The sequence below is a fragment of the Entelurus aequoreus genome, linkage group LG12, assembly GCF_033978785.1.
Source record: "Entelurus aequoreus isolate RoL-2023_Sb linkage group LG12, RoL_Eaeq_v1.1, whole genome shotgun sequence".
NCBI classification, from domain to species: domain Eukaryota; kingdom Metazoa; phylum Chordata; class Actinopteri; order Syngnathiformes; family Syngnathidae; genus Entelurus; species Entelurus aequoreus.
Genome location: NC_084742.1, coordinates 34,979,550 through 35,051,638, shown reverse-complemented (window position 1 = coordinate 35,051,638; position 72,089 = coordinate 34,979,550). Strand labels below are relative to the sequence as shown.

The following is a 72,089-nucleotide window of genomic DNA, read 5'->3' as shown; positions in this document are numbered from 1 at the left end:
AGCAGAGACATTCAATGCGTGCCACGCATTAATATCTCTTGGCCACGCATTAGTGGCTAAGAGATATTAATGCGTGATAATATTATTTATCATTATTATAATATTATTGTCATTTCCATCAAGAAAGTGTTGACTATTGTTGCCAATGCCCTCAGATCAGGAGTGCGTTCCTCACACTTTGTGTGCGCAGTTGCAGCAAGCAGAATGATGCTTTTAAGAAGTTAAAAAAATGTTTTAGAAAGACTAGGCCTATATTTTCGTTAGGTAAAAAAAAATGTTCTGAATTTATTTCAATGAATATTAACTTGTTAACGTTATAATGCTCAAATAGGGACGAGGGCGGGGTGCACAGTGAAACAGTGAACAATTTCGCGACAAAGATGAACCTTTATTGATTGATCTGCAGCCATGACAAAATATCAGACAATCTCCATTGTCAGTGACAGGCAGGAAAATGAAGATAAACACATAGCCTATGTTGTAGGCATAGGCATAGGCTCATAGGCTTAATTCTTCTTCAGTTGTGTTGTGTTGTGCTGCGCCGCAGTGCCTGATGAATAATTGACTGTTTCAAAGAGTGCTGCTCGTTTTTCGTATGTGGGTAACAACATTTAACTATGTATATACACTACCGTTCAAAAGTTTGGGGTCACCCAAACAATTTTGTGGAATAGCCTTCATTTCTAAGAACAAGAATAGACTGTCGAGTTTCAGATGAAAGTTCTCTTTTTCTGGCCATTTTGAGCGTTTAATTGACCCCACAAATGTGATGCTCCAGAAACTCAATCTGCTCAAAGGAAGGTCAGTTTTGTAGCTTCTGTAACGAGCTAAACTGTTTTCAGGTGTGTGAACATGATTGCACAAGGGTTTTCTAATCATCAATTAGCCTTCTGAGCCAATGAGCAAACACATTGTACCATTAGAACACTGGAGTGATAGTTGCTGGAAATGGGCCTCTATACACCTATGTAGATATTGCACCAAAAACCAGACATTTGCAGCTAGAATAGTCATTTACCACATTAGCAATGTATAGAGTGTATTTCTTTAAAGTTAAGACTAGTTTAAAGTTATCTTCATTGAAAAGTACAGTGCTTTTCCTTCAAAACTAAGGACATTTCAATGTGACCCCAAACTTTTGAACGGTAGTGTATATTTCCGAATTGGTTCAACCCCCACCCGCCCGAATCTATTTAAAATCTATTTTTTTCGTCATGTCACCCGCCCGACCCGCGGTTTATCCGCGGACTCCGCGGTTGTGTCCGCAAACCGCGCATCTCTAACGCATACTGTATCACATCCTACTTGTCAGCCTCACATATTTTTCCCAAATGTTTAATGAAGAAAAAATGATCCTCTTCGGTACTGCCGGAGCTGCAAGACATCGGCGTAACACATCCTGTAGCCCAGAGCTATTCAAATGCCAGCCGGGGGCCAAATTTGGAGTTCAGTTCAAAACTTTTGCAGGAAAAAATTAACACTAGAGTGCTCCTGTTGTATGGAGGAACTTTGACCAGTGTAAATGCATTGGAAGATCCTTGCATTTAAATGTTATCCTCCTAAAGGCCAGCGTCCGCTGTAGCGGACTTTTGTATTTTGCAGTACAGCACTATTTTCTTGGGAAATGTGTCATTTATAGACAGACTAAAAACAAATGTCCACTGCAGAGGATACTGGTTCTCAAAATAATAATAATAATGAAGTGAGAAGTCCAACCCTTTCTGGAAATGTGGCCCCAGAACAATTTAGTCGAATAACCCTGCTGTAGCTCATCAGCTTTATTTGAGGATGTGGAGCGAAGCCTGTTCTTTTTATTTTATTTTATTTTTTACAAATGGGTGGGTGTACACACTTATCAAGCTAGGAACTGGTCAAAGGCAATATCACGTCCATGATGAGGATTGCGTTATTCCTTCATGACTTCAATAAAAACTTACAAAGCTAGTGTTTGAGCATCTCTTCTCTTGAAAGCAAGAAAATTTTTTCTCATTTGATTCTCATTGACAGGCCCTAGGGACACATTTTACTTTGAACATCATCGAGCATCTTGAAGTTGCTAATAGGTTGTTTTTGTTCTTCCTCCACAGCTGACATCAACAAACTCAGCCAACAGCGGTCAGACGACTGCAGACGACAACAAAGGTGTGTCCATTTTATTTTAGCGTCTGTAAATAATGCTACTGTACTTTGATGTATATGTATTATGATAACAATAGGTAGCACTTTGTCAACACTCGTCGTATATATATATATATACCGTTTATGAGGCATGGTGTTTATTAGTGCAGAGGCCACTATTGAAGCAAATACGGTAAAAATATGGTGCAGTTGTCCCTTGTTTATCGCAGCCATAAACGGATATCTGCAAAGTAGTATTATTATTAATGTATCAAATATTTGATATATACTGTATGTGCTATACATGTTTTCTCGTCCATGGAGTGTTACCCGACGCTATGCTAACTGTTGTGCGAGTACCTGTGATCAAAGATAAAGTTGGAAAACTAAAGAGTTCAGATAATTATAGGCCAATAGCCGTGGCAAGTGTCCTGTCCAAAGTGTTAGGCCATGTCTAACACGTAGAACTAAGTCGTTTAACCCCTTAAACAAATGATTATTTAGCCTAAGCCCCGTTTCAGCCACTCTAAACTATCGTTTAAGGTCCCCATCCTCGGACAAATTTTTATACGGGTAAGTACGCCGTGTATTTCTTGAATCTCCGGCACTTACCTTTGTATGGACTCATTGATCGTTTACAAACTGAGTTCGGAGAGGAAGTGACGCCAGAAAGACTGCGCCCCACACAGGAAATGACGTCAGAAAGACCGCGCCCCACACAGGAAGTGACGTCAGAAAGAACGCGCCACAGCCAGCTTAATAATAAAGCGGTTTTGTATATCGGAGCTAACCACTGGAAATATGGAGGCGAGTCATCCAGACATGCCCGTATTTCTCCTTTCATCAGAAAAGACGCTTGTGGAAATCACACATGAATACCTTAAGAGAAAGCGATTGCAGCTATTTCGGATACAACACTTTCAAATGTCCAGGTCAGCTGTGCTTTTCTACTTAACAAAAAACTTTGTCCATTTGTCAAAGGAGAGTCAACGAGAATGCGGGCTCCCGTGGATGTGATAAAAAAGGTAGAGTGTGCTTTGTATTACCTGGCCGTCGAGGGGAGACTAACTACGGAAAACGGCGAATGCATTTGGACTGGCAAAGCAGACTGTATCACATAATGTCCCCCGTGTATGTCGCGGACTCAACGTCTAGGTCAGTGGTTCTTAACCTTGTTGGAGGTACCGAACCCCACCAGTTTCATATGCGCATTCACCGAACCCTTCTTTAGTGAAAAATAAAAACTTTTTTTTTCAAATTCAAGAAAAAGTTATATGTTTTTTTACTGGTGCACAAAATGAACTGTGCATGATCATCACCTTGTTCAAAGAACAAAACCAACACAGTGCATTAACTCACAACAATTAACACACCTTACACACATTACCATGAATTGATTAACGTGGACCCCGACTTAAACAAGTTGAAATACTTATTCGGGTGTTACCATTTAGTGGTCAATTGTACGGAATATGTACTGTACTGTGTAAACTGTACTGTGTATTCTCTTCCTTTGCAATCTGCTAGTAAAAGTTTCAATCGATCAATCAAACAACCTGCAAATCAGATGGAAAATTAGAGGGAACATTGTTTGGCGGTATCCATAATGCGCCGATAGGGAGAACTTTTTGTTTACACGATAAGTCGGATGTGACTTTACCTCCGTTGCGGAGGCTCCGCCGAACCCCTGAACCACTGGTTATATATATATAAAGTCACTAAAAACGAATGGACAATGAAGGTGAAAGCAAAAGAGTGAGTAGTGTCCTGACCAGATATCTAGATCCCTAGTTTGATTGATGTAAAATGTTCTTTATCACATTGTTTACGTGTCTAATAAAGATGTGATTAATTTATGATGTCTCAGGTGTGATTCACTACAATAGGGCCCCACAGCACACTGGATTCCAGTTAATTGAAACACCACAACACTGGATTTTGTTCAGATAAGTTAAATTCAAGAACTTGCACACAAAGCAACACTGGATGTGACTATGACTATGACATTTTCCACGCATGCGTACTAGGTCGCGTTGCACCGGTGGACACAGGGGGTCTTAAATGGTGGCATTGTTGTGTGTGGACACGGACAAGGTTAGGTGGGATTTACCCTGGATAACCTTATCCGGCTTAGTGTAAACAGGGGCTTAGAGTCAGATCTACTGAGTAGAAGGGAGAATTACATTTTAACCACTGACAACCAATTTGGTTTTAAACGTAAGCATGGCATTGACTTATGTATTTTTGCACTAAATTAGATTTTAGATCAATATAAGAGACATAATTCCACAATGTTTATACAGTATGCTTTATTGATGCTTCTAATATACTGCCCATCTGTGGTGTCGGCTTAAACAAGCCAGTGTTAAGAAGCTCATAGTGGCTTACAATGACAGCGTGAGACTGCTTCTAAGAGCTCTAAGGCGCTGAACTGCAAGCCAAATGTTTGTCAGTATTGGGGTACCCACCTGCTCTGCCACTTAACGTCATCTCATGTACAGGTTCACGTGTAGGGCAGCTGAGTCAGACAACAATGTCATTAATGGTCCGACTAACCCGCCTCGCAGTTTTGTCAGATTTTCATCCGGTCTGTGGATCCATTGGCGAGTAAGCCTGTATGCTGGACATAGAATATTGTTTTGATTTATTTAATTTCCGCTTGTATTTCTTTTATTTGACTTTTATCGTTGTATGTTTTTTCTTCTGTGATATGGATCCCCCTGGGTCTGAAATAAAATGACTACTATTATTATTATTTTTATAGAGCATACAAAATGTTTATGACCTTCTAATTTAAGACCCATCTAAAGATTAAATAACACCCAAATAGTCACTTTTACAACCGGTTCATCCAATATAGTAGCCTTGACTGTGTTCTACTGTAGATTACAGTACTCACCGATAGGTCTGAGCATCCTCCAAGCGTCATTGCTATGGCCGTCTCTTGGCCACTATAACACGACCACTACATGGAAATATTACACCACAACCTGGGTAATTCCTTTAAGTTAGAACTGTGCTTCAAGTGCTGAAAGCAATTCAGTGAGCCTGGTTACATGCACATTTCCAAACGTTTTTGGTCCCCTGCTGTTCAGTTTTCCCTCGAGAAAAAGGTTTGCACTGCACATGTAAACACGTGAAATCAACCGTTCCGGGCCCCAACCTATGGGCGGATGATCCGTTTTAGACTGCTGGGGTACGCCTGTCCACAACCGTTTAATCACGCATGCATACACCCGAGACCTATTTACTCTGACGTCGGACGGAACGTCATCACGTTTACGGTGTTACGTCAAGTGACACTTCAAAAGCGGGGCGGAAGAGACGTGAGAACGAGGAAGAAGAAGGACAAATACAAACAAACAGCATGGCGAGCAAAAGTCAGCATTACTGGTGTGACGAAGAGACTACAGTCTGCCTTAGCATTCTGAAAGAACTTAACATTATGGCGCGTATAGATGGAAGAAAGCACAGGAACGGTGACATTTATAAAAAAGTGTGTGAAGACTTGCGCGGGGCTGGCTATGTTCGGTCAACCGAGCAGGTTAAGTATCGTTGGAAGACGCTCAAGACGGCATACTGTTAGGCTGAAAAACAGAACAACACCAGCGGCTGGAATCCTGACGGTTTTGTCCATTACGACCTAATGGATGAATAATTGGGGAATAAACCGCTGACCTTGGCAGCAGAGGAGTCAAGCGGAGTGGATGTCGGCTTCGAGGGGGGCCACGTTGTCGACGACGACCCCGGTAAGTTTGGCTAACGTTAACCAACTTGCTAGCAAAATTAAAACCATTTTAGAACAAGCCAACTACCAACCCTAGGCGCTAACACACATGCACTGAAGCCATAATGTAATCTATTTCCTAGGCGATGGCGCTGGCCAAACACGGTTTTTGTGTGACCCCTAATTCACATGTAAACGGCATACGCTAGTTCTCGCAGCGCATGTAAACACCGTGAACCTAACAATTGGAAAACTGACCTCCGAGGGAAAACTGAACAGCACGGGACCAAAAACGTTTGGAAATGCCCATGTAACCGAAGTCAGTGTGTTGTTCTCAAAAAACTTGGTCATCTGTCACAGTTACTATCATTAGCTTTGTTTATAGAATTCCGTCTTGTTAGCAATGCGTGTTCTGTGTTGATATTCCACATCGCTCACGCCAAAGCTGTGTTACTGATATATAAGGCGAAGTGCATCCTGAATCAAGAGAGTTCATCTCCACCTTGCCCGGATATGCTGATAGCTGAGAGCAATCTCAGTTAGCTTCAAGGGCCATGCCGAATGTCCAATGCTATGTCCAGCTGGTATCTTTTGATGTCGCTCACATATTCACCAATGTGAATATGTGATATTGATGAGGCAGGAGTTAAAGACGAAGTCCATCAAAAAGGTGTTCAGCCAAAAGTTGGTCAGCTTGAGATTGTCCCTGTGAAAATAGCACCAATATTAGCTGGTTGTGTTATTGATTTTTTTTTTTTAAGTGAAAAGAAAAAAGCTCTGTAATGTAGTGAAGATTGAAGTGGGATGTAGCGAGGGACAAATGTGTCTCCATAATAAACTTACACTCAGTGTGGAACGATGTACAGTATATGCATTAGTCAAAAGACAAAATAAAGTAAAATATACACTATACTAGGGTTGTACGGTATACCGGTATTAGTATAGTACCGCGATACTAATGAATCATTTTTGGTACTATATCGTCCCGCACCTCACGTCACGTCATGACATTGCTGTGTTTACGAGCAGAGGAGCATGTTCGGCAGCACACAATCACGAAGTACTAACAAGCAGACACAGTGTGTAGACAGAAAAGGGAAAACGGACGCATTTTGGCTTAAAAACTAAAGATAAAGGTGAAGCTATAACACTGAAACGCCCTCAGGAAGAGATGCTTTAAGACATGGCTAGCTAGCTAGCGGCTAACGTCCATCCGCCGTCGGCAGTGTTTTAGCGACTTCTTAAACACTAATCCTGGTCTCCATGGCGACAAATAAAGTATGTTTCTTACAAGTATCATCCCTGCAGGACGAGGAATAGCTAAACATGCTTCACTACACACCGTAGCTCACCGGCGTCAAAATGTAAACAAACGCCATGGGTGGATCTACACCTAACATCCACTGTAATGATATCAAGTACAGGTACGTATCTAGTTGATACTACTATGATTACGTCGATATTTTTTGGGATCACAACATCTTTCGTTTTTTAAATATATATTATGTTTATAAACTAAGGAAATATGTCCCTGGACTCATGAGGACTTTGAATATGACTAATGTATGATCCTGTAATGTATCGGATTAATACCTAAATTTGTGGTATCATCCAAAACTAATGTAAAGTATACACAGAAGAATGACTGATTATTACATTTTAACAAAAGTGTAGATAGAACATGTTAAAAGAGAAAGTAAGCAGATATTAACAGTAAATGAACAAGTAGATTAATAATTCATTTTCAACCACTTCTCCTTAATAATGTTGACAAAATAATAGAATGATAAATGACACAATATGTTACTGCATACGTCAGCAGACTAATTAGGAACCTTTGTTTGTTTACTTACTATTAAAAGACAAGTTGTCTTGTATGTTCACTATTTTATTTAAGGACTTAACTGCAATAAGAAACATATGTTTAATGTACCCTAAGATTTTTTGTTAAAATAAAGCCAATAATGCAATTTTTTTGTGGTCCCCTTTATTTAGAAAAGTACCAAAAAGTATCGAAATTATTTTAGTATCGGTACCAAAATTTTGGTATCGTTACAACACTATACTATACATAACAAAGCAATTAGATGGGAGACAAGAGGAAGTGGGAGTAGTCAAAACCTCCCCATACAACCATGCATCGAGACCACCACCTCGCTTACAAAAATCTCAATAGGATGTGTTCGCCCATTAAAAGATATCCACCCATCTTCTAACCCGGGCACCCATTCTGTACCCCATGCAGAAAAAGCCTCAGCGGCGAAGCCTCAGGAGCAGGAGGAGGAGATCGACATTGACCTGGAGGCACCTGAGACGGAGAAGGCGGCTCTCGCCATCCAGAACCAGTTCAGGCGTTTCCAGAAGAAAAAGAAGTAGAATGACTGTTCCTTTTAAATGAGAGCGAAATGAGACAACGGAAAAAATTTATATAAAAAAGAAAAAAAAAACAATAATTTACGCTGATGTACAGAAATGTGAGGGTTTGGTGGAGGGGTGAACTCTTCAGGAGTTATTGCTCTAATATGCAAAGTATCATACAGGGACTTTTCGCATGAGATTGACTGGAGGAGGTGGGAAGAAAATTTAGAATCCAAAGCATGATGTCAGCCCGCAACCCATTCCCCCCACTTTGACCCCCCCCCCCCGTGCACACCAGCTGACAAGCACAATAACAAAATACAAGCACACTCTTGTCTGCTGGCCTCCCGAACGAAAGCAAAGTCTAGCTGGTGGAGCCTTGATGTTATATTATTATCATAATGATTATTATTATTGGATGTGGTCTATTGGTGACAAGGTGGTGGTCATGGAAATTGGCCAGTAGCCACAAGCACAGGGGAGAGATCAATCTGGACAGCGGGCACTGATTGGCGTGGAATGGCGGCGGCCGCTCAGTGATGCTGGCGGAAAGTCATTCAAATATTTATATCACTTTAATGAGTCATTAGAGCTGCGGTGTCACTTCTATCGCTCTCAACGACAAGCAGCCATGAATTATTCTTGCGGTTGGATTGGAGTCCACAATTTACTTCTTGTCCTCGTCGTTTTTAATGTACCCCGAGCGGCTAAGTTTCCACCTTCCATAAGCGAGACACCTCGCGGGTCCAACACCTGCAACCTCCAGCCGGTGTCCTCTTGCCGTCCTGCAACATTTAGGCGTTTCTGTCTGAGTCGCCGGGTGTCGCGTTGCTCCTCAAAATACACGCCTGATAACAAGGGCCAGCCCTAAACCCTGACCTTGTCGCCTTCAGACGCCCAGAAATCAGGACAAAAAACAGCGGGACTCCAATGTGAAGCACACTTTACCACCTTGCCCCCACCCCGCTGACCCCACCCCTCCTCTGCGACGCATGTAGCCCACTGAACTGCTTCATTAACAGCCACATTTGCTGTAATATTAATCCTGCTAATTACTAGAATTATTATAGGAATGTAACCTCTTTTCTATTTCGAGTGCAGTACACGCCCACCACCCGCTCACACTCCTTCCCTCCACAATGTAGAGGACATTTAATTGGTCCTTTTTAGCATCTAGCTTTATTACAGAGCCTGTTTTTCTATTAGTCATTTACAGTTTGTTCTTAGTTGTGATAACATTTAGTTGATCTTTGTATATGCTTCTTGCTATGCCATGTTTTTTGTGTGTGTTGTTTGCCGTTGTTGGAAGTGGGCGGGGCTTATTTGTCCAGGAGGTGATGTCACATGTTTTGTGTGCGCCAATCAGATCATGAGCAAGTGTTGATGTGCACAAAAAAAACCCTCAGGTGTACATTTAAGAACCAAACCTGAGTCTCATGTTCGCACGTGATTCCAAACGATGTAGCATATCTCCTGTCTTGTCTCTTCTATGTCGTCACGGCGAGACGGACTAGAGATCGTAATCCCGTGTGGCTTCTGCAAATATCAAACCTGCCCAGTTTGAGGGCACCTCACGTTGCCTGGCAACATGCACCGCCCTTAGGAAGTATTGTCAAACTTCCATGTGACGGAGCAGGGTGACCTTCTGCTTAAAGGTCGCAGGTTTGATCCCCGCAGTCGTGTCGCTTTGGCTCGTCCACGAAATGCCACTTCAGTGTTTTGAACCAAACTCTGAATGAAGCGGGAATGTTGCAGAGATGAAAGCTACATTCTCACGACCATCTTTGACCTCACATGTGCTAGCGTTGTGGAGCCATTTGTTCTGCGGCAGCTCAGTGAAGACCTCTTTTGAAAGGTTTGTCAGCACAAAACATGATAAAACTACTGTTAATGCTCAAATTGTAACAGGGGTGTGTATTAATGTAAACCTCATAAAGAAGGACAGGGCATTTATAACCAGACGATAATTGTGAAGAGGCATTAAAGGGGAGGTGCACTTTTTGGGATTTTTGCCCATCATTCCCAATTCTTATGTAACACAAGAACACATGTTTTTCTTTTTAATGCATTCTAAATTGTAACTAAATGCTTTGAAGGTCCACTTAAAACAGAGCCTATTGGAGTCGCTCTATTCAATCCAATCCAATCCAATCCACGTTATTTATATAGCACATTTAAACAATAAAATGTTTCCAAAGTGCTGCACAACAATATTAAAAACAATATTCAAATATTATCCTTAGCTCCGCCAATGACTGAATAAAAACAAAAAATAAATACATATAAAACCAATATAAAAAACAATATAAAATAAATATGACTAAAAACAATTTTTAAGGGTAAAACCAATTAAAACAGTAAATAGAAATCAAAATTTTAAAAACACAGAGGACAACAGAGGACCACACAACTCACGTAGTGTTAAAAGCCAGAGAATAAAAGTGGGTCTTAAGACGAGACTTAAAACAATCCACTGTGGGAGCAGTTCGAACATGGAGGGCCAGAGTGTTCCAGAGCTTAGGGCCGACCACAGAGAAGGCCCTGTCTCCCCTAGTTTTAAGTCTGGTCTTGGGCACCACGAGCTGGAGCTGGCTCTCGGACCTCAGAGCGCGCGCAGGATTGTAAATTGCTGCCTATAAAAGCCCTTAAAAACAAACACCTTCATTTAGGTTTTATATACACACTGTAAGTATATATTGAATGTAGTAAAAGGCACATTTATTACATGTGATATTTACGTATGTTGCTCATTTTAAGCATAAGCAGCGCATTAATTTCACAAACGCATCACAAACGTTCGCTTTTTTTCCCAACACAGATTTCTACTCACTACAGACTTCATGAGCGCCAACAAACATAATAAAACATCACTTACTGTGCAAGGTCTGCTGTCATCAGGATGCCGACGGATAGAATCTTGTTGTAGTAGATCAGATGAAAAATGACTCATAATCCTAGCGAAGAAAAAGGGGGAGAAACAAAGCGTCTTTCTGTCGTTCGCACCATTTCCAGGTTTAAATTGGCGGTCAAATTGTACCAACTTGTCGGAATACGTCCTCATCCTTCTACTATCCAGGTGAGAGTCATTATTTATGATGTACAATAAACTTCCACAAGCAAAGAAGCAAGGTAGCAGCTTACCACTCGATGTCTGTAAAGGGCACACAACCTAGTGATCACGGCGCAGCTATAAATAGTTAGTCTGCGTTAGCGCTTATAATAACAATATCACTAATACTTAATATTTAAGTCACAAAATGTAAATGGAGTATTGTTAGCGTTTTTTAAATGTTTTTTTATTGGGTTTTATGGGCGGAATAGAGGATCTCCAATTTGCTCCGTTGTAAGCGGACTTTTATTTACGAGTTAGAATGTATTAAAAATATATATATACAGCCGTCATGTCTTTCATAATGAATGTGAACGATAGGCAATATTTTTTTTAAAAAGTGCAGTTCCCCTTTAACTGACTCTTCCTTTCATTTTTTTCCTTTATTAATAGTTTGAAGAGCATGAGAAAGTGGAAAGGTAAACAAAGTTCCATTTGACAACATGGCAATGTATCTATTTATCTCATTAAGTATGTGGCACTAACAAGAACTACTGTTGTAATAGTTGTAAAGCTCAAACTACTAAACCAGCACTAATAGCACCGATGACTTCATTGTAAACAGTACGGAAAATGTAACACAAGTTTCACACCAGCAGCTGATTAACAACATTTCAAAATGCATGACCACTTTGCTCCAAATGCAGAAACTGATTTCCTGTAAAGTTGATGTTTCTTTATTAAATCTTCATCAATAAGTTACTTACAGCCACAGCTGTTGATGCCATTGTTTTTTGACATACTTCACCTCGTGGACCCTGGTGTTTAAAAAAAAATATATATAATAATTTCAAAACCAATAATTGAATAGAGGCGTTAATTAGAGCATTTACAGTATATTAAAAATCATAACCAGAAAGTGTGTGTGTATAGATGTGCTTGCTCACGCTTGTTAAGTGTATTTCCAAACGACAGCAAAGCCATATTTCACACAACCAAAACCTGCTGATTTTCATCACCTGTGAAGCTACAACACACTTTGCAAAGGCAACCTGTGTGTGTGTGTGTGTGTGTGTGTGTGTGTGTGTGTGTGTGTGTGTGTGTGTGTGTGTGTGTGTGTGTGTGTGTGTGTGTGTGTGTGTGTGTGTGTGTGTGTGTGTGTGTGTGTGTGTGTGTGTGTGTGTGTGCGTGTGTGTGTGTGTGTGTGTGGCGTCGAGGCACCCTTTGCCTTGTGGCCACTGTTCTTTCAGGGAAGTCTCGGCCAATCAGGAAGCTCCACCGGGCCCCCGTCCCGCCCTGTTATTTCCTCACATGTTTTATTTATCGCCGGCCTATGAAATGCTGTTTCTATTATTAATGTGTATACACCTGCATTGTTGTGAAGGCATGTGACATTGATGTGTTTTTAGGCAGCCCTCTCCCCTCACGTGTTAGCATGTCAAGCTACAACGTGTAGCAGGACACAACGCACAAGAAATCCCTGTAATGTATTTTTTTCTGCACTTAAATAAAATTTGCTGCATTTAGCTTTGAACTTTACCCGCACTGTTTGCTTTTGTCATATCAAAGAAGCTGCTACTAAATGTTTGAAGGTAACAAGCATGCAGTGAGGGCCTGATCTACTAAAGGTTTGTTTTACTAAAACATGTGCAAACCACACAAAGGCAAAGCTGATCTACTAAACGTGTGCAAAATGGAATGCGCCTCTTAAAAGTGAGCAGAATAAGGTGTGCAATCCATTTTGCATTTTTGTCTTCATTAATATGCAAAATATATGCAGATTGTCAAAACGCGCACAATACTGGGAGGAGAAGATGCAAATACAATTCTTCAGCACGCGCAGTGATGGGCAGTAACAAGCTACAAGTAGCTAAACTACGTAGCTCAACGGTGGCTTATCTACTTTTTGAATGAGTAGCTTTTTCTGTAATTTAGCTATTTTAAGACCAATAGCTTGTAGTTTATATGAAAGCTACAAGCTACAAAGAGAGAAAAAGGACTGCGAATCCAGGCCCCAAAAATGTGAAGAAAATACAGTGACCTGGATGAATGAGAACATCCATACATACGGAAAAAAAACCATGATGATTGGTTGGTGTTCGTATGATGAGTCACAATTGGCTAAGGTTGAGGCAAAACATTACGGACTGGCCAATCAGAGGCAAGATAAGGCGGGTCATTAAAACCAGGAAGCAAAATCATGAAAGACACGCACTCATGTCACATGATGACGAGGGAGTCAGAGACAGAGGGACGCTTCAAACTGACCACTCAAAAAAAAGAAACATACTTGAAAAGTCAGAGGGATTCTCTCTCGCAGATTAGATTGTTCCTTTAGTGATGAAGATGACGTGCAGGAAACCCACAATAATGCGTGTCCTTGGCCATATTTCGACAAATGTATGCTTTTAGCGAAAACAATGCCCAAAACATTAGTTTTTAGTTGTTTACTCTGTAAACCAAAATCACAAGTGCTCTCTTCATCTAAGACGTGGAACACACATTAAGGTGAGTTGAGTTCATGAAAAGTTTTACTGCACATAACTATTACCAACTGTTCCCAAACAACACAAGATAGTCATTGTTTTGTTTTTTGTCAAGATATAGATAAATGCCTTTTTTTTTTTTTTACTGAAGGCAGACAAAATTAATAACATTATAGGGGTGGGCCAAAGAAAAGGCAAACTAAAATACCTACACGTGGTGTGCAGGCGCCCTTAGAGTTAGTTGTAGGGTGTCCCCAGCTAAATGACAGATAGTTACAGTACACTCTCAGTTACATTAACATTGATATTATACATGTGGGCCCATAGATATAAATGTTGTAAATGTAGCAAGCTACTTTTGCTGTGTAGCTTGCTACAATTCTCCGGTAGCTAAGCCTCCCCTGTAGCTTAGCTACATTTAATCGAGAGTAACTTGTAGCCTAGTTTACGACATTTTCCAAGTAGCTTGCCCATCACTGAGCATGCACAGTCTGATTTATTAACACTCATCACCGTTTTGAGAGCACTATTTAGCATTTTGTTTAGCACTTGTGAGAAGAACGTGCAAACTGACAGTTCCACACACGGCTGCAAGATTGGTGCTTGCGCTGTCTCAACATTTTGGTGGACGATCAAAAACAAAAAATTCCGACATATTGTCTATTCAGCAGGATCATTGAGGATTTAGGCACCTATTAAAAAAAATGCAATCTATGCCTTTTGGTGTCCTTTAGTATTTTTTTTAATGTGTGTTTATTTTTCTTATATGAAAAAAAACTTCTTTAAGTATGCATTTTTTTGCTTGTAAAATGCCCATAAAAATGGGGAGATGTCTCCTGCTTGTTTGAAAAAATAGCAAAACGCCACAGGAGTATGATAACATGAAAATGCAGTAAATAAGAGTATCTCTGTGGGGATGCCCTGTATAGCAGTGGTCCCCAACCTTTTTGTAGCTTTGTCATAAAGAAATACAATCATGTGTGCTTACGGACTGTATCCCTGCAGACTGTATTGATCTATATTGATATATAATATAATGTAGGAACCAGAAATATTAATAACAGAAAGAAACCCCCCTTTTGTGCGAATGAGCGTGAATGAGTGTAAATGGGGGAGGGAGGTTTTTTGGGTTGGTGCACTGATTGTAAGTGTATCTTGTGTTTTTTATGTTGATTTAATTTTTTTTTTTTTAAATGTTTTTTTTATTTTTTTATTTCTTGTGCGGCCCGGTACCAATCGATCCACGGACCGGTACCGGGCCGCGGCCCGATGGTTGGGGACCACTGCTGTATAGTACACACAAAATTCTCATAAATAAGGTGGTCTGCACCACTTTACAATTGCACACAGAATCTTAGTAAATCACACGCCACACACCCACTATAGTACATGCAATTTTGTGTTTTTGCATCTTAGTAAATGAGTCCTTAAATCTTTTCTAGTTGTCGACAGTACTGGATGAGCGTCTAGGGGGTGCTGCAAGGTTCTCCCGTAGGAGCTGGCTTCATTTTAGTCCCCACTGGGTGCTGCTCTAGTTCAAACAGGAAGTCTTTTTTTTTTAGTGATAGGAATTTGGAGCATTCAATTATACATAGAATGGATTGATCTCAGAGGTCAGAAAGGAAATACATTTATGTCACAATCAAAAGCTTTCTCTCTTCAGATCACTTTTCAATCACGAGGATCACTTGTCCCTCTGATCAATAATATCTATAAATGGCTGCACTCCCTCATCTTGATGTTAGGGAGAGATACAACCTTGCTGCTTGTTTTCCAGCAGCTTTATTATACCACAGCTTTTTGTGGCCTGAAATTCTTACCCATGATGCATTTCACTACTCTCCATGAAGGCAACCTATTTTTGGCTTCATACTTTACTTCAAGGATGGTTGAAGCTTGTCATCAGTGTTCTCAAAATGTGCTTCATCGAGTCAACTACAAATTCACAGTCAAGAATGCAACCAACGAAGGGTAATAATTCAACACTTTTTAGATTCAAATAAAAAACATTTCACCAAAACGTTGTTGAGACACATGATTTACTTGAAAAAAAAAAAAAAAAAAGAACACATCTGACTCGTGACAAATTGCAAACAATCGACATGGGATCAAGTATCAACCGATGACATTAGATGCCATCAGAGTGGAGGAGGGCGCCGCTAGGCTCTGATGCATCGCTTAAGCTGCTTAAGAAATCAAATCCCACGTTAGCCTGCATGCTTTCATGCTGAAAACCATGGGGGAAGTGCGAGCATATAACATAATGCAACTCGTCATGTTACAGTTTTAGGACTTAGGTTCTCAGATGAGGTCTCGGTTTGACGGTTCAGAGTCCTTTTTGCAATTAGGAGCACATGTTATAGTATTTTGCAACAATTTGAAACACATCCCAGACGTCCCACAATAGTGTTATATAATGTATTGATGCTGAAATTTAGGCTGTGTCCACACGAACAGGCCTGAAATGTTAACTTTTTAAGGTCAAGGCAAGTGTTGCCTTAAAGGAGGGCTCATATTTTAGGGCACCAAGGCAAACATTATTTTCATTCCAGGCAGGGGCTCCAAAGCATGCATGCATACATACAGTTTTTTTAAAATGCATTATTAATATAAACTTGTCAACTTTTTGTCATTTCATGATGCCTTTATCTGTCAGGTAGTGGTGGTGACAAACCCCAAGATGCAGAGACGGCAGGCTGGATGCAGGAAAACGTGATTTAATGTCCAAAAGAAAATGCAGGCAAACACCAGGAAACAGGCAAACTGAAAACAGCTAACAGGATACAGCTAACAGGAAACCAAGAAACAAGGAGCTAGGAGACAGCAAACTTCAAATATCTATCAGGAACCAGCAAACAGGAACAGCTCACAGCAAACAGCACTGACTAGAGGGTGAGGCAGGTCTAAATAGTGGCCTGATTGGTAATTGCCACCAGGTGTGCCAGACTGCCATTCAGGGACAGGTGAGGGAAAACAGCGCTCAGGCAGACAAGCAGGAAACTGAACCAAAATAAGAGCGCTGACAGGAAATAAAACACAAACACAGAGGAAAAACTAAAACATAACCAAACTGTCAATGACAATCAATCAATCAATGTTTATTTATACAGCCCTAAATCACAAGTGTCTCAAAGGGCTGCACAAGCCACAACGACATCCTCGGTTCAGATCCCACATAAGGGCAAGGAAAAACTCACAACCCAGTGGGATGTCAATGTGAATGACTATGAGAAACCTTGGAGAGGACCCCAGATGTGGGTGAAGACCCCCCCTAGGGGAGACCGGATGCAATGGACGTCGAGTGGTTCTAGCATAATATTGTGAAAGTCCAGTCCATAGTGGATCTAACATAATAGTGAGCCTGACATTATCTCTATGTTCACCTTTTAATAGAGGGAAGTATTTTTTAAAATAATTTATTTTTCAAGTTATTTACATGTAGATGTATTGGGACAGATCCATTAAGAATTTGAGCAGAAATATGTCATGTAGGAATTAACTACACACAATAAAACATTAACACATTGATGTGTCAAATGTTTTTTAAAGTAATACCTTTGTGACATGAATAAAAGAAATAAAAAAAATAACATGGCATTTACTTTTAGATATCAAAACAAAACACAAAGCAGTTTGACTAATGAAGATAAAGTATAATTAACAAGATGTGTTCTTCTCTAACGCCCCCTTGTGGTTCAGTACAACAGTTTGGCCAACAACAACAACAAAAAACAGGAGTGGCAGCGTGTTTCCTCACCTCATTAACTCTGTCACAGCAGCTGATGGACGCTGTATTGTCAAAATGAAAGCAACATCATATAGTTTTTCTCCTTTGCTGTATACTTTTAGTGTGGGGACAAGTGTATCCAATATTGTCCAAACCTGTCTCCATCTAAACACAGCAGTGCGCTCTTAAACACACGGCGGGAAGCGAGGGAAAAAGACTGTAGCGTCCTGGCATTCTCCCGAAATGTGTTTGTCATTGTTTTTTAGTGTGGTCTCACTATGTGGCACAGGTTTATGACTGTGTTGGCGTTGTTCATATGGCCACCCTTAGTGTGACATGTATGGCTGTTGACTAAGTATTGTCTGTGGGTGCACCACTGGTGCGAGATCACAACAGTGTTACAACTCCATGATTAGAAAGCCAAGCGATGAAAGTGCGCATGTGTCTGATATTGTGTTGTTAAAAATGAATAGGGTCACAGGGTCTTCTGTAATTTATAAAGGAGACTGTATTACTTACCGCCTGGAATAATATCTTTATTTATCATTATACCGTTGACTATTATATCCCTTGTCCATTAGCAAGGGCGGTCACGGCAATGTGTTGCCGCAAATGTTGGTCAATTTTTAGGGCATTACGGCAAATGAGAGGGCGGTCGCGGCAATTGCCCCGGTTGCCGCGGTTAAATTCGAGCCCTGGAACAAGAATACTTTAAAAACAAATCCCCGGTGTAAAACCGATCTACGTTTACACAAGTGTCATTTCAAAACAATCTCTGTCTACACACAAACTCATTCACCCGCTGTCATGCACATTTTGTCCAATCAAAAGCCTGTAAAAATGTCACAGCTGACTTGATGACATTATACCTATCTAAATATGATAATGTGAATTGTGATATACTAGACATCCATCCATGCATTTTCTACCGCTTGTCCCTTTCGGGGTCGCAAGGGGTGCTTGAGCCTATCCAAGCTGCATACAATCTTTAAAATCAACCCACACTTACACAGACCCCAGGAAACAGCGTTCGTGTGTTTTTTAAGTGCCTAAAGGATGAGTAAAATCGTGTGCTAGTGTTCAACACTAGTGGAATCATAACACATTTAGGGTCTGATCTACTAAAGGTTTGCGTGTGTCATGTCTATGTGATCATGTTTTGTTTTAGTCATGTTTTGTTTTGTTTAGTTATTGGACTCTTTAGTTTCTGTTTACGCTCCATTGTGTGTGTTTCCATGACAACCCATTAGTTTCACCTGTACTCATTTGGACTCACACACCTGTCTCATTTGTTTGAATCACACTTGTCGCTAGTCAAGACATCACTATTTAAGCTTGTAGTTGCCAGGCAGTCAGCCTGGCTACATCACTCTTGACACACTCTCTACACACCCTTATGATCCATGCTGCTCTTTTTCATGCCCTTTTCTCGTCCAAGTAAGTTTTCTTTATTCATGCCACAGTTTGCAAGTTTTGTTTTTTGTCCATAGTTCTGCCTTTGTGCGAGTTTTTTGTTTCATTAGCCAGGTTTGTACTTCCGCCATTGTGTGCGCCTTTTGTTTATTCCTTTTTTGAGTGTTATTATTAAATCATGTGTTTAACTTCACGCCATGTCCGGTCCAAATCATTTGCACCACGGGAGAACAAACCACGCCAAAGTCCAAGTCGTGACAGCGTGTATTAAAAGATGTGCAAACTTTATGGCACACGCAAAGGTCATCTAAGTTTGTGCGCAGAGGATTGCATCTCTTAAATGAGCAAAATAAGGAGAGCAGTCCGTTTAGCATGTGTCATCATGAATATGCAAAATATATAAATATGAAAAAATAACTGGATTGTTGTAATTGATTTAGATGCTTATTTTTTACATTACACAGCACTGTATACATATGTACAGTATATACTTATACATATGTATATACCTATACATATGTATATATGTCTACAGGAGAGTATTATAACAAATGTGGCTTTTTGTTTTTGCTCCCATTTTTCATGAGACTAACTCACAGATCTGAAACTTTGACTATACACAATATACCCATTCCTCTCAAACATTGTTCACAAATGTGTGTAAATCTGTGTTAGTGAGCACGTCTTTGCCAAGATAATCCATCTCACCTCACAGGTGTGGCATATCAAGATGCTGATTAAACAGCATTATTATTGCACAGTTGTGCCTTACGTTGCCCGCAATAAAAAGCCTCTCTGAAATGTGCAGTTTTATCACACAGCACAATGCCACAAGTTTAGAGGGAGCGTGCAGTTGGCATGCTGACTGCAGGAATGTCCACCAGGTCTGTTGCTCATGAATTGAATGTTAATTTCTCTACCATAAACGGTCTCCAAAGGCGTTTCAGAGAATTAAGCAGTGCATCCGACTGGCCTCACAACCGCAGACCTCGTGTAACCACACCAGCCCAGGACCTCCACATCCAGCAGGTGCACCTCCATGATCGCCTTAGACCAGCCAACTGCACAGCTGCTGCAACGATTGGTTTGCATAACCAAATCATTTCTGCACAAACTGTGAGAAACTGCATGCTCGTCGTTCTCATCAGGGTTTCAACCTGACTGCAGTTTGTAGTCTTAACCGACTTGAGTAAGCAAATGTTCATATTCGATGGCGTCTGGCACGTTGGAGAGGTGTTCTCTTCACAGAAGAAAACCCGGTTTTCACTGTTCAGGGAAGATGGCAGACAGCGTCTGTGGTGTCGTGTGGGAGAGTGGTTGCTGGTGTCAACGTTGTGAATCCAGTGGACAATGGTGGGGGTGGGGTTATGGTATGGGCAGGTGTATGTTTTGGACAACGGACGCATGTGCATTTTATTGATGGCATTTTGAATGCACAGAGATACCATGACGAGATCCTGAGGCCCATTTTTGTGCCATTCACCCGAGACCATCACATGTTGCAGCATGACAATGCACAGCCCCATGTTGCAAGGATATGTACACAAATTCCTGGCAGCTGAAAACATCCTAGTTCTTGCATGACCAACATACTCACCGGACATGTCACCCATTGAGCATGTTTGGGATGCTGTGGATCAGCATACACAACAGCGTGTTCCAGTTCCTGCCAATATCCAGCAACTTGGCACAGCCATTGAAGAGGAGTGGACCAACATTCGACAGGCCACAATCAACAACCTGATCAACTTTATGCGAAGGAGATGTGTTGCACTGCGTGAGGCAAATGGTGGTCACACCAGATACAGACTGTTTTTCTGACCCCCCAGACCCGCAATAAAGCAAAACTGCACAAGTGTGGCCTTTTATTGTGGGCTGCTTAAGGCACACTTGTGCAAAAATCATGCTGTTTAATCAGCATCTTGATATGCCACACCTGTGAGGTGTGTCTGTAGCTTTAATGCTATGAGCTGTGTTTGTCCAAGAAGCGCTATTGTGCATTTTATCCACTTTTTACATGTTCGCCGTAACTGTACTGGTCCAAGGTAAAATATATTATTTATCATAGACAACATAACATTCAGGAATGGGATAGGACACACATGTGCAACACTTGCATAGCTATGTGAGCTACAGTGCTACATTATACTCACATTTAACAGCGAGAACATTCAAAGTTAGAATGAACGCTGAGGAAAAATGATCAAACTCGCAGCTTTTTCTGCAGCCGACTGATGGACAAATCACAGAGCTCCAGGTGTCATTTGAAGATGTGTAGCAAATACTGCTTTTTTACAAAGTGGTGGATGTATACATACTGTAAAGCAGGTACACCTAGCTGGGGGGATGGGCAGAGACGCTGTCATGTCCATGAGGAAAAAGGTTTTTCTTTCAAAAGCGAGCATTCGAGTGACTCATCTCTCAAAAGTGGACTAAACGAGTTACCTGTTATTACCTATCCACTTGGTGCCTCGCAGCACATAAGGCCCTCACAGAGCTTCTCCACTTCTCACGATCAGCTGCTGCAGTCCTCGCCTCCGACCATGAGTTCCATCCTCCCTCTTTCCTTTATTTCTCAACGATACGCCTCCAGGTGGTCTTTGGTCTTCCCTTTCTTCTTTTCCCCTCTGGTGCTCATGTCATGCTGCAATTGTTGTTGTGGTCCTGTCGTAGTATGTGTCCAATCATCTTCCATCTTCGTAGCTTTACATCCTCACTGAGTGGCTTCATATTCGCTCTTTCCAGCAGTTCTTCAGTACTGATGTGATCTTGCCAGCAGATTCTGAGTATTCTTCGTAGGCATTTGTTATGTAATACGTCAACCGCACTGTTATCTCCTCTGTTCATTTTTAGGTTGCACACCCGTATAGCAATATTGCTATACCACTAGTGTCTTGTACAGTTTTAGTTTTGTTCTTCTTGTGATGCTGTTGGAGCTCCAGGTCTTTCCAAGTCTGATGAATGCGCCTCTCGCGTTCGACAGTCTATTCTTCGGGTCGTTCATGCCGCCTCCCTCTTTACAAACTGTGACTCCCAAGTAAGTGAACTGGTCTACCTCTTCGACATCTTGTCCATTGATTTGGATTTATTCCTGGTTTCTTGCATTGATCCTCATTGTTTTAGTCTTTTGTCTTTTGCGAGTACTACTCGCCCGGCTTCTTTGTCCATCCATGTAGTTTTACCCTGCATGTGCTGTTTTGTGGAGGACAGTAATGGACAAAACAAGTGAGGGTGATATATTTTTCTCATGAGTTGTGCTCATATAATAGACTCTAGGGCAGTGATTCTCAACCCGTTGTACGGGTACCACTGGTGGTACGTGGACTCCATATAATGATACTGTATGCCAAAGAATCAATTAAGTATTTAGTGTTTTATTTTCCAATATTCAAACAGTGTTACTGTTCAAGCTCTGTGTAATTTTACAGTGGCCAAAATATTAAATATACTTGTTAAATGAAACCTCTGCCTTGTTCTTAATGAATACTTAGGCTTACTACGCTACTGTATTTTAATGTTGGTCATTATGGTGGTACTTGGAGAGCAAAGTGTTTTCTGAGGTGGTACTTGGTAAAAAAAAAAAAAAAGTGAGAACCACTGCTCTAGGGACACATATTACTATTAGGGCTTCCTTAAAAGTTACTTTTGCACAATAGAATACCTTTACGTTGTACCAAATCTGTTTATTCAACCTGATTTAGGCTGCTGTGTAAAACCTTTGCCCCCATATAGTGTCCCGCTTTGCACACATTGTCCAATTTTATTCCTGTGCCAAGAAACAAAGAACCTCCCAAGTGGCATCAATATCACGTCTCAACATTGTCAGGATATTTTCTGTTTCAGAATGCAGAATGAGGCGAAATTTCATAAGCGTGTTTCCCCGACTATTTCAGTCAGTGTGACAGCAACTATCAATAACTATGGTCATGAAGAATATACCAATGACGTTCCGCTTGTCTGTTCGCCAGGAAGTTGACCTGCATGCACCTTCAGCATCGCGGTAGATCATAAAAGAGACAGGGGGGTGGGGGGGGGTTTGAAGAATGCCATCCCTAGGATCGAATTCCGAAGAGCAAAAGTATTTAGCTTTACTGACACTGCGACTGAGAGAAAGCAGACATCCTCACTCTGAGAGAGGCATGTGGCATAAACTCTCAAGTGTCATCACACATACACCTCACTGTGTTAACCCTTGAAATTGACCCCCTTCCCCCGCTGCAGTCCAAAAACCAAGAGTACAACAACTTTTCTTGTAGGTGTCCTCATGACTCTGTTGGATCAATAAGGTGTAACACAAGTAGAAAAGCAGTTACATGCGCAGGAAAGGAAGAGCAAGAGATCAATACGGAGGAATCGGACTTGGATGAGTCAGCACAACAGAAGCAGGTCTCAGTAAACCTGCTTGGGTTTCTCTTGGACAACCGCATTGGTTAGGATAGGACAGGCTAGGGGACTTTATTAGTACTCAAAGGTAAACTTGTTTTGCAGCCAGCAAGATCAGGACATCCATTAAACATACAGGAACATATAAAATCACAATCAGATAAGGTTTGGGACAAGCCAGAATAAAATACCATAATAATTACACTAAAACAAATATGGGGAAAAAGAGGTACTACAACTTGTTTAGGTATGTGATGATAACTGCATCTGTATCGTTTTGTTTTGCCTCTTGGAACTAAAAACCTCGGTCCAGAGGAGAGAAGTGTCATGTCTGTGATCATGTTTTGTTTAAGTTATGTTCTGTTTGGTTTTTGGACTCTTTTTAGTTCCTGTTTTCACTCCCTTGCTTTGTTACCATGTCAACCCATTAGTTGCACCTGTGTTCACGTTCGGACTCACACACCTGTCATTAATCATGTCACTAGTATTTAAGCCTTTCCTTTTCAGTTAGTCTGTCTGGCGACATTACCTCTGAAATCCACGCCATAGTTCCCTGCGTTCCAAGTAAGTTTTTGTTTATTGTCCATAGTTTTGCCTTTGTGGTAGTTTTTGTTTCTTAGCCAAGTTTATCTCCGCCTTGAGCACGCCTTTTGTTTGTACCCGTTTTGTAGTTAGTGTTAAAATAAAGATCAATCAATCAATCAATCAATGTTTATTTATATAGCCCTAAATCACAAGTGTCTCAAAGATGTATTTACCTTCACGCCACGTCCGCTCCAATTCCTTTGCATTCCGGGAAAACAAACCATCCCATAGTCCACGTTATGACAAGAAGCTGAAAATGGCTGTGTAGGTAGTGTGACACATCAGTTAAAATGGAAGAAGCTATCCTCACTACCTGTTAACTATAGAGGATGGCTGCAGCATAGAGCTGAGACTCACCAAATAATTTACTTGAAACTTTAGCAATTTAATTTAGGGAATTATTGTCCTTTAATGACAGGTGACTGAACTATGAGACCAGGGACAAAGACAACACAGGTTCTATAAAATGATGATCATGATGGTCTTGTCAACATTAAAATGAGAATTTATTCTGCTTGTTAAAAATCTAAGGATCCAGCCTATCAAAATATTAGTCAGGTTAAAGTGCACAGTCAACCTTCTAATCAGGATATGAGACTGGACTGCGTTAAAAGCTGAGAAAAAGTCCCCGAATAAAAGTCTGGCATGGGTTCCATTGTTGTCCAAATGTTTTAAAAGCCTATCTAAAAGTTACAGTGGCATCCACCACACATCTGCATGTGGGTTCTTAATGAAAACTGGATATAATTCTGTTTGGGTTTGTTTTAAAATCTCAGTCCTGGCCATCTCCTCTAAAATCGTCATAACAATGGAGGTCAAAGACACTGGTCTAAAAACATTTTTGATCTGTTGGTTTTTGGTACAGGAACCACAGCAGTATTTTTCCAAAGCTCAAAGACATGTTGTGTCTGTAGGGACGTTTTAAAAATACAACACTTAAATCTTTAGCACACGTTAGTTTAGTACACATGTTTAGTACACGTTCACAAATATTATCACAAATATGTTTTTTTTATTTGCTTTTAAATGCTCTTTCAACATCCTGCTGAGTAGCTTTAAAATGCTGGTTGTCCCTCGGACTATGGCTTATAGTTCCAGAATTTATCTGCCAAAACTGAATGTATCAAAACTACAATAACAACAGTCAAGAGCATTAGTCAAACCAATATATGTGCTAAAATCATCTAAAAGAACACTGTTGCGGTATCGTAGTTTCTATTTTGACATGGAGACAACATCAGTTGCTGACAAGAACCCTTTTCTCTCATCCAGTACAACACTGCCAGCCAGTGGTGAAGGTAAAAAGTAGCATTTTGGATCACTACTTTCTAAGCCAGTGTGTCTAAACTATTTCCACAGAGGGCTGTGGATATGGAAAAATAAAGATGCAGGGGGGAGGGCACTTTGATATTTAAAAAATAGATAAATAAAAATATACATAAATACATGTAAAATACATTTGCAAAGGTCGTCAGGAAGCAGCATGCAGGTAAGAAGGATGATCTATTCTAATAATGTAAAAATATAAAAAAAGTAAAAAACGTGCGGAGGGCCGTGTATACGGAAAAATATCAAGATCCAGGGGGACACGTTCATATATAAAAAATATAAATACAAATATAAAATAAATTTAAAAAATAAATAAAAACATACATTAAAAAATAAAAAATAAATAAAAAATACAAATAAAAAATAAAAAATAAAATATATATATATATATATATATCTATATATATATATATATATCTATATATATATATATATATATATATATATATATAGATATATATATATATAGGTATATATATATATATAGATATATATCTATATATATATATATATATATATATATATAGATATATATATATATATATATATATATATATATATATATATATATATATATATATATATATATATATATATATATATAGATATATATATATATATATAGATATATATATATATATATATATATATATAATATATATATATATATATATATATATATATATATATATATATATATATATATATATATATATAGAGTCTGCAGCATCGCGTGGACATCGGGGGCGGTACCTCTGGATTGGCAGACCGGGGTGGTGGTTCCTCTCTTTAAAAAGGGGAACCGGAGGGTGTGTTCTAACTATCGGGGGATCACACAGGTGAGCTTCAAGAGGTAGTCACCTGAAACAGTTTTCACTTCACAGGTCTCATAATGTAAATGAGAAGGTACAGTATATACTGTGTGTGTGTGTATATATATATATATATATATATATATATATATATATATATATATATATATATATATATATATATATATATATATATATATATATATATATATATATATATATATACACCAAAATATACATATCCATATACATTGTATATATATATATAGAGAGAGAGAGAGAGAGAGAGAGAGAGAGAGAGAGAGAGAGAGAGAGAGAGAGAGATTCCGTTTGTGAGTATGTGTGAGTATGTGCGTGTGTGCACGTGCACGTGCACGTGCATGTGTGTACGTGTGTCTGGGTTTATTTTATTTAAGTATATTTATGTTATGTTATTATTCGTTATTAAGATTAACATTTCAGTTGTTTCTCTTTGAATTGTTGGATTGTGCCATTTTGTTTTATTTCCACATGTTTGCAGTTTTATTCAGTTTGATTTTATTCGTACAATGTGCCGGAGGCAAATAAAAAATTCACCGCTGCCCGCACTTTGGGACGCCTTTGTTTTAAGTCTTTTTCTTCTGTTTTGGTTCCTTAAAATCTCATTATTATGAATTTGAGTCCTCTCCGTTGTTTGAATATAAACACTCATGGTGAGTTTCGGTGTCTGGTTTCAGGAGGTCCACCTTTGGAGCGTACAGACAACACCTGGGTGTGTCACAATGAAAGTGGGAGGGGAGCGTTCAGGTATCCGGAAGCTCGCAGAGGCTGTTTAGTTCATTGCAAAGTAAACAGGTGATCTGACCACTGCTTGCTACACCCCATAACAACATGCAGAGTGAGTTTAAACTTTACATTGACATGTATTTCTTATTTGGACTGTTTGTGGTTTGCAGTGAAACACTATTAAATACTTTTACTTGATAAACAGTTGGTTTGATTAGGAATGAACACATTTGGACTGACACTTGTTATATCATGTCATATTTTTGGAGGCCTACTAGAATGAGACAGACCACATATTGTATTTTACTGACATTAGTTAACATTAAATTGAGGTTTTCTTTAGAAGCTGACGTCGGTTCTCTCAGGTGGAAGCTCCTGAATTACTACATTCCTCAGATACTTCGTGTAGCGCTATGAAGGCCACTTCCTGTTGCTTGTGTTGTGTTGACTGTAAAACCAGAATAAATGTTTACTATTGGATTAAATGTTGTTTTGCTATCTTGGGGAACATGCTTCCAAGGCTTCTCTAGTAAATATTTATTGTCCTTCATTCTCTTGAAGGTGTAAGCTCTCCGGGAGGCCGCGTCCTCAATGAGGACCAGTTCACCTGCTCCATCTGCCTGGAGGTGTTTGTGGAGCCTGTGTCCACGCCGTGCGGTCACAGCTTCTGCAAGGCCTGCCTGCAGGGCTACTGGAACCACACCAAGAAGTTCCTGTGTCCCATGTGCAAGAAGAGCTACACCAGGAGGCCTGAGATGAGTGTCAACAGGGTCCTGGCAGAGATCTCATCGCAGTTCCAGGGGCTGGTAGTTTCTGGCGGTAGGGCGGAGGCGCCCGGGTCCTCTTTGCGAGACTCCACCGTCAATTTGGGCTCCGACAGGGGCCGTGTGGGCTCACCGGGTCTTGACACTGGAGAGTTTGCACGGGACGGCGAGGTCCCCTGCGATGCTTGCATTGGGAGGAAGTTGAAAGCGCACAAGTCTTGCGTCAACTGTCCTGGGTCTTTCTGTGAAACCCACCTGAGACATCACAAAAAGGTACCGCCGCCAGCTCCTCACTATCACATTTCCAGTTGGGACAGAATCAGAATAGTTTTATTGGCATTGTTTAAGAAAAGGTTCACAAACTAGGAATTTTTCTTGGTACAATCGTGCAACATAAAACACATATAACACAGAATAGGTAATAAAAATGAGCTGTAACTGAGCTAGAAGTTGAGTGATTTGAATTTCCAGGTGAAATCCCTGACGTCACATCGCCTGATTGAGCCCACCTTCTACCTGGAGGAAAAGATCTGTAGGAAGCACGAGCGACTGCTGGAGGTCTACTGCCGCACGGACCACATCTGCATCTGCGCCGCCTGCGTGGAGTCCGCACATAAGTCGCATGACATCGTCTCCACGGACCACGAGTGGAAGAAGAAGATGGTGTGTGGCGGTCTTGTGTGCTAACCTTTCCTTTCACATGACAGTCACATGACCTTTCTCCCCCTGGCCCCTTATCCCTAGAGCATCTTGGGAAAGAAAAGGTCTGAACTGCGGCACTTGATCAAGGAGAGAGCCAAGAAGCTGGAGGAAGTCAAACAATCCATAAAGGTCATCAAGGTAAGCTAATGAGGCAGTGACAGATTCAACATTTGAACTCTTCTGTGCAGCTGGGATAGGCTCCAGCCCCCACTGCGACCCCAAAAGGGACAAGCGATAGAAAATGGAGGGATGGATGTTTAATATAAAAGCTAAAGAGCCAAGTAGCAGAGCGCAGACCTCTCTGCCAAGGCCCGACAATCCCAAAAATTTCAATATACTGTTCCACTCTCACTGGTAATTTGTTACAAAGTCATAAGTGAAAATAAACTTGGTAGATTATTTTCAATTTCCTCCTTGCCACTAAATAAATAAGAGGCTTACCTTATTTATTGAGTGGCAGCTGAGTCATTCCCCTCTTGTGCACCACCTATAGCGATGCGTTCAAGTGCGCTTGTTCAACCAGTGTGACCAGTTTGTGGGGACAAAACATCCCATGCGTCTATTTGCACCCAGCGAAGGAGTGTCTTTGTATCAGAGCTTAGTCGTTCAATTTAAATCCCAAATAGTTTTTTTTGCTTTTATGTGATGAGGGTTTGATACATTTAACCTGGTTTGTCTATATTCATGGCTGACCCAAATACATTTGAAATGACGACCACAACTATTTTATTTTAAAGAGCAAATTAAAAATCAACATATTAGCTATATCCATCCTTGTCCGTTGTAATTGTGTTGTGCTTGTGCAAGATGACTTGGATGAACATCCTACTAAACAGTAGTTAACCCTCGACTCACCTTTGACCAAAAAACGGACATTGTCTGCATTTTTTTTTTTCCAATCTTTGACAAATCAGTTACATTTTAGAGATTAAAGAGCTGAAATTGGTCCACATAGTTTTAATTAAGTTTATCTTTAAAATTACATCATGGCACTTTTTACAAAGTAAAATAGGAGATATTCATTTACGACACTTAGCTTCTTTGCCCCGTTTGGTCGCCCATTGACTCCCAAAGTAACACATATTTTTCCATATATTAAAAACCTGACATGTTCAAAGTCAATCAAAGTTTATTCATATAGCCCTTAATCACAAGTGTCTCAAAGGGCTGCACAAGCCACAACGACATCCTCAGCTCAGATCCCACATCAGGGCAAGAAAAAACTCAACCCAATGGGATACAATGAGAAACCTTGGGAGAGACCGCAGATGTGGGTACCCGCCCGCCCCCCTGGGCGACCGGTGCAATGAACGTCGAGTGGATCTAGTTTAATAGTGTGAGAGTCCAGTCCATAGTGGGGCCAGCAGGGGATCATCTTGAGTAGAGACAGGTCAGCAGCGCAGAGATGCCCCCAACTGATGCACAGATGAGTGGTCCAATTCGGGTCCCGACTTTGAACAGCTAGCTCGCATCATTTGTGGTCACCTAATAACCTCTCCACGCAGGAGAGGGGGGAAGAGCAGAAAAGAGACGGCAGATCAACTGGTCTAAAAGGGGGGTCTATTTAAAGGCTAGCGTATGCAAATGAGTTGAGTTATTATGTTCTAATGCTTTCACCACAAATATTGATTGGATCTGAACATCTCTCTTCGAAACACAAGGAAAAATAGTTCTGGGTGTAAATACACTTCTCAATCACTAGTTAATGCGAGAAACATATTATTCATTCATATACAGTGTTTTTGCATACATTGATTGTGGTGGGCTGTTATTGCCACACAGAGGTGTGTAACTGTGGTTTTAGAAGAAATTTTGTGTCCATTGTCAGTGTGTTTATGTGCAATGGCACCACTAAACCACTAGATGACGACATATCATGAAGTATACAATGTTATTTACAGGACGTTAAAACAACACCTTCAGTTTCAGCAAAAATAGGTGCCAATACCTTCCATCCATCCATCCATTCTATGGCTTGTTCCTCTCAAGGTCACGGAGGCGTCTGGAGCCTATCCCAGCTGCACTCAGCAGACATGGAAACACATTTTTTGAACATATTACATATTTAGTGTTTTTCCCACAGTAATTTGTTGTTCTTTTTTTTTTTTTTTTTACAAATTAAAAAAAAAATAAACCAAAAAAAATTATGATAAAAAAAGAATATCTAAGAGTATGTCTGAAGCGGCTGAGATATTTGAAGAATTTAAAGTTTCTAACACTTTTGAGTTTGTCCATTTTTCCGCAAAGGGGCACAGTGTGAGATTTTTTGGGGAAAAAAACGTCATTGTTTCAAAAATAATACATTAAAATCAGTGTTGTTATGAATTACTGACCTATCAAAGGCTGTAATTACATAATCTAAAGTATTCCATTTTCGTTGGAGCCTACAGTATGGCAGCCGCGCAATTCGGCCTACTAAGCCCTTAAAAAAAATCCAAACACCTCAATTGAGGTTTTATATTCATGCTCTAAGTAGATATGCAATGTAGGAAACAGGCACATTTAAAATAACATTTAATATTTACGTATTTTCCTCATTTTAAGCATATGCGGCGCATTAATTTTAAAAAATGCATCACATTTGCAGACTTAATGAGAGCTAACAAAAATAATAAAACATCACTTATTGTGAAAGGTCTGCTGTCATTATGCTGCCGGCTGCTAGGATGTTGATATATTTGCATTTCGGTGAAAAATGTCTCATAATCCTCACAAAGAAACGATGTGTGGGAGGGGGGACCAAGCATCTTTTTGTGTCGTCCTGGCCATTTTCGGGTCCTAAATGGCAGTCAAAGTGTGCCAACTTGTCGGATTACCTACTCAGACGTCTCATGTCCAGGTGAAATGAATGATTTATGAACTAGAATACATTTCCAGGGAGCAAGGAAGCGAGAAAACAGCAGACCACTTGATGATGTAAACATTGGGACACAGTAGTGATCACATAGCCGCTACAAATAGTTTTATCTGTGTTAGTGCTTATAATAACAATATCACTAAAACTTGGGTAATATTAATGTCACGAAATGTATATGGAGTATTGTTGGCGCTTTTAGAATGGTTATTTATTGGATTTTATGAGCGAAATAGTGGAGCTCCCTTTTATTTATGTTTATTTATTATTTAGAATGCATTAAATAAAAATACATCCGTCATCATGTCTGTATATATTCATTTTGTTTGTGAATAGGGGAAAAAAAAAAAAAAGTGCAATTTCCCTTTAAGAGGCATAACGTTGTTTTGAAATAAGTCGACTCTCGGGTTAAAGTGAGCAGTGTTTGGTTCCGAGATGTAGAACCTGCTTGTCCAGTTGCTCTGACAACAAACAGGAATCGAATGCACATAAACAACAGTGATTAGTCACTTGCTAATTTACACGAAAATGCTTACTAATCCAAAGTGTGGAGTAGAGCTACAGTCAGTGACAGCCTAACAGTGTACTTCATGGTGGGTCTGTGGGCTGTGCTTTGCAGACCAGCGGCCAGAAGGAGCTGGAGGAGAGCTGGCAGGTGTTCGCCGAGCTGCAGCGACTGGTGGAGCAGAGCCAGGCCGACCTGGTGGAACTCATCACAACCAGGCAGCGTGAGGCTGAGCGTCACGCGCAGGAGTTAGCGCGAGGCCTGGAGAACGAGCTTAGTCAGCTAAGGAGGCGTAGCCACGAGCTGGACACCCACGTCCAGATTAAAGACAAGGTGGTGTTCTTGCAGGTAACGGAAATGACTTGTGGTATTGTCACTGCTGGTATGGCTGTGCGAGAGTATGTGTGTAAACCTCACTGTCTGACACCTTACAAGTTTGCGGTAGGCAATAAATTGAAAGCTAGGGCTTTCATCTTATTTCCTGGCGGCCTCAATCTATGGCCCCTGGTTGCATCCCCGGGCAGTTTGGAGGGGGTGGATCCAGACATGTTACACTCCTCACATGGATGACCTTCCTTCTCCACTCCTGGCAGCATTTGGCCTCCTTGCCCCACCTGCCCGAGCCCACCGACTGGTCGGCGGTGACCGTCAACACGGACTTCTGCCTGGGGACCCTCCGTGCTTCCGTCAGTGGCCTCGTTGACAAGTTACAGGAGGAGTTAAAGAGGCTATATGGCAAAGGTCTTATAACCAAATTTTTTTTAAAAATAAAAGTTGCCATTTGTCGTTTTCTATTTGATGTCTGTGTGACTACGCCCCTTTGTTGTTGTCTTTCAGAACTCCGCAAGTTGCAGAATTATTCAAGTGAGTCACTTTTTTCTCTTTGATGAGCGCATGCCCTTAAACCATTAAACGTTTATAAGATATGGTGATTTAATGATGGACACTAGATGGCGCCTCTCACTAACAATCCAGATTGTCTGTTGCCAGTGGGCCTGATTCCATGTCTAAAGGAGAAAAAGAATGTGTCTTTGGTGTAATAATCTTCTCTGTCTCAGGTGAAGTCCTCTTGGACCACGCCACCGCCCAGAAGAACCTGGCCGTGTCAGATGACGGCCACCAGGTGAGGTACGAGGAGCGCAAGACCTCCCACACAGACGGCCCTAAACGTTTCAGCCCGGCTCTCTTTGTCTTGGGCCGGGAGGGTCTCAGCTCTGGTCGACACTACTGGGAGGTGGACGTGGCCCGCAAGACGGCCTGGACTCTCGGCTTGGCTAATGGCACGGCCCGCCGTAAAGGCGAGATCAAGCTGAGTCCAGAGGGGGGTTACTGGTGCTTGTGGCTCAAGAACGGCGAGGTGAAGGCCCTGGCCTCGTCACGCTTGCCTCTCATGCTGACATCCCAGCCCAGCAAAGTGGGAATCTTTCTGGATTATGAAGGAGGTCAGGTGTCCTTCTATGACACCAATGCCCGCGTGCACCTCTACACCTTCTTTCACAACTTTAATGAACGTGTATACCCCATCTTCAGCCCCTGCCTCAGCCAGGATGGCAAGAACAATTTCCCCCTCGTCATCACGGCCATCAAACATACCTGACTGTGACCACACAAACTTTTCAACTTGACTCAAAAGCCACTGAGAGACTGATTAAAGACTTGCTCGCACACATCTTTAAAACACGGTAATCCCCAGGTGGTTTCAAACCTCTGGTAGTTTTGTATGCAATATCTTCTTCTGTTTTCTAAACTTTTAAATAAAGATGACTTCACACTAAAAGAAGAGACTTAACTAGACAATCTTACTCACTTGACTAAAAATGCACACAGCAGAAGACACGTTGAGTTGTGTCCTTCTGACAGTCTTTACATGTGTATCTAGGTTAAAAGCAGGAACGGGAGGGGGGTATATTTTGGGTCATAGGTGTGTGTTGGTGGGGGTGGCAGTTGGTCTCATGTGTCAGTGCACGGCTGAGCCTCAAGGCAGCTGCTCTCTGGTGAGTCTTCATGACTTTTCATATCTCTAATCACCATTCTGTTGTTGTGTGGCGCTTGTGGCCAAGTTGCTAACAATGTGTCAATATTTTGCCTCGAGCGATGACTTTGTTCCGTCCGTCAAACTCTCGAAAGCGCAAGGCTCTTAATTCAATAGTCTTCTTTTGCAATGATAAGCTATATACATGTTCAATAGTGGCCAAATGGTGCTGGAAATAAGGTCTACTGTAGTACCTCAACTTAGGAGCTTGATCATTTCAGTGACCGAGCTCTTAACTCAAAACACTTGTATTACAAATCAACATCTCCCATTGAAATTAATTCAAATCTATGTGATCTATGTACTACAAACAACTACAGTCAAATAATGTAATAATAATGTACAGTATTTACCTTGGAGAGTGGACTTCTATGGTATCTCCTTCGAACTGCTTCTCTGTCAAACACACCATTAGCAGCTTTGCCATATTTTCATGGATAAATGTCCCCGCTTTCGATATTATTTTTAAATTCTTGGCTGGCGTTAGACTCATTCTGCTTCAGTATGGTGCAGACTAGCAGCGATACGCTCGAATTGCCTCGCCAAGTTAGCTACACACACGGTCATGTTTTTGATTATTTCTTTTTTTCAAACAATATCATCCACAACTTCCTCTCAGATCTATCTTTCACGCTGACTTTCTTCCTTACCATTGTTGGAAAACCACAGTTATGTCAATGTCTAGCTATTACCTAATGCAGGGGTGTCCAAACTTTTTCCACTGAGGGCCGCACACAGAAAAATTAAAGCATGTATGGGCCATTTTGATATTTTTCATTTTTAAACCATGAAAAAAAATATGGATTTTTTTTTTTTTTACCTTTAGGGGTCCTGGGGATCATAAAGGGTCTCAGTCATTAAAATGTTAAAAATAAGTCAAATTATTATTATTATTTTTAATTTAAGGCTTACAGTAAATCTCTATATCAACATCAAGTTGATATAAAGTAATTAAAAAAAAAGGTTTTATGGCTTTTATGTCAAAAACAACTTTGTTTTTTATCATAAAACTGAAATATGCAGTATTTAGTAATTAGAGCCCTAAAAGATCAATAATGCATTGATTTTAATTATTTAATATTTTTGAGTAATCACAGTGAAAAGATAAATAAAATACCACTAAATATATTTGGGATCTAAAAGGTGCCCCACTCATAAAGTGATACGTTTTTATTAGGTTTTTCTTTTACTTTCAACACTTAAGTTACGAGATCAACATCAGATATATCTGTCGATTTTACGTTTGAACTATTATTTTGTTTGTTTTATGCTCTTTTGTCAAATAAAACGTTGATGTTTTTATATGGCAACTACACAATATATGCAATATTTACCACATAAAACATTTTAAAGTGAAATATTTGAAGGAATTGGAGCCTTGAAAATAATTCATTATAACATGGATTTTTTGTCATTATTATTTTTTTTTTTTTAAATAAAAAAAATAAAAATAAAGTAAGACAAAAGAAAAAAACAGCCTGCATGGCAGCTTTGTGTCAACATTGCAACTTTTCTCGTTAGATTTCACCTCATTCATTTTTATTTTTGCAATAGTAATTCCAGAATGTGTGGCGGGCCGGTAAACAATTAACTGTGGGCCGCACTTTGGACACCCCTGACCTAATGCTAGCAAGGAAGACTGGATGTTTTGGTCGGCTCTTACGGAGTTTGCTGTGGCATTCACTTCACCAACTAATTAAGGGAATGATTGTAACTTAAATGTTTGCTTGCAACTTCAAGCATAACAATTAGCTGAGAGACCGCTCTAATCTCGGAACACTCTTAAGTTGAGGTACCACTGTATTGTAAAAAAAAAAAAGAGTTGTAGTTACAACATCATCCACTAGGCGGTGTTACGTTTATATCTTAAAAGAAAGAAGTGGCACAATCTAACACTGAAAACATCGCTGTCACAGCAGGTGGGAAAAGGCTGCTTGAGTTAAAATGACGCTGCCTCTCCGCCGTGTAGGAATGTCCTCCACCGGGAACCTCTCAGAAGAGCAGGTCCACTGCTCCATCTGCCTGGACGTTTTCACCAACCCTGTGTCCATCCCATGTGGACACAACTTTTGCCAGAGCTGCATCCTGGGATACTGGAAGAGCATCCCACTATACCAGTGTCCAATGTGCAAAAAGTCTTTCTACAAGAGGCCCGACATCAGCATCAACACCGTTCTTAGGGAGATCGCCGAGCAGTTCAAGGAGCTCCGGGTAAACAGTGAGGGCAAGGCCGAGAAGAGAATGATGGAAAAGTGCGAAGAGGAAGATCAGGAAAGGCTTTTGAAAGTCGAGCGAGAAGAGGACATAAATGCGGACACTAGCAGACGGATGGCAAAGGAGACTCCAGATGGTTGTAAACCATCTCAACAGGAGCACCCTCAGGCTTCTTCTTCCACCTGGAAGGAGGTCCTCTGTGATGTTTGCCTGGGAGAGGGCCGTCCCAAAGCCGTAAAATCTTGCCTGGTGTGTCTGACGTCATACTGCGACGAGCACCTCAAGTCGCACGCCAGCAGGTTCACCAAGCACAAGCTGATAGAGCCCGTGGCCAATATGGAGGACCGCATGTGCTCCAAACACGAGCGACTCCTGGAGCTCTTCTGCAAGAAGGATCAAATGTGCGTGTGTGTCCTGTGCACAGAGACCGACCACCGAGCGCACTACACCGTCCCCGTGGAGCGGGAATGGACAGAGAAAAAAGTAAGTGGAGGTGAACTAGGCAAGGACAAGTGCAGGTACACTTGAGTGTCATGGTGTTGTCGTTGTAGGCCCAGCTGAAGAGGAGCCAAGTGGACGTGCAGCAGATGATCCAGGATAGAGTGAAGAAGGTGGAGGAGATCAAAAACTCTGTGGAGCTCAACAAAGTGAGAACCTGACCTATTGACAGTTCTACTTTAAGTCTGAAGGTCCTGACTTTGTGCTTCTCGGTTTCTAATTGCAGGCGAGTACTCAGACAGAGATTGAGGACAGCATGCAGGTTTTCGCTGAGATGGTCCGCTCCATTCAGAGAGCTCAGGGCGACGTAGTTCTGGCCATTGAAGAGAGGCAGAGGCGCACTGAGACCCGAGCCAGAAACCTGGTCATAAAACTAGAGCAGGAGATCGACGAGCTGAGGCGGCGGGATACCGATCTGGAGAACATGGAAAGAACGGACCACATTCACTTTTTGAAGGTGGGAAATGAAAATGACTACACATGATGCTTTATGACAAACATTGTGCATGGAAACAACTTGCTCAGAAGCAAGAGAAGACAAATCAGCCAAGGATGACAAAGGTATTGACAAATGCTAGAACAAGAAAAATACATTACATAGAACATTTATTTAGATCTATGTAGGTAGAACATTAGTACAAAACATTAAAAAAACAAGCTAAGTAGCATGTTACAAACATGTGAGAAGGAATACAACAGTCATTTATTAGACAGGAACAATAACAGCATGAGAGCAACATGGGGTATCCTAAATTGCCTAATTAAAATGGTGCTAAGAAGGATTACCCTCAATACTCAGATGGAAATGTAAAAAAGAACATAAACGCTAAATATGTCCTGCGGAGTACCCCAGGGATTTTTTTTTTTTTTTTGTCATAAAAAAATACAATCATGTGTGCTTACGGACTGTATCCCTGCAGACTGTATTGATATATATTGATATATAATGTAGGAACCAGAAATATTAATAACAGAAAGAAACAACCCTTTTGTGCGAATGTGTGTGAATGAGTGTGAATGAGTGTGAATGAGTGTGAATGAGTGTGAATGGGGGAGGGAGGTTTTTTGGGTTAGTGCAATAATCTTGTGTTTTTTATGTTGATTTAATTTTTTTATTCTTGTGCGGCCCGGTACCAATCGATCCACGGACCGGTACCGGGCCGCGGCCCGGTGCTTGGAGACCACTGAAATAGATGGTTTGACAAAAACAGAATATCTTTAAATCTCAGTAAAACTAAAATAATGTTATTCGGAAACACAAAAAGAAATAAACATTGAAAGTGTAAAATAAATACAATTTCTAGGCATAATAACAGATGTTAAAATGAATTGGAAATCTCATATAAAAATATACAACCTAATGTGGCAGTAAATACTTCAGTACTGAATAAAGCAAAATATGTTCTGGACAAAAACACACTCAACATTCTGTACTGCTCGCTAGTGTTATCGTATCTGAGTTTTTGTGTAGAAATATGGGGAAATCACACAAAAAAAAGTTTAATTCATTAACAGTGTTACGGAAAAGGTCAGTTAGAATAATACATAATGTTGGATTTAGAGGCCATTCAAATCCTTTATTTATTTAATCCAAAATATTGAAATTCAATGATTTGATGCATTTGCAAACAACTAAAATTATGCATACAGCAAACTATAACCTGCTACACAAGACTGTACAACAATTATTCTCAACAAAAGAGGAGAAAGACAACATTTGCGAAAAATCTAACTTAAAACATTTGTATGCACGTACAACACTTAAACATTTAGTATATCAGTATGTGGAAATAATGTAAGGAATGATTAAGCAAATAACTTAAACAAAGCACTGATATGATCTAGTTTAAGAAAATATTCAAACTCAGAACGATTACTTTAGAAATTACGAGGAAGAAGAATCCTGCATGGTAAAGATATTGAACCTTATTGAAAAATGAGGGATAATATATCATCAAATACATATTCATCTTTTAATTATTTTATATATATATATTGTGTATTCTTTTATTTACCATCTATTCTTTTAATAACTATTAATTCATGTGAACTTTTTAAATCATCTATCTATCTACCTACCGACCGACCTACCTACCTATCTGTCTGTCTTTCTATCTATCAATTGTTGCGTCGGACCAGTCTTCCTCTCAGGGAATAAAAGTCACTGGTCAATCCCAAATTCTTTCGGATGACATATATGTTGAGTAAGAAGGACCACCAAGACAGAATAGCAATATTACCAAGTTTTAGTAAAGCTTTAGGAGACCAGCCTTACAATGCAGTAATAGCAGCATCAAGAAGCGATCTGAAAATCAAACGGAAAGAGTCGGCTTATTTAGTATGGAAACAGCCACATCCCGCCCAGAAAGAAATACAGCCTTATTGTTCTAAACTGATAAGGTTAAAAGGGAGTATAATGTACTCTCATTACACATTCCAGCGCCTTAAAGGTAAAACACAGAGTTTACTATCGAACAAAGGAAAAAGCACAAAGCGTACACATGGGAAAATATTAGCTGCTTTAAACATGACTATGATTAAAGAAAGAACTCTTTAAAATATATGCATTCTCCACACTATCTATCTGTCTGTTTGTCTGTCTGTCTGTGGAACTGTCCCTTTGTTTGTTTGTGTTACAGATTGAACACAGAGAGTCAACAGTTTTTTTTTAGTAATTGTTGTAGAACAAAGGGGGATTTAATTAAATAACATCTACTTCTTCCTACTCCTTTTTCCGACACATCAAAGTGTGAAACTGTTGTTAATCCGTATGAAAGTTTGAAATAAACTAATACAATAACCATAACATATTCAGAAAATATGTGTCCTTCCTCAGAACTTCCCAGCTCTGAGCATGGCGCCTTCCGTCCAGGACTGGTCTGACACCAGCGTTCCCACAGACATTTGTGTCGGCCTGATCAGGACAGCTGTGTGCAAATTGGAGGTCACTTTAAAGGACATGGTGGACAAACTGGCAGATAGAGGTGTGATGTCTTTTAACATATATTTCATGTTTCTGTGATTCGAAAATAAAAGCGGTTCCTTGTCGTCTTTTCCTCACAGAGATCCATAAGATTCTGAAGTACTCAGGTATGCTTGATTTCATTGCCAACTCCCTTTAGGTCCATGGCTATTCCCCATTAATGACTCCCTTTGCAGCGGACATCACTCTGGACCCGGACACCGCCAACCCGTGGCTGCAGCTCTCGCAGGACCGGCGCCAGGTGCGCCACCTGGGAGCATGGCAGGATCTCTCCGACCACCCCGAACGCTTTGACACGGTGGTCATTGTGCTGGCCAGAGAGGGCTTCACCTCGGGGAGACACTACTGGGAGGTCCAGGTGGGCGACAAGGATGACTGGTACCTGGGCGTGGCCAAGTCATCCGTCAACCGGAAGGGCCGGATCTCTGTGAGCACCACCCATGGCTACTGGGCTCTAGCCATGAAGAAGGGCCACGGGTACCGCGTGTCCACCACCCCGCCGTTACAGCTCGCACTCAACGCCAAACTCAGGAGGGTGGGCGTGTACGTGGACTACGACGAGGGGCAAATATCCTTCTATGACGTTAAGGCTCGGACACATATCTATACTCTAAACGACACATTGAATGAGAAGATTCTGCCTTTTTTCTACTTGTACTGCTGCGACAAATCTTCCGATACTGTCGTCATTTGTCCCCTTGCTGACAAAAACCTGATCAAACAGAGCTAATTAATCGTGGCGTATTGCTGGATGCTAATGGTGTCGCTTTAAAGGGACAGCTAAACGTCTACCTTCCCAGTGATAAACAGGAAGTTAGTTTAGCATCAATGGGTGTTGCCCAACACCAAATGCCTTACAGTCGTCCCTCGTTTACTGTAGTTAATTGGCCGTGATAAACAGATATCCGCAAAGTAGGATACTTAATCAAATATTTTCATAGTTAGCGCATTAAAAAACGTTCCCAACCTTCTAAATACATTATTAGAGCCCTCGAAAAACATGGCACCTTTACACTTGTTTCTGTTATGATCCGTTGCCCGGATCATGTTTTGTTCTGTTAGTTTTGACTACCTCAGTTCTGTTTTCAGCACCCCTGGGTTTGTGTTTCAGTTGCCATGACTGCAGATTAGTTTCACCTGCCTCTGATTAGTGTTCGGGACGCTCCCCTGCTCCTGGGCACTAATCAGAGAGCTCTTTATTCCCATTTCTCTCCACAATCGGGCTGGCTTCCTTGTTTGCATTACGCAACAGTTAATGACGGCAACATTTTTGATTCTTGATTCCTGTTTGTATGCTAGCTTCCACGCTAGCCTCTCCCTTAGCTTTGCCTCCCGTGCTATCGGCACTATTTTGTTTTTCTGCATTTCCTGCATGATTTATGCAAATAATATATATCATACCAAAGACTAAAACATGGGAACCATTACCTCCCTGCTTGGCACTCAGCATCAAGGATGGGAATTGGGGGTTAAATCACCAAAATGATTCCCGGGCGCGGCCACCGCTGCTGCTCACTGCTCCCCTCACCTCCCAGGGGGTGAACAAGGGAATGGGTGAAATGCAGAGAGTAATTTCACCACACCTAGTGTGTGTTTGTGACAATCACTGGTACTTTAACTTTAACTTTTAAATCATTTCCTACCTGCACTCTGTCTCCGGAGTTTCCGTCTGCATCCCGGGAGAACGACCCGCGCATAACAATGCGACCACGTCGTTACAGTTTCGCCCAATATAGTAACTTTTACTGTAGCTTACAGTACTGTACTTACCAATATGCCAAAAGACCCTCCAAGCATCATTGCTATGGTCGTTACCTGGCCACTACAACACGACCACGACGTGGGGAATTACTCTAAGTTAGAATTGAGCTTTGAGTGTTGAAATCACGGGCGTAAATAGTTCTGCAAAAACTTGACTGTCATAGCTGCACCACTAGCTGTGTTGGCATTGCCTTTCTGCGCTGTCATTCCACACTGATCTCGCCAAGGCTGTTTTTATTGGCCGGACAGTCGCTGATAGCTGATAGTGTCTTGCAGTCTCAGGTAGCGTGAAGTGCCGCGCCGAATGTCCGATGCTACTTCCAGCTGATGAAAATGGAGTTCATCAAAATGTTGTTCTGCCAAAAGTTAATTTAAGATTGTCACAGCGAAGATTGAATAGCGCCTGTTGTGTAACCCTTAACCTGGGAATGGAACTCGGCTTGGTGAATGCTTTCAAAATACTTTCACTGCTCAGTGGCCTTATGGTTAGAGTGTCCGCCCTGAGATCAGTAGGTCGTGAGTTCAAACCCCGGCCGAGTCATACCAAAGACTATAAAAGTGGGACCCATTACCTCCACTCAGCATCAAGGGTTGGAATTGGGGGTTGAATCACCAAAATGATTCCCGAGCGCGGCCACCGCTGCTGCTCACTGCTCCCCTCACCTCCCAAGGGGTGGAACAAGGGAATGGGTCAAATGCAGAGAGTAATATCACCACACTTAGTGTGTGTGTGTGTGACTATCAGTGGTACTTTAACTTTAACTTTAAAACATTGCCACGACATAATTAGTACAATAACATAAATACGGCACAGTAAAAAAAACTTAATTTAACACGTAATTTAGGCTAAAAACATTTAGAATATGCTTTAAAAAAGTTCTTTAATGTGGTGAAGCCGCACTATTGTAAGCCTGATGTAGTGAGGGATGACTGTACAGTCTTCATGACTGCTAGATTTTAAATGTGCCTCATGTGTCTCATCTGCTTAATTGTCTTAAGAGGTTTCTACTCATAGCTGCTAATGCCAGACTGTGTTGTCCCTTCTCTCTTGAGCCTTTTTACATGAAAAGACCTACACTACAGTATTATTTGCATTGATTGGTGTGATTTAAAAGCAGTGTTGCAGCTTTGATAAGAGACACAAAAGTCCAAAATATAAAAATGTTAAAAGGATGCAAAAAATGTGTTGCTTTTTTATTTCTAATTTGTTTGTGTGCCTGTGCTTCTAAACACACATGCGCACACACACTGGCCACAACTACAGTATCATATTTTAAAAGTAGGGATGTTCGATAATATCTGCCTGTCGATATTATCGGTCGATAAATGCGTTAAAATGTAATATCGGAAATTATCGGTATCGGTTTTTTTATTATCGGTAACGTTTTTTTGGGGTTTTTTTTTGTTTGTTTTTTAATTAAATCAACATAAAAAACACAAGATACACTTACAATTAATGCACCAACCCAAAAAACCTCCCTCCTCATTCACACAAAAGGGTTGTTTCTTTCTTTTATTAATATTCTGGTTCCTACATTATATATCAATATATATCAATACAGTCTGCAGGGATACAGGCCGTAAGCACACATGATTGTGCGTGCTGCTGGTCCACTAATAGTATTAACCTTTAACAGTTAATGTTACTCATTTTCATTAATTACTAGTTTCTATGTAACTGTTTTTATATTGTTTTACTTTCTTTTTTATTCAAGAAAATGTTTTTAATTTATTTATCTTATTTTATTTTATTTTTATTTTTTTAAAAGTACCTTATCTTCACCATACCTGGTTGTCCAAATTAGACATAATAATGTGTTAATTCCACGACTGTATATATCGGTTGATATCGGTATCGGTTGATATCGGTATCGGTAATTAAAGAGTTGGACAATATCGGAATATCGGATATCGGCAAAAAGCCATTATCGGACATCCCTATTTAAAAGGATAAAAAAAATGTGTTGTTTTTTTCTTTTAAAGGTGTGTTTGTTTACTTGTGCTTCACACATACACACAGACACACATCTACAACACAGAAACAGCGACTACATTGTTTTAACAACAGGATCATCTGAAGATTCTCCAGTTTTATTAGTATTACCTTTTGGACAATTACAAGTTTTTTCTTTTCTCGGGTAGAAAACGGTCAAAGCCTGTGGTCATGTGACACGAGGTACAAAAACGTCAGTTTAGCTTATCAGGCAAACAGGAGTGTGTTTTAAATTCAGTGATGAGACAACTTAGTTTGGGCCTCCTCAGCGGCTTTTCCATACGGGGACGCTGCATTTGTATCCTGCACAGGAAGTGATATCAGGTGTTTAAAAAAATGTTACAACTATCAGGCGTACTGGACTGGAGGATAGCGGCCAGGTTTTTATTCGTCGTCATCGTCATCGTCATCATCATCATCATCATCATCATCGTCGTCGTCGTCGTCGTCGTCATCGTCATCGTCGTCATCGTCATCATCGTCGTCATCATCATCATCGTCGTCATCATCATCGTCGTCATCATCGTCGTCATTATCATCGTCCTCCTCGTCGTCGTCATCATCAGGGTCGATCTTTCCCGAAAGGACATCCTCAACCCACTGCTCCAACTCGTCCGCCGTGGGCATATCATCTTCATCGTCCATTTCCATCCACACGCTGTCGGCCTGCCGGAAAGCAACAGCAAGTAGTGAGCGGGCGTCTGTATCTGTCAGCTTATGCATGCACCTTAATTATCGAGCTAGAGAGCGCACCCAAATATCAAGTCTTTAAGCCGCAGGTGTGTCATGATCTCACACAGTCATTATTACTTGTATTTTGTTTTGTTTCCTGTCCAGCACTGTTGTTTTTGTTTTTACTTCTTATTTTCCTCCATTTGGCATCACTTATTTAGTATGAGCACAGGCTGCCTCACCTGTCCTTGATTGGCAATCAGGCTGCTTTGCATTCCAGAGATCTTGTTTTGCTTTGTACCTCAACCTGCTGCTTCCTGTGCCTGCTGTACCATCCGTGTTTTGTTTTCCCTAATTAGAGGGCTTTTACTTGCACTTTGCCTGCTGTCTCTGCATTTTAGGGTCCACACCAACAACGCCAACACCAGACCGTAATAAGGTGAACTCACTGAAACATGAAATATTTACACATGCTTTGCCAACAGGCGAACCGGGCGGCAGCCTGGGGTGCCATCCTTTGAATTGCAGAATGTAAAAATTAAAATAAAAAAATATAATAATAATAATACAAATACATGAATAAAAATGTGTATATAATACACACTCTGTATACTTAATTGGAACTTTTTCTTTACAAAAAAACACAACAACAATCAAACTATGACCTATGGCGTGCTGCTACCTGCACCATGGACCTGACTGATATACTGCTGCTACTGCTGGTTGAGGGGGACGTCACCATCGAAGAAGGCTAGTGGAGCAATTTTATTTGAATGATATTATTTTACAATGAGAAGGGGGACATCAAAATTATCCAGTGCAGCCTATAAAGCGAAGGAAGGAAATACGGGCTCAAAGCAGAAGTATGTATGTACATTTAAAGTTAAGGTCACACACACACTAGGTGTGGTGAAATTATCCTTTGCATTTGACCCATCCCCATGTTCACCCCCTGGGAGGTGAGGGGAGCAGTGAGCAACAGTGAGCAGCAGCGGTGGCCGCGCTCGGGAATCATTTTGGTGATTTAACCCTCAATTCCAACCCTTGATGCTGAGTGCCAAGCAGGGAGGTAATGGGTCCCATTTTTATAGTCTTTGGTATGACTCGGCCGGGGTTTGATCTCACGACCTTCCAGTCACAGGGCGGTCACTCTAACCACCAGGCCACTGAGCAGGTCTATTTTTTTTCCTTAGCTAATTTATTTTTAGTGTTAGCATCATGACATTTCTTATATGGGCTAACCGCAACAACAGGATGTTGTTGCTGTTATTCCTATTCAGGGACAGCGAGAGTAGTTTGCATCCGGTAACTATAAGCTCAACTGGGCGAACTTCTTAAGTAAACAGAAAGTAATTATGCAACAGCTGTAAAGCAGAAAATCCAGAAATGCACAGAGGGTGACAAAGTCAGTATAAAACTATTTAATGTAAGCTTGGCTTATATCTCATTTGGCTGCAATGTAAGCTATTATTTAAATGAAATAATGGATGCTAACTGTGGTGATATAGATGCAATCATAAAATATTTACAGCTACGGCAGGCATAAAGAAATGTTGGTAAAAGGGGGAGGTGATACTGTGTTCAACCAAACCTTGCCGGGAGAAAAATCTATGTTTTTAAGTTTTTGGAATATGATTTATTTCCATTGTCTGTGTTTTATTTATGAATAAATAAAACATTAATGTAATATTTTTTATCATATTAGAAGAAGTACTTTGGAGTTACAATGCATGCAGAGGTGACGTGTGCCAGTTCGTGTTTTACTGGTGTAACACGAAATGTAAAAAAAAAATAAAAAAAATTTTTTGTTTTTATTTTTTTTTTAAATTAAATCAACATAAAAAACACAATATATACATTATATATCAATATAGATCAATGCAGTCTGCAGGGATACAGTCATAAAGCACACATGATTGCTGACTGGCCACACCATTTGACTGAACTGAATTACTTAGCAGAGGACCTTTAGGGGGTAAACTAAAACTTCACATTCCCTAAAAGAGATGATGGAGGAAGTTTACATCACCACTACTTCCACAAACATTTAGTGAATGGAGAGACAATTAAGACAACGTGGATCATGTATTACCCCTATTTTCCCACCATGAATTTGCACTACAATTGTAGGCAGGGGCGCCGCTAGGGATTTTGGGCCCCATGAAAAGAATCTTTACAGGGCCCCCAACACAGCGGCAACATTTTTTGATGCTATTTTACATACAGTTATGCATTTTAATGGTATTTTTGACTATCATTACCATATTTTTGAAAGAAGAACAGCATCACAGTTGACATTATTTTTTCTGTATTACAATTTCATCATCATTAGGCCCTAAATGTGATGTTTTATGTATTTGTTTACTGTTTTTAATGTAACCTTGCTGCTGCCCTCTTGGCCAGGTCTCCCTTGGAAAAGAGATCTTTGATCTCAATGGGATTTTACCTGGTTAAATAAAGGCTAATAATAATAATAATAATGGCCCAGAGAGGCCCCTAATGATTAGGGGCCTTACTGGGCCCCCTCCATCATGGGCCCCTAGAATCCGTCTCCTTTACCCCCCCTTTTCGGCACCCCTGATTGTAGGTGTTATGATTTTACTCTCAGGGAAATTATTTAAATAGCGTATATTCATTTTTTTTGTCTTGATGTGTCAAATAAATAATTACTAACTGTGTAATGCTGCATATCGATTTTTCTCTAGGGATGGGGGGGTTAGAAGTACGTTCTCGCCTGGAGCATCAAATGATCTCGAGCCGGCCCTGTACACAGGTGCTTGTGTTCATTCACAAGGCAGTGCCTGTTACCGGCATAGAGTAGCCTACTGGAGCACAATCTTCGTCCTTGTCTTGCTCATGAAGTCGTCTTCTTCGGCGTGCGGCAGTCTAGCATTTAAGGCCCATTAGTGGTGGTGGATTTCCGTCCCATGCGACAGCGTTTTCCTTTTTTGATTGCTGGGTCGATCTTCTTGGGCTTTGGGGCTGCGTCTTGTGCATTTCAACTTTTCTTCTCCATGATGAGGATGAGTCCATAATGCGCTATATGGCTGACTGAATGATTGTGTGAGTGTGTTTGATTTAATGTGATTAATTAGGGATAAGTGGTAGAAAATGGATGGATGGAATTTCATTTGTCTGATGTGATGAGGCTAAATTTATTGCTGACATGTCCAACTTGTGAATCCGGAAAAATTCATAAATCATCAGCATTGCATAAAGCGCAGGGCTCAAAGCATGGAAGAAAACACCAGACATTACGGTAAACACGACAGGAGACTTACGTCTTCCACGTCCACCACGCCGATTTGAGGGGATGAGAGGTTTATGCGAAAGGTCTTCTCCCAGTAAGGAACCAGCTGAGCAGAACAACACACGGGTCATGGCGCAGTAGTGGATAAAACATCGGAAACCGAGTCACGAAAGTGAAGATTTGGTACCAGGGGGAAGTTGTCGGGGTCGATCCAGATGATGCTCAGATTGGGGTTGTCCGTGTTCTCACGTGCCACCTCTTTTAGGATTTCAAGGAACTCAAAACCATCTAAAAAGACAAGTGAAGGCTACAGGTCACAGCTTCACATATGAGGGAACGAAGCAGATTCACGTACCTGGGTCGTCCTCCTCAGCGAAGGCCACAATGTGCTCTCCGTCAATGTCGTCCTCCTGGTGGCGAGAGAGGCAGGTTGTTTGGAAAAAAAAAATGTTTGTTATTAAATTTTTTTGAAAAGTGCTTACCCAGATCTCGTACATGCTGTGAGGTTCCAGCTTCCTGAGAGTAGGTCTGAAACAATAGAACACGGGTGTCAGACTTGTTTTCATTTATGGCCACATCGCAGTTATGGCTACCCTCGGGGGGTCACTTGTAACAGTAAACATACTGTATATGAATATATGAATGTATCTATATGAATGTAAATGTATAAAGGCCTTTTCTTGTATTGCAGTCAAGTCATTTACAAAAATGTAAACATGGTAGGCTATAGGCTACTATGAGCTAGCAGCTACACAATAGCTAAGCACACAATAGCACACAAGCAAGACATACTGAACATCCATCCATCCATCCATTTTCTACCGCTTGTCTATTTTGGGGTCTCAGCTGCATCCGGGCGGAAGGCGGGGTACACCCTGGACAAGTCGCCACCTCATCGCAGGTCCAACACATGTAGACAACATTCAGACTCACATTCACACACGAGGGCCAATTTAGTGTTGCCAGTCAACCTATCCCCAGGTGCATGTCTTTGGAAGTGGGAGGAAGCCGGAGAACCCACGCAGTCACGGGGAGAACATGCAAACTCCACACAGAAAGATCCCGAGCGCAGGATCGAACCCAGGACCTTCGTATTGTGAGGCACATGCACTAACCCCTGTTTCACCGTGCTGCCTACATACTGAACATAATTTGTCAATATAAAAAATATCAGATAATTATAGTTGCATATTACTGGGATGGGTTCCAGCGCCACCCACCCCCAGTTCAGAAGACATTCAAATACCAGTAAAACACTTATTAAATACAATACTAAAATGAAAAAGGAAAACCAAAAAAATAAGAAAATCCACAGATTAATAATGATAATATCAATCATAGTTTTTAAATCAATTTAGAATCTAAACAAATAAAATTGCGATTTGGGTGTGAATCGATATTTTTTGAGCAACCCCTAATAAGTAGGTCAGTGTTTTTCATAACTACCGTTGTTCTATGTGTTTGACTAATTTCACTTGATTAAGCCTTTGTTTTCAACATTATACAAGATGTAACAAATTTAAAAATATGTACTATGACTTATGCTACTATCGTATCGAATTAATGTTAGTATCGGCTAATACTTATGGCTCCAATATCTGTATCAAATTGAAAGTGAAAAAGTTGTATCGTGAATCATTCTGAATTTAGATATTCATTTTTTACACAAAAAAAGGTTTGGAATATTTGATGATTATAAAGTTTAGAAGATGTGAAATTGATTGCAAAGTGTTTCACTGATGCACATTATTTCCAGGCTTTCACTAGCCACAAAACAATGATGTCACGGGCCAGATCTGAGCCCTGGTCTTTGAGTCTGACACTTGTGCATTAGAGGGCATACATTGTCCAGAGGAGTAGAGTTTAAATTTTCACCTGTCGTGCTGCTCGATGTACTCGACCAGCTCGGCCTCTGTGTAGGGCTTCCCCGGAATAGTGACAGACTCCTCCATGAAGGGCTCATAGAAGTCCACTTCATTCATCTTCAGCTTGAGTTTCTTGCCGATCTACAGCGAAAAAAAGAATGAACCTTTTTGACCTTTTATACTCTTCATACCTCAAGCAGACGAACCACACTTAGTCCTTGAACAAACCTTGGAGTCAAAGGTGGCAAAAAATTTGACAAAGGGGTGGAACTCCTCGGCAGCGTCGTCGAACTCGATGAAATCTGCCAAGGAAAAGAAGACCAAGAGTGATGGGATCACACGCTCATGCGTTCTTTCAATGATCAACCTACGAGGGGATTTCTCGCTCTTGAAGTAGCCCACCAGCTTGATGACCTCGTCCAAGTTGTGGAAGCCCTTCAGCTCCCGCTCGTTGTCGATGATCTCCACAGGGTCTTCGATCACCTGAAGAGTACAATCAGGATACTACATATTTTGGCCCATCCACCCATCTTTGAAGCAAGCTTACGTCATAGAGGAACTCCACCATAGTGTCGGCCGCCAGCTCGCCGTCATACTCGATGATCTCGTTGTCCGCAAAGATGTAGAGGCTCTCCACCTCATCCAGGCCTGGTGAGAGCACACACAGGTAGTTGTAGTCAAGCAGTACCCCGGATCAACACTTGAGGGCGGCATTAAATCTTTGGATTTCAAATTGCATTATTTTCCCTTTGTTTGCTAACTCAATTATTGAGAGAGAAGCCAACCAAGTTTCTTGGCCACTGCAGCATCCTCTTTTTCATCCACCAGGCCAAATCCAATGTCTTCATCGTCCAGATCTTCCAGAACCTGGGCTGCAAGCTGCACAAACACACAAAGGGTTGAATTTAGATTCAGATATGTCTTAGCACCAATTTCCAGTCAAATTCACCTCAGCGGGGTATTCTTGTCTGCCTGAAGGCCTTAAAAGCAAAAGCTTTGGACTGCTGCCTTGCACTTTCTAAATCGGAGCGAAACCAGAGCCAACAATTGACAACCGCCCACGCCAGCCCGCTGCTTTCTGACCTCCCCCTCGTGAGGAGCGAGGACAGCAGGCCAGCCACAAGAACAAGAGGGGGCCGAACTTGTGGAGGCGCTGCGACAGGTGCACCCGTTGATTTAAAAGGGGATGCAAAAAAGTGTTTATGCAGAGAGAACTCCTGTGAAAGAATTTTAGTGTCAAACACTGAGATTTTTTCTGTAGTTCTCCATGGTGGCCAATACCATTAACCCCATCCTGAATGTGATCTTTGCATGGATGACAAGTGATGATTGCAGCTGCTTTATTGAATAAACGGCAGTTGGCTGTGCTCCTAAAAGGTCCAACAGAATGAAATTGAAGCTGCTGTGGCTTGAATTTGTCTCACTGTTATCCACTAAAAGCTTCCTTAGATGAACAAAGCTTGCAGATTGAAGAAGAGGAGACCTTGGGAGTGCCATAGACTAAAGAGGTGCCAACTTTAACTTTACAGTTGTTATTGATGAACGATCCCCCGCCACCAAAGCACGGCCATATTTGTAACAGGGGGAGTATTTAAAGGAGAGGTGAGGGTGCGTCCGCCAGCTATTTAAGGCTTTGAAGAAAATCGCGTGGAGGAGCAAAAAAAGATGTCGTAGTTGCATGACATATAGAAGTGGGTGGGGCAGCAAGCATCTGACGCGCAAGGCGCTCACATTTATCATGTCCAGACTGTGATTGACACGTCTTGTCCCGCATGTCTCCATCGGGACAAGGGTCAGCGCTTCCTTATCAGGTGACACATGACGAGTGGACTCAGCAACGCCGCCGCAATTGACTCAGGGTGTTTTGCACCCTATGTGCATTTTGTTGCACACATTTGAAAGTTAAATAGGCTTTATGTGGATTTTTTTATGGACCTACAGTATGTGCATTTTTGTACATATTTGTAGATCTACAGATATCAGTCAAAAGTTTAGAGGATAATGTGTCTCCAAACTTTTGACTGGTACTTCGTATGTACACATTTGTAGAGCTACCTTGACCTATTGCACAATATGTACTACTTTTGAAGATATACTGTTTTTCACTGGTGTACCGTCAGGGCCAGCAAGGCCTTCTCTGCTGGCCTAACATTACCAGAAATCATGATCATAATTAAAGATACAATAATTTTTTAATTTACTTTCCCTAAATATCTAAAAGTATTCATATTATCTTCATGTCATATTATACTTGTTACAGTGCTGTTGTTTTTAGTTTTAGTTTGTATCCAATCAGAATTCAGCTAGCTTATGTTGCCATGCTGTACCAAATCTGCCCGAGGCCTTCAGAATCAACAATGCAGGCGTCTGTGCACAGTAAGTGAACGAGGACATACAGGTGATAAACAGTTGTGATAGCCAATCAGATCACGCGTTGTTGTCAGTAAGGCCTTCTAGATTGCCTCTCGTTGAACGTGACATTTACGCGTCCTGTAATTGGATACTCATCGGGACCGTTAACGGATGAATTTGAGAACACAGAGTTGAGAGACAGTTGCGATAGCCAATCAGATCACTAGTTGTTGACAGTAGCCTCCCCAAGTAGCCTGATGTTAACGATACTGTGATTGGATACTCACTTGTCATTCCAAAGTGAGTATCCATTCACACGTCTCAATTTAGCAGGAAGCAGGAAGTGTTGCGGCGTAGCCAGACCGGGATAGCAGTGAAGGAGAACAAAACATTGATTAGGTGGCAGATATATATTTGCAAGGCCGTTTTCAAGAAGGATATTTAAAGAGAAACTACACCCTGGAAGCTAGCTCAGCTGTTCTGGCGATCAAATGGGGAAATGCTCGCCATTTCCACTCGAATCAGCCGACGACGAGGGGTACCACTGGCTTATACGGCGTCGAATAGTGAGTTGAAAATATTTCATTTTTTCACTTTTAATATGTTTTTTGCATTTTTAATTTTGACAGTACCACATAAGATGTGTTTTAATTGCTGATGTGTTTTCATAGATTTTAATATGCGCCAGAAAATAACCTGTTTTGTACACTGTTGAGGAGGTTCAATCCACAGTAGGGTGTAAATGTGTTCCTGTATAGTATTTCTCCAGCAATGGTCATGTGGTGACATCAATTATGGTATTTTGAGAGGTAATCATTGAAGTCGGATATCACTGAAGGCCTAGGTGGGAAACGCACGTCCAGCCACTGCTGTTTATCCTTACTTGTAGATCTATGTATACCAGGTGTGGGCAAACCTTTTGGCTCAGAGTGTTACGGCTCAGGCTCCTGCCAACGCCTCTCATCCGTCTGTGCGCTCCAGTGAGCACACCTCGGGACACGCCCACGGGCGCGCACATCCAGGAGCGTGCAGTGCGCGTCTCCGCCCCGCGGCAGCCGCCAGCTGCAAACGATCACCGGCTATCAGCACACCTGCACGTAATGAAGGACCTGCCTTCATAAGCTCGCATAACCTGCCAGGCGGCGCCGGAGTATAGTCTTCCGTACCTGTCGCTTCCCGTGTTCCCCTGTGATCCCTTGTTGTTCCCCTTACTCCCCCGGACTGCCTTTTGGATTCTTGACCTCCCGCTTGGACACGTTCTTCTCTGACGCTTCTCTCTCGCCCCTGATCACCTGCCTGCCCCATGGACTTCCTCATCTCTCGTTCAACACTTTGGTAACACACACTTCAGCTAACTACACACATAGCCTTACACCACTTACACTTTTGGATCTAGTTCACACTCCACTCTATTGTTTATTTGTATAGTTTGATTTATATATATATATATATATATATATATATATATATATATATATATATATATATATATATATATATATATATATATATATATATATATATATATATATATATATATATATATATTTAATATATATAATAAATCATTGTTCACACTGCCCCCTGGTGTATGTTTGCCGTCACCTCCCCTTAGTAACACAACAGTATACTCCGGCCAATTGATTAGGGACCTGACAGCACAGTTCCTTAGCCCCGCCCCCAGTGACTTTAGCCCCGCCCCCAGTGATTTATTTTTTTTTCTCTCCTATTTTTGCCCCATTCACCATGGCTTTTTCTTTTTTTCACTTCAAACCGGAGGTTTTGTCTTGTCCTGCCAAGCTGTCATGGAAAGGCATGTTCAGTAGCGATATGAAGCCGCCTTTGGAGGGGGGGAATGGTACCGACAGCCGTGCTGGTGAGGTAGCTCAGCTGCGGCCAGCAAGACCGCTACCATCGATCTTTCAGTTTGCCTGGCCGCACCCACCAACCACGCTACCAGCACTTGTCCCCGAGCTAACGTCCGAGCTAGCACTTGTCTCCGAGCTAGCGCCCGAGCTAGCACCAGTCCCTCGGCTAGACCCTGAGCTAGCACCAGTCCCTCGGCTAGCCCCTGAGCTAGCACCAGTCCCTCGGCTAGCCCCGAGCTAGCTCCAGCCCCTCGACTAGTCTCCGAGCTAGCTCCAGCCCCTCGACTAGTCTCCGAGCTAGCTCCAGCCCCTCGACTAGTCTCCGAGCTAGCCCCAGCCCCTCGACTAGCCTCAGAGCTAGCACCAGCCCCTCGGCTAGCCTCCGAGCTAGCACTAGCTCCCGAGCTAGCACCAGTCCCCAGGATAGCCTCCGAGCTAGCACCAGTCCTCAGGATAACCCCTGCATCTCCACCAGCTACCAGGCTGACCCCCACGTCTCCTCCAGCTCCCAGGCTGGCCTCGACCTCTGCACCTCGGCCAGCGGCGCCGACCTCTGCACCTCGGCCAGCGGCGCCAACCTCTGCACCTCGGCCTGCAGCGCCGACCTCTGCGCCTCGGCCTGCAGCGCCGACCTCTGCGCCTCGGCCGGCAGCGCCGACCTCTGCGCCTCGGCCTGATCCTCAGCCGTCCTCCTCGTCTCCGGCACCGCCTACGTCCGCTGCTTCCACGCCTGCATCGCCGATGACGTCCGCTGCTTCCACGCCGCCGATGACGCCCGCTGCTTCCACGCCGCCGATGACGCCCGCTGCTTCCACGCCGCCGATGACGTCCGCTGCTTCCACGCCGCCGATGACGTCCGCTGCTTCCACGCCGCCGAAGACGTCCGCCGCTTCCACGCCGCTGACTTCATCCTCTTCGCCTCAGACGTCGCCTCCTCGTTTCCGGCGAGACGCACCATGGCGTCACTCGTGTCTGCCTTTCCGACGGCCAAGATGGTGGCCGTACCTTGGTCGCCCAACTCGCCGGCCTCAGCGGCATTCTACTCGCCGCCGCCACCAGACCCATCCCCGGTGGATTCGGGGACATTTGGGCCGGCGACCCACCACCAGTTCACCCCCTCCGCCCACCCTTGACTTTTGTGTTTTTGTTTGTGGTACGACCAGTAGGACATCTGGAAGCTGTCCATAAGGAGGGGGGTACTGTTACGACTCAGGCTCCTGCCAACGCCTCTCATCCGTCTGTGCGCTCCAGTGAGCGCACCTCGGGACACGCCCACAGGTGCGCACATCCAGGAGCGTGCAGTGCGCGTCTCCGCCCCGCGGCAGCCGCCAGCTGCAAACGATCACCGGCTATCAGCACACCTGCACGTAATGAAGGACCTGCCTTCATAAGCTCGCATAACCTGCCAGGCGGCGCCGGAGTATAGTCTTCCGTACCTGTCGCTTCCCGTGTTCCCCTGTGATCCCTTGTTGTTCCCCTTGCTCCCCCGGACTGCATTTTGGATTCTTGACCTCCCGCTTGGACACGTTCTTCTCTGACGCTTCTCTCTCGCCCCTGATCACCTGCCTGCCCCATGGACTTCCTCATCTCTCGTTCAACACTTTGGTAACACACACTTCAGCTAACTACACACATAGCCTTACACCACATACACTTTTGGATCTAGTTCACACTCCACTCTATTGTTTATTTGTATAGTTTGATTATTTTATATATATATATATATATATATATATATATATATATATATATATATATATATATATATATATATATATATATATATATATATATATATATATATATATATATATATATATATATATAATATATATAATAAATCATTGTCCCCCCCCCCTGGTGTATGTTTGCCATCACCTCCCCTTAGTAACACAACACAGGGGCCACATTGGCTTTTAAAATTTGACAGACCGGCCAGACAAGCACATCATGCATTTCAAAGCATATCATATGTGTTTGAACTAAGAGTAGGCTTCTCAAACATGGGCGATTTTAATCATAATATATCTATTTTTGACAATATCATATCAGAACATCGAAGAAACATAAAAATGGAATTAAAGGGTAAACACTTACATTCTCTTTTAGGGGCAGCAGTGTTGTTGGTCACCCTTTTTTTGCCAGTGCGTCGAAGTCTAGTATCAGTTGTTTGTGACAATTCTCAAAACAGATCTTTGCTCAATTCTGTTTTAATATTCGGCAGGCCAGATTAAACAAGCAAAAAAAAAAAAGAAGACTAAATAAACTAAAAATATTACTACTACAATAATACTGGCCACTAGAGGAAGCCAAACCAGTTAGAGAATGGTGCTCAGTATTGTGGCAACTGATTGGCTCAGCCTCAGACAGCATTACCATATTTCATGTCAAGAGGGTTCTCATTATGTTAAAAAACATATTTATAAGGTAATAAACACTAGTTTGCCCACCCTTAAGTAGACTATATATATTCTTGTAGATTTATTTACATATGTGATTCAGTGATGCAAATATTTGGAGACACTTTCTGATGTAATTATATGAGAATGGGTCTCCAGATTTCTGAATGGTAGAGCATTTGTACTCATTTGTATATCTATTGAAAAGACCAATGTACTTATTTTGTCGATCCAGTGCCGCTACCTGTGATTTGTTTTCTAATCGTTAAATAAATAAATTGAATTAAAACTAAAACCTTTTTTTTCAATGGGAAACATCCATCCATCCATTTCCTACCGCTTGTCCCGTTCGGGGTCGCGGGGGTGCTGGAGCCTATCTCAGCTACAATCAGGCGGAAGGCGGGGTACACCCTGGACAAGTCGCCATCTCATCGCAGGGCCAACACAGATAGACAGACAACATTCACACTCACATTCACACACTAGGGCCAATTTAGTGTTGCCAATTAACCTATCCCCAGGTGCATGTTTTTGGCGGTGGGAGGAAGCCGGAATACAGTGTATGTTAAATTTATTTACTCCAGACACACAAATATTTTAAATAATCTGTGTGGGAATAATCAAAGTTTTACACAAAGAAAACATTTTAAAATACATATAAATGACAATTTAAATGAATAAAACATCATGTCCATACTTTGAGCTTAATATTGAGCCTTAATTGTTTGGCCAGACAGTGTGGTGTGTTCAGTGACACTCTGGAAACATGCACTCTAAGAATCTTGTTGCCTTTGATTGGACTTTAACTTTATGCTACAATATTATTTGGCTCTATGGTGGGCTACTTTTTTGACACAGAGTCACCAAAGATACTAAAACAGAGGTGTATGAAAACTGAGATACCACTGTATATGTAGATATTTGAGAATCTGCGTAGACTAAAGGAGATATTTGTAGACTCACGTACATATTTTTTAAATTTGTGTACATACTTGTAGATATATGGACCTATTTGTAACTCGATGTAATCATGCACATATTTATTGTCAATAATAGATAAAGGATTAATTTTACTGTATGTTTAAATATATTGTACATATTTGAATCTGTGTAGAAACAAAATATCAACCTATATATTTGTAAACCTGCAGCGTGCATGCAGATATTTTGTCAATATACACATGACTTGTCCAATATTTGGTCATATTTGTAGTCAAAAGTTTGGAGACACTTTTTTTAATGTGTTTTTTACATTGTCTTTGTACATACAGTATTTTGTAGAAGTATGTATATTTTTGTCAACAAATTTACTTTTTTGTGGTCTTATGTACTGTATACGTTTGGTTCACTAATGTAGACATTTTCTAAACGAAAGGTATATTTTTGTAGATGTGTCTACTTATTTGCCCTGCGATTTGCTGGCAATGTCTCACCAAAAGTCAGCTGTGAGAGGTTCCACCTGACTCCTGCGTAACCCTATAAGGACAAGCAATATAGGAAATGTAGGGACAGATATGCACTTTTTTGTATATTTGTATTTTGTTCATCTATGTACACATTTTTAGCTATATGTTGATTGGCAACACTAAATTGACCCTGGTGTGTGAATGTGAATGTGAATGTTGTCTGTCTATCTGTGTTGACCCTGCGATGAGGTAGCGACTTGTCCAGGGTGTACCCCGCCTCCCACCCGAAAGCAGCTGAGGTAGGCTCCAGCACCCCCCGCAACCTCACAAGGGACAAGTGGTAGAAAATGGATGGATGGATAGATGTTCATAGATATAGTCGTCCCTTGCCACGTCAAACTTCAAAGATTGTGGCTTCAATGCATCATGGATTCTGCTTTGTTGTTGTTGTTTTTTTAGTATATTCTACTACATTTCTGTCCTAAAGTAATAATTTCCAAGCCAAAAAAATGACTAAATAAATCAAAAATATTAATACTGCAGTAATATTGGCCACTAGAGGAAACCAAACCAATCAGAAAGTGGTGCTCAGTATTGTGGCCACTGATTGGTTCAGCCTCAGGCAGCATTACCATATTTCATGTTAAGAGTTCTCATTATGTTAAAAAAAAAAAACATATTCATAAGGTAATAAACAGTTTTGTGTGGTTTAATTATTAAACTATTACTAAATTATAATTTTTGATTCCTACTTAATAGGTATTCATTCATCACGGCCATGTCCCTAACCAGTTACCAGTGATAAATAAGTGGCGACTGTATTTATAAACCGATATATAAATGATAATATAATCAATATGAACATGTGCATATTAATTTAGTCATTCTAGTATATATTTGCATGTTTCATACATATTTGTATCTGTCTAGAGAGAAATATCAACCTACTATATGTATTTGTAAACCTGTGCGCATACAGGTACGTATTTTGACAATCTGTACACATATCTTCTCTAATGCTTGGTCATAATTGTACTCAAAAGTTTGGAGACTCCTTTTCATGCTATTAAATAAGAATGTGTCTCCAAACTTTTGACTGATGCTCTATCTGTACTTATTCATGGATATTTCTAGAAATGTTGTAAATTTTGTCTATATTTGTAGTTGCATGTAAATGTATGTACGTACTTTGCTAATCAGTACATATTTGTAGATATGTATATGTCGATTTGTATATTTATGTAGATTTACATATTTACTGGATTTGCGTATATAATTTTGTCAATAAATGTATGGTATTTATTTGTAGATCTACATAGCACTAGGTATATATTTTGTTAATTTATGTACATTTTTGTAAAGTTATGTATATTTTTGGAAATAGTTGCAGATCTATGTGGCCCTATGTACTGTATATGGTTTATTCATCTATGTAAATGTTTTGTAGATGTAAGTATATTTTCGTACAAACCCCAAAACCAGTGAAGTTGGCATGTTGTATAAATTGTAAATAAAAATGAAATACAATGATTTGCAAATCCTTTTCAATCTATATTCAATTGAATAGACTGCAAAGTCAAGATACTTAACGTTCGAACTGGAAAACGTTGTTAGTTTTTGCAAATATTAGCTCATTTGGAATTTGATACCTGCAACATGTTTCAAAAAAGCTGGCACAAGTGGCAAGAAAGACTGAGAAAGTTGAGGAATGGTCATCAAACACTTATTTGGAACATCCCACAGGTGAACAGGCTAATTGGGAACATGTGGGTGCCATGATTGGGTATAAAAGCAGCTTCCATGAAATGCTCAGTCATTCACAAACAAGGATGGGTCGAGGGTCACCACTTTGTGAACAAATGCGTGAAATGTGTGAGCAAATTGTCAAACAGTTTAAGAACAACATTTCTCAGTGAGCTATTGCAAGGAATTTAGGGATTTTACCATCTAAGGTCTGTAATATCATCAATATGTTCAGAGAATCTGGAGAAATCACTGCACATAACATTGAATGCCCGTGACCTTGGATCCCTCAGGCGGTACTGCATCAAAAATTGACATCAGTGTGTAAAGGATATCACCACATGGGCTCAGAAACACTTTAGAAAGCCACTGTCAGTCCAGACCTGTCTCCCATTGAAAATGTGTGGTGCAATATGAAGCCTAAAATACCACAACGGAGACCCCCGGACTGTTGAACAACTTAAGCTGTACATCAAGCAAGAATGGGAAAGAATTCCACCAGAGAAGCTTAAAAAATGTGTCTCCTCAGTTCCCAAACGTTTACTGAGTGTTGTTAAAAGGAAAGGCCATGTAACACAGGGGTGAACATGCCCTTTCCCAACTACTTTGGCACGTGTTGCAGCCATGAAATTCTAAGTTAATTATTATTTGCAAAAAAAAAAAAAAAAGTTTATGAGTTTGAACATCAAATATCTTGTCTTTGTAGTGCATTCAATTGAATATGGGTTGAAAAGGATTTGCAAATCATTGTATTCCGTTTATATTTACATCTAACACAATTTCCCAACTCATATGGAAACGGGGTTTGTACATAATTAATAATTAGTATTAATAATTAATGTATATATTCGTAGATCTCTTGCTATTGTTGAGTTGGTGCTTTCCTCATCACGCACGCACACACACACAAACATTGCAGCCAGATACAGTCGTACAATAATAGTAATAGCTGTTTGCAAACACACACAGCTGGCTGTTACATAAGTTCAGACGTTCATTAAAGATTGAAGCAGAAGTGTGAATAAAAAAGACATTCAGAATGGCCAACAGCTGACGCACACTGTCTGGAGTGCCTCAATCACCTCTATCCAACAAACTTCAAGAGGCCCTAAATCTCCACAACAAGGTCTTATAGGAGATGATGCAACCACCATCTGTGAATGACTCACTTAGCGAGGAACGCTAGCACATCCCGTGACCAGCCGGGCTACCGAAACCCTGCACACAGAAGAACGATGATGTCACCTCTGGCTAGGTTTGGATAAACTGGGTGACGGGATGTCGCCATGGTTACTGTTCCCCAGCAGATACAGCGCAAACTAAAACATCTTCATCAGGTGCTAGAACCTTCTGGTGTAACATTGTGTGTGTGTGTGTGTGTGTGTGTGTGTGTGTGTGTGTGTGTGTGTGTGTGTGTGTGTGTGTGTGTGTGTGTGTGTGTGTGTGTGTGTGTGTGTGTGTGTGTGTGTGTGTGTGTGTGTGTGTGTGTGCACGCGCTACAGGAGGCTAAATAAAGATGCAGAACCATTACATCATCTATGACACATCATCAAGCATGTTCACACTGACCAACTTAGGTGCTGATGACATCAGAAACTGGGAGCGTGGCTTCCAAACATCACACCTGTCTTGTTCGCTTGCGCTCGTTAGCACACAATGCAGGGTTTTTTTTCTGTTATCTCCTTTTTTTTTTCCTTTTCTATATTTCACTATTTATTAGTTTCTGTAGTTCTGTGATGTCATCGTCATCATAACCAAGCACAGAATTACCAGCGTGAAATCTGTTGTTGCCATGCATGTGGTCGGGTTACCATGGCAACAGGCTCAGACTTTTCTCCGGAGCGCCAAAGGGAGACAAAAAAGCAGAAGTACCGACAAAGCCATATTGTGTTTGACCTCAAGCATTTGGTTTAACGAATAACCAGGTTAGCCCACAGCCTAGCAGCACTAAATCAGGGGTCTTCAACAGGGGTCCGTGACCTCTAGGGCAGTGTTTTTCAACCTTTTTTGAGGCACATTTTAAAAAAAAAACGTTAAAAAATGAAACTCCACCAGGTTGTCGTGCCTTATTTTGAGTTTGTTGTTGTATTCCTGTGTGTAGTGCTTTAGTTCCTGTCTTGTGCTGTTATTTTGGTGGCTTTTCCTGTTTTGTTGGTGTTTTCCTGTAGCAACTTCACACCTTCCTTTGAGCGCAATTGCCTGACCTGCTTTCTAATGGCAAACAAGACTATTTCAGTTGTGCGGACGCTTTCCTTCTTTGTGTGGACATTGTTGATTGTCATGTCATGTACGGATGTACTTTGTGGACGCTGTCTCTGCGCCACACGCTGTAAGTCTTTGCTGTCGTCCAGCATTCTGTTTTTGTTTACTTTGTAGCCAGTTCAGTTTTACTTTCGTTTTGCATAGCCATTCCTATGCTTCATTGCCTTTTCCTTTCCCTTTTGTTCATTTTTAGTTTAAGCGTTATATAACTTTTTACCTGCACGCCGTCTCCCGCTGTGCTATGCATATTGGGCTTCTACAAAGCAATGAACTACCTGCTGCCACCTACTGATATGGAGTATTACATGGTTACTCTGCCGAGCGCTATACAGGTCAGACACTTGACAACAGCACATTATTTGCAGATTGTAATTATTGATTTGCAAAAAAAATGTTTGGGACCAATTAGGTGAAGTTGCATCATTTCCCACAGACCATATCTCAGTGGTTGAAAAACACTGCTCTAGGGGTCCGCGAAGGTACTGCGGGGTTGTTGAGAATTTTTTTGTGGCTATTATTTGATATTCCCACTTCAATTTGACCACAAATGTCTCATAAACATACCGTATTCATACATAAACGTTGAAGACCCCGAAATGTGGGTGGGGCAAAACAGCGGGCACCATAGCAACATGTGTCAGTGCAATCTGAGCCATGCAGAGCGTGCTGATTGATGAGGGTGGCCGTCTAAAGGTCAAAGTTGAGAGGCGTCTTGTATATTTTTGCACACTTTTGTGCCTGCATAGGATTTTTGTTTGAGACGGACTTTTTGGAATGACTGCAAGTGAATGTAAGTCAGCCGACCTCCCCTTGGAGGATGCTGCGCCACAACTCAATCCTCCATCCAAACCCATCCAGGAATCCTCAAGTGGATCCAGACCCCCCTCCTCCCAACGACCCACCTCCAGCGCCAGCTCCTCGATCTGGAACTGCTTCATGGCACTGCGGTTTCCGTCCACATGCTTGTGGTAGTAGATGACCATCACGTCATACTTCTTCATGATGGACTTGTAGTTCTTGGCGCTGAGGGCGTGCACGCGGTCCTTGCCGTCATACTCGGGGACCTGCAGGCCATTCCCCCAGGACAGGGCCGCCATGGAGAGGAGGACCCCCAATATCGGCCAGCCCCACTTCATCGTCCACCTCCTCTCTGTACCTCTCGACTACGACTGTGGGGAGGTCCGGAGTCCGGGGCGGGGGGGTAATGGTCCCAAAAATCAAAGTCTGCTTCCTGTCCCCGCGGCGGAGAGAAGAGCAGGTTTGACAGCCACACGCTTCTTTTAAAAACCAAGCTCCACGTGGATTTGCTGACGCCACCGGCCTTCACCAACGAGGCGGGGCCCTCCTGTAAGAGAGAGTCAAACTCGAGGGGCTGCCAAAAATGTCACAATTAGAAGGGTGTGAGTGGGCGGGGTTTATGTCAGGCAGCCACCTGTTGCGAGTGCCAAGGGGCAACGTTCTGTCTTGGAGCGAAGGAAAGAAGAGCCACCGAAATGCCATTCCCATATTAAGTTTGGCCGCTAAAAATAAAAACAGTGTGGAGAAGATGGCGTCTTCGGGGTAAGCGCACACTGGACACCCAGCATGATGGCCGCCTCCGCTACAGCTTGTGTACAAATAGTCATGACTAAGAGTTTGGATTTGGATCAAATTTTATTTTTTTACATACTTTTTTGCAAAATACCAACAACACCTGGACAAATGTTCCATTTGTGAAAATGGATTACTTATTTATTCAGTCTGTAAAATAACAGTGAGAGTACGGTAATCGTTTTAGTTTCCCACACGCAGCACAATGTCCACCTCCAATACCAGCTTTGTAATGTACATTGCAACTATAGTATGGATTTGGATCACATTTTGCATCTGCTGTGCATTATTCTTGAAATTAAGAAAAGCTTTCTGCAAGAGTAACAAAGCGTATTTAAACAAAAATGGAAATCTTGCATATATTTTTGTATTTTTGTTTAAACTGAAAACTTCCTTTTTGGAGATATTAACAAAACATACAAATACAAACTGCAATATATAGTTTTTTTTATTTCATTTAGTTTTTTAATGCAATAGAATAATGTCATCTTTCTACTGAAAAGTGTCGACATAAATGCATTATCCCTTAAATTAGGGACTTGCCGTTTGTAACAAAAGTTTTTCAAATGAAAATCGTGCACCAATTTGTTTATTTTGTGGAAATTGACTATTTCTTTGTCTCGGTTGTTGTTGTTGTTGATTTTTTTTGTTGTGTTTTTTGTTGTTGTTGTTGTTTTACTTTTGTGACTGTATATAGAAGTGGCACTGCTGGAGTGGCAGCTGGTTGACTCAGCTCTGCTCTTTTAATGTCTTTAATGTCATTTGTGTTCGTTGATGTTTCCCTCTTATACACATGTTTGTGTGTGCTATGGCTATGAGGTTTTTTTTCTTGGCCTCAGTCTGGACCCCCTCTCCAGGGGCCCAGGCTTAGACTGAATATGTTTTTTTCTGATTCTGATTCTGATTCTGATTCTGATAAATAATTAAAGAAAATAGAAAATATATGTATCCGTCTATCTTTAAATATGATAATGTAATGTTTCCTTTTGAAGGTGTTGGATCTATCATTTATTTATATTGTAGAATAATGGTCAAAATAACCTTTATATATCTCCTTACCCCAATAATGCACCACTGAGGTAAACAGCGCCCTCCTATGGCAGTTGCACAGACTAACATCCACTGCTCCTCTTGCTATCAACGTCCATCCATCCATCCATTTTCTACCGCTTGTCCCTTTTTGGGGTCGCGGGGGGTGCTGGAGCCTATCTCAGCTGCATTCGGGCGGAAGGCGGGGTACACCCTGGACAAGTCGCCATCTCAACGCAATGCCAACACAGATAGACAGACAACATTCACACTCACATTCACATTCACACACTAGGGCCAATTTAGTGTTGCCAATCAACCTATCCCCAGGTGCATGTCTTTGGCGGTGGGAGGAAGCCTGAGTACCCGGAGAGAACCCACGCAGTCACGGGGAGAACATGCAAACTTCACACAGAAAGATCCCGAGCCCGGGATTGAACCCAGGACTGCTCAGGACCTTCGTATTGTGAGGCACATGCACTAACCCCTGTGCCCGCTATCAACGTCAGCCTTTGTAAATAAGGTGTGCACCAAATTTATATTAAAATAAAATACATTTTCCCGTCAAAGTTCAATAAGAAGGTTACTTTAAACAAATTAGAAATGCCTGACAGAATCGACAGTCGAGTAGTTCGATATTCCATAGGCGTCACAAGGTTTTATGAACAGGGGAGGCTGAGACCCCAGGAGATGCACTAATAATAATCATAATATTAATAAAACTTTAATATGAATATTATGATGGGTTAAATTAGTGCTGTTTATAGTTAACGCGTTATTATCGCGTTAACTTTGACAGCCCTAATATTTAAATAATGTACCGTTAATGTACCAAGCTACTTTTGCCGTGTAGCTTGTAGTGTAGTTTGCTACAATTATCTGGGGATAGCTTCCCTTGTAGCTTACATTTAATCAAGAGTAACTTGTAGCTTAGCTTATAACATTTTTCAAGTAGCTTGCCCATCACTGCTCAGAACAAGGTTCTAAATGTGACTTCAGAGAAAAAGTCATGCAAATTTTACACCAAATCATACCTAGTTGATATCATCTAACCCACAAAGAAGTGTGTTAATGTAAATTAAAATTGTTATAGAGAGCAGAGAGCAGAGCGCTTTATTTGTCCATTCTTAACATGTACAAGACACATAAGAACTGAAATTACATTTTCGGCACAATCCCGCTAAGAGCAGACATACGTTACAGGGAGACAAGACGGGACCGCCAACGGATCAGCCACTTAGGGCGCTCCTTAAAAAGGTGGGAAAAAGGTGACATTGGGGAAGGGGGGAAGAGTAAAAAAAATATCAGTCTGAGGCTGGACCCTCAGGAATGGTCCAGACTGAGTCCGAGGAAAAAAACCTCACATAGCATGGCACACATAAACATGGTACATGTAATCACAACAACTCACAACAGAGTCATCCAACAGGACCTTGGAGGCCGGCAGCTGCTGTTGAGCGCTACTCAGCCCCCACAACCCCGGAGGAATTAAGCAGTGGTGAAGGCGTTGATTTGGGGAGGGGTGTGTGCGTGCATGTATGCCCAATTAACTTGGGTGAGATGTTGGAATTGTCTTTATGGGCCGAGGCCGGCCCCAAGAGTTCAAGAGTTCAAGAGTCTGACTCAGGTGCTTTTGAAAAAAAAAGGGAAGGTCAAAAGCGTCCATCTTTGAGGAGTCCTCAGGGGAGTGTTTTCAAACAGCCTGTTCCTCAAGGCCATTCGAGGGAGTCAAATCGTAGATTAAGATGTTGTTTTTTCTTCGAGCAGTCAAAACAATGATATTCCTGCTCTGTATGCTGGCTCTGACAATTCCAATTTATTCTTTCTCTAACTTCATCAAGATGGAATCCACCTTGCGATTCAAATCAGCAATCGCTCCAGTCTGTGATCCCACAGCACGACCCAATCCTTCCATTGCGTTGAACAGCCTGTTGGCCCCTTGAGTGGCTGCCATCGTCTTCCGAATTTGACGATACACCAGAGCAATGCCCAGCCCGATCAGCAAATGCCCTGCGATCACAGCTCCAAATAGGTAGATGTCTTCCACGTCCTCGATGGAAAGGACTGAGAGGCACATGATTCTCCAAGTATTCCAGGAATCTCTTACGTACCCTGCAGCAATAGTTCCATCAGGGCAGCCAGGCTCCCCCGAACCTCTTTTCCTTGTCGAAAAGACTGTGTCACTTGCGTCGAGAGTCCAGTTGATCAAATTCATTTTGATGTTTAGATTTGAGGACAGCTCAAGAAAAGAGGCTTCAAAAAGTTCAGACAAAGACAAAGACACAAGAAAGCAAGCGGGAAGGAGGAGGAGCAGGGAAAAATGCGACCACCCTCACCAAGAGGCAAGACAATCAATAGGTCACCTTTAAAAAGTTGAAAACCTACTTACAATGTTTCTACAGTACAAAGCTGGTTTCCACCAAATTCATGCAAAAATGTGTTTATTTTTCAGTTTAGGGTTTATGGCAGGGGACCCCAACTCGTCAATCGCGATCTACCAGTCGATCTTTGGGACCCTACCGGTGGATCGCAAAAATATATATATTTTTAAATGTATTATTTTTAAAATGTATTAATATGACATCAGTACTTGGCAACCCCACCCGGGTAGGGGCCAACAGACCCGCAATCAGGCAAGGGTTTTAACACCTGAACACACACACTTGCCCTTGCCTCTCCCACCCTGGGTTTACCATCCAACATCAAACAACTCTTCCCTCAACCACAAGACCATGACCATGACCGCTTGCCTGTGATGGGAACTAACAAGCTAAATACTAGACTTCATGAACATTGCTCCAAAGTACAGATTTTGTGTTGATTTATTGTAAATACAAAACTAAACATTGACATATGCAAAGACATTAATATATGATAAAACAAGGCGGCAGCTCAAGGGCTTCCTGTTTATTGCCGTTTTATCACAGAGGAAAAACCTGCCAGGAACACCTGGTTTTACTACTTCGGCGCTGACGTAAGACATCCATATGACTCGGCCTCCCAAATGTGACCAGAGCTAAGACTGTAGTGGCCATTAACAATTAGCTTCTTCAGCAGGGGTGCCCAAAGTGCTGCACAGGGGCCATCTGTGGTCTGTAACTCGTTTGTCATTGGCCCTATAGGCACATTACAACAAAAAAAAACAGCAAAAATTGTGAAAACAGCAAGAAACACAATGAGAAAAAGCAAAAATGTTGAAATCAGCCAATAATAGTACACAAAGCTTTGTCTTTAAAAAAACACATATGTATATATATATATATATATATATGTATATATATATATATATATATATATATATATATATATATATATATATATATATATATATATATATATATATATATATATATATATATAATAAACACACATTTAAACATACATTTAAACATAGTTGACGCCAGGGTAGATCTTGCTTTGAGACCAGGGATCTCGGGCTCGAAAAGGTTGTCGACCACTGGTTTAGGTGGTAGTGTGGGGCCCATCAGTAATCTTATGTATGGGGCCCTGAATTTGGTGCTACACCCCTGCTCTCAGGTCTTCAGTCGTGTGTGCTGTTGCCACGCCGACGGCACTTCAAACTACTGATACCATAAGGGCTTGTTAATGAGGCCTAAGGGGAACGAGAGAAAGGGCAGGGTGTGAATTGTTGGCGTCATCTTGCTAAAAAGTTCTTCAGAAAGCAGTGAAGCCATCTTTTTTTTTCTAAACACGCCGGCTGCAACATGAGTCTAAACACAAGCTGCTACCTCCTCCTTCTCTACTTGGTAGCCCACACTTTAGATCACCTTCTTCCATTCCTCTCCTAAGCGTCCCCTCATCATACTGGCTAACCGCTGTCAGTCTGCTGCCTCGCAATGTCAACACAGTGCAAGCAATGGTGTGTGCTTGCTCATTTAATGAACATTCGGCAGCGTTTGGAAAAGAGTTTGAGATGTCCGACCTATTAGCCAGGCACGGTGTCAACAGGACAGTTGGAGGATGAGAGGTTGCTTAGTAACCGCAAAGCTGACAGACTGACTGATGAAGATTCAGATCGCAAACAGTTGGTGCATGTAGGATGTGTGTGTGTCTCTGTGAGCAATCTAAACCTGTGAAGCAGATAGCGAGCCGGGGTCAGAGGGGTTTAACTTGTTTGCAATCAAGAACGAAAGCATACTGAGCTTCCATTTAGTAAGATATGGTTTCTAGCAAATAGTCAGCGCCTAAAAGGAACAATATTAGCTGAATATATTGGCCTGATCTGCTAACGGTTTGCACGTATTAAAACTAGGGCTGTTAAACGATTAAAATATTTAATCATAGGATAGAACAAAAGGCTCCAAACGGAAGTAGTCCACAGAGTTGAAGTTTCCTTTGTAATGTACTCCATTCCCAAATTCAGTCCGTACACGAGGAACATAGGAATTGTTCGAACATAATGCGAAAGAGCTCTTTTTTCTTTGTAACAAAGTACACAAGTAAATGATAATGATAAATGGGTTATACTTGTATAGCGCTTTTCTACCTTCAAGGTACTCAAAGCACTTTGACAGTATTTCCACATTCACCCATTCACACACACATTCACACACTGATGGCGGGAGCTGCCATGCAAGGCGCCCATCAGGAGCAAGGGTGAAGTGTCTTGCCCAAGGACACAACGGACGTGACTGGGATGGTAGAAGGTGGGGATTGAACCCCAGTAACCAGCAACCCTCCGATTGCTGGCACGGCCACTCTACCAACTTCGCCACGCCGTCCCCAGTAGGAAGGCATTCAACCTAAACTGTTCTTTCTCCCTGAAATGTATGTCTGCTCTTGAAAATCTGCTGAAAATCTGAATTTCTGGTCCTGATAAAAGAGTCTTCTAAATGATAGTCAGCCAACATGTGTATCTGCGTGCGCTCAAAAAAGATAATGTCATGATCCGTTGCCCGAATCATGTTAGGTTTAGTTTGGTATTTCCTTAGTTGTTGTTTATTTCTGTTTTAGCACCCGCGTTTGTTTTCTTAGTTGCCATGGGTGCTGATTTTCGTCACCTGCCACTGATTAGTGGTCGAGGCGCTCACCTGCTCCCGGTCACTAATCAGAGAGCTATTGTCAGTCTTGTTCGCAACACACGACATATATGTTTGTTTGCTATACCAACACTATTAGTTGATTCCTGTTTCTTTTGTGCTACGTCAAGCTTTCCCAGCACAGGCTGGTCGATTTGAGTTTGCATTTGGAGAATTAATTATCGTCCTACCTGCACGCTGCTTCCTGACGTCCTTCTGCATCTTGGGGAAACGACCACCGCAAAACCATGCAACCCCGACGTAAGAGATAAGTCTGATTTCACATAAAGTTGACAGTGGTGGGTGAGACGACGACGGCCAGCAACAAATTTTAGTGCTGAATTAAAAACAGTGTCCAAAGACTGGAGGCATTTAAATGAAGCACTAAAATAAAGCACGTTTCCACAATCAATTACGGGCAGGAAAGTCGTCAACAATTTATTTCTGACCTTAAGCGAGAAGCAGTTCTAAAAAGAACCCAAGCTTTACAAAGCTTAAAGACCAAGTTGTTAATATGGGCTTGAAATGAAAGCTCCTCGTCAAGAGTACAACCCAACAACTTGTAATTTATGACTTACCCTATAGGGCAGTGGTCCCTAACCACCGGGCCGCGTCCCGGTACCGGTCTGTGGATCGATTGGTACCGCACAAGAAATAAAAAAGATTAAAAATTTAAAAAATATTTTATTTTATGTTTTTATTTTTTTATTAAATCAACATAAAAAACACAAGATACACTTACAATTAGTGCACCAACCCAAAAAACCTCCCTCCTCCATTTACACTCATTCACACTCATTCGCACAAAAGGGTTGTTTCTTTCTGTTATTAATATTTCTGGTTCCTACATTATATATCAATATAGATCAATACAGTCTGCAGGGATACAGTCCGTAAGCACACATGATTGTATTTTTTTATGACAAAAAATAAATAAAATACCATAGCCAACCCCCACCCCACCGCAGCACACTCACATTCACATCATATTCGGTACCATACCGCCTCTGAAAAGTACCGGTATTATGTTTATAAACTCAGGAAATATGTCCCTGTACACATGATGACTATGAATATGACCAATGTATGATCCTGTAACTACTTGGTATCGGATTGATACCCAAATTTGTGGTATCATCCAAAACTAATGTAAAGTATCAAACAACAGAAGAATAAATGATTATTACATTTTAACAGAAGTGTCGATAGAACATGTAAAAAGAGAAAGTAACCAGATATTAACAGTAAATGAACAAGTACGTTAATAAATTAATTTCCTACCACTTGTCCTTAATAATGTAGACAAAATAATAGAATGGAAAATGACACAATATGTTACTGCATATTTTAGCAGACTAAATTAGGAGCCTTTGTTTGCTTACTTACTAATAAAAGACAAGTTGTGTTGTATGTTCACTATTTTATTTAAGGACAAACTTGCAATAAGAAACATATGTTTAATGTATCGCAGGATTTTTTGTTGAAATAAAGCCAATAATGCAATTTTTTGTGGTGCACTTTATTTAGAAAAGTACCGAAAAGTATCAACATAATTTTGATACTTGTACCAAAATATTGGTATCAGGACAACACTAGTTTTGAACCTTAATTTCAACTCATGCGCTCCACATGCTATTAACCAAATCCAAACGGTGTGTGTGTTTGTTGTTTGTTTGTCTTTTAAGTTAAGTAAAAAAAGGAACTACTGCGTCCTTTCCACAATGATACTGAAGATGTGGTCACTCCAAATCATCCACGGTAAAAACGCTGCTCCTGTCACTCACAAAATCCAAACCACACTATTAACCCCTAGGAGCATCTGGGGAGTTAAGTGCCAAACCGCCAACAATTGGCCTGAAATGCACACTGCACGTGTTTCTGTGATCAGATGGGGAACATGTACTGGTTTTGGCAGAACTGTTGCCAGGGAAACACTCCGTCAGTTCCTCTTGGTCAGTTTTTTTTAAGGTCCTTTATTGGTGTGTCAAATGTCATCTTGTGTCACAGAAAAAAATTCCTTAGTAGACTCAATGAAGGGATGTTATGGCAGTATTTAACTCACATCCTGCCTCATCTCTTCATCCTCGACTCACTTCCTCGCCAGCTGGCTGCTTTGGTGGTAGCGCTTCCTCTTTGCAAGTCTCTCTTCTCCCTTGCGAGCGAGTCTGGTGATCGGAAGGACAAAGACCTCATGAGAGCCTACAGGCGAATGGGTCCTTGTTTCGGGGTAATGGACCCTGCAACAGAAGACTAATTCACCATCTTGATGATCATGAGTTTGCAACCAGCAGAAAATTCACAAGACGCACAAAAGCCTCTCACATCAATGAGTCATCTAAAATATGTTTAAAAACCCATAATGAAGGGAAAACTCTGTTAATAAGACTGTTAAAAGTGATGTTGGCTTTTAGTCAGAGGCACTATTGTTGTCAAGTTGACAGAACAAGTTGTCCATCACAACTAAATAAGAAGAGTTATGACAATTTCAACTAGAAAACTCTTTAAAACCCCGTAATAATAAGTTCAGTTAACTTCACAAAGTAAATAAGTTGAGCCTGTCAAAGAAATGTGACAGTGTTGAACCTTGAAAATCTGGATACAGAAAAAAGTAACAAGCGGTAGAAAATAGATTAGAAAGGACAAATTGGGAAAAAAAACTTGAGACTTCCCGCAGGCCGGATTTTGACCGCTGGCGGGCCGTATTCAGCCCGCGGGCCGTAGTTTGGGGACCCCTGATCTAAACTTTATCGCTGCCGGGTATTTTTTTCTATACTGTTATTGTAATATTTTCAGAATTAGTTTGTTCTATTTTTGGCCAAAAGTAAGACAAAGAAAACAATCTGAAGTTGTCTTTATTTTTTAGTTTAAATGCCATGATTTTAATAGTCTGGCCGGCGTGCGCGCAGCTTTCCCTCCATGCGGCCCCTGAGCTAAAATGAGTTGGCCACCCCTGATGTACAATATTACAGTATATGTAACAGCTGCAGCAAAATAAAAAGGGCAGCATACAATAAAGAGTAAATAGACGTTATAAACAAAGAGAAGTAGCGAACATAGAAGCGGTCGGACACATTTAAAAAAAATAAAACCTTGAGACTTCCCGCGGGCTGGATTTTGGACGGTGGCGGGCCGTATTCAGCCCGCGGGCCGTAGTTTGGGGATCCCTGGTGTAGAGTTTGAGCAGAGACATCGGACTTGAAGGAGCGTCGGAAGTTGTGCGGGTTGAAAATGGAGTTGAGATGGTCGTAGGGTGAGTGATCCATTACTAATGGCTGGGTCGAAAAGGGATATGTGTAGGAGTGTGGAAAGTATGGAGGATAGCAGTGATTTTGATGAGGAACTATTTTACAGGAAGAAAGTCACTCAAAACAGATGGCTGGCAACGGTCACTGATGTCCACAGTGCACAATAAAAAGCAAATAAGCTAAAAAACTACAAAAATTGTCTGCCTGGCGGGGCCAAATGCACACTTAGTGCGTGGGGCCGTGATGAGGAGAGGTTCATTTGCATCTAAAAACTCTTAAAACAAACTGTATAAAAAGGAGCACAAAATGGC

At 41.3% G+C, this 72,089-nt stretch overlaps 3 protein-coding genes across 3 annotated transcripts; 2 read left to right on the top strand and 1 right to left on the bottom strand.

Moving 5' to 3' along the window:
* The first annotated feature begins 26,708 nt into the window (after nucleotides 1-26,708).
* Nucleotides 26,709-33,343, top strand: btr12 (bloodthirsty-related gene family, member 12). Its single transcript, XM_062065832.1, has 8 exons — nucleotides 26,709-26,864; nucleotides 27,314-27,789; nucleotides 27,988-28,179; nucleotides 28,261-28,356; nucleotides 31,692-31,925; nucleotides 32,171-32,318; nucleotides 32,415-32,441; nucleotides 32,636-33,343. Exons 1-8 carry the CDS (start codon nucleotides 26,858-26,860, stop codon nucleotides 33,172-33,174), a joined length of 1,719 nt encoding a protein of 572 aa, XP_061921816.1. The 5' UTR covers nucleotides 26,709-26,857; the 3' UTR covers nucleotides 33,175-33,343.
* Nucleotides 33,344-35,553: 2,210 nt separating this feature from the next.
* On the top strand, nucleotides 35,554-40,701 carry si:dkey-46i9.6 (E3 ubiquitin-protein ligase TRIM39). Its single transcript, XM_062065831.1, has 6 exons — nucleotides 35,554-36,306; nucleotides 36,375-36,470; nucleotides 36,548-36,778; nucleotides 39,158-39,305; nucleotides 39,385-39,411; nucleotides 39,481-40,701. The coding sequence occupies exons 1-6, from the start codon at nucleotides 35,554-35,556 to the stop codon at nucleotides 40,032-40,034; spliced, it is 1,809 nt and encodes a 602-aa protein (XP_061921815.1). The 3' UTR covers nucleotides 40,035-40,701.
* A 2,443-nt stretch (nucleotides 40,702-43,144) lies between these two features.
* On the bottom strand, nucleotides 43,145-62,191 carry casq1b (calsequestrin 1b). The gene is made up of 11 exons (XM_062065833.1): nucleotides 61,778-62,191; nucleotides 49,631-49,724; nucleotides 49,393-49,493; nucleotides 49,217-49,328; nucleotides 49,074-49,147; nucleotides 48,856-48,986; nucleotides 47,463-47,508; nucleotides 47,336-47,390; nucleotides 47,168-47,268; nucleotides 47,012-47,086; nucleotides 43,145-43,724 (listed from the first exon to the last, which is right to left on the bottom strand). Exons 1-11 carry the CDS (start codon nucleotides 62,009-62,011, stop codon nucleotides 43,443-43,445), a joined length of 1,305 nt encoding a protein of 434 aa, XP_061921817.1. The 5' UTR covers nucleotides 62,012-62,191; the 3' UTR covers nucleotides 43,145-43,442.
* Between the last annotated feature and the right edge of the window lie 9,898 nt (nucleotides 62,192-72,089).

What these genes read in the sequence shown, in the direction of transcription:
- casq1b (XM_062065833.1), bottom strand. Translation starts at nt 62,011, where the DNA reads ATGAAGTGGGGCTGGCCGATATTGGGGGTCCTCCTCTCCATGGCGGCC. An exon ending in TACATCGAGCAGCACGACAG is followed by an intron (nt 47,509 to 48,855) that starts GTGAAAATTTAA and finishes CTATTGTTTCAG; the next exon opens with ACCTACTCTCAGGAAGCTGG. An exon ending in ACAGCATGTACGAGATCTGG is followed by an intron (nt 47,391 to 47,462) that starts GTAAGCACTTTT and finishes TCTCGCCACCAG; the next exon opens with GAGGACGACATTGACGGAGA.
- btr12 (XM_062065832.1), top strand. An exon ending in ACAAGGTGGTGTTCTTGCAG is followed by an intron (nt 31,926 to 32,170) that starts GTAACGGAAATG and finishes CACTCCTGGCAG; the next exon opens with CATTTGGCCTCCTTGCCCCA. An exon ending in CAAGTTGCAGAATTATTCAA is followed by an intron (nt 32,442 to 32,635) that starts GTGAGTCACTTT and finishes TCTCTGTCTCAG; the next exon opens with GTGAAGTCCTCTTGGACCAC.
- si:dkey-46i9.6 (XM_062065831.1), top strand. Translation starts at nt 35,554, where the DNA reads ATGACGCTGCCTCTCCGCCGTGTAGGAATGTCCTCCACCGGGAACCTC. An exon ending in GGGAATGGACAGAGAAAAAA is followed by an intron (nt 36,307 to 36,374) that starts GTAAGTGGAGGT and finishes TTGTCGTTGTAG; the next exon opens with GCCCAGCTGAAGAGGAGCCA. An exon ending in TAAGATTCTGAAGTACTCAG is followed by an intron (nt 39,412 to 39,480) that starts GTATGCTTGATT and finishes CTCCCTTTGCAG; the next exon opens with CGGACATCACTCTGGACCCG.